The sequence below is a fragment of the Phaseolus vulgaris genome, chromosome 9 (genome assembly GCF_051622355.1).
Source record: "Phaseolus vulgaris cultivar YP4 chromosome 9, ASM5162235v1, whole genome shotgun sequence".
NCBI lineage: Eukaryota > Viridiplantae > Streptophyta > Magnoliopsida > Fabales > Fabaceae > Phaseolus > Phaseolus vulgaris.
This window is the reverse complement of record NC_143506.1, coordinates 32,837,121-32,909,209: the sequence shown is the minus strand read 5'-3', so window position 1 is coordinate 32,909,209 and position 72,089 is coordinate 32,837,121. Positions and strand designations below refer to the sequence as shown.

Genomic DNA, 72,089 nt, shown 5'->3' with positions numbered 1-72,089 from the left:
ACTGATGATGTGCTTGATACATAGGACACACTGTAAACATATGTTATTCATATAACAACTTATATAGGTTTGCATAAGAAATCTTTTGTGTCTTTCTGCTTCCCCTAATTTAATATATTTCATGAGCTTCTCTCTATCCTTCTCTTGGTTATAAATTCTTTGTGCAACTTGTTATACAAATAACAGTCCTCATTTCTATAAATCATCACTCTGAAGTTTACTACAACTCAAAATGATTGCACTGAATTTAATTCCCAACTTTGCGAGTTGCAATATATTTATTTTTCAATAAAAAAGGAATTAGAGTACTAATACTAGGAACACACTCTCTAACCTATTATTTTGAACAGCCTCTTTAAATAGTCGAAATTTATTGAAAATCACCATATTCTGTAGGTTACACAGTTTGCTTAAGGAACCTTTCTCTCTTAATATTACACTTAGTTACGGAATATTGTATCAGAAAAAATGTTCTAGAGTGTGTTACTAGCCCTCATGATTTACGTTAACGGGTTATTGGGATAAATGACTAATTCAGTTAAATGTGTAAAGCTCTATCAATTCAGTCCAGAAAAAACAAAATATTTATTCTAGTGCCTCAGTGTGTAAAATGTCTTTCAATAAGTTTTGTAAGACTATTTTATTATTAAAATATAATTTTAAAGACAAACATAACATACTATTTTGTCATTAAGTCTTATAACTACAGAAATAAGAAACTAATCCTTATCATTTCGAATATTGCTATAGTTATAGAAATGAAGAGTCAATCCTATATAATCAAGAATTCCTAAACTATATAAGTGTTATTAAGAACATTTTAATTTATTTTTGTTATTAGAGGATATCAAATCTCCTCTATCAGCTGTACGGATTTTTTTTCCTCAATATAAATAAAGCACCCGTGCTAGCTATCTCAAAAACATGCAGTTTCAACTTAATGTTTCTCTTTTTAATGTTTCTCTTTTCCTTAGAGTATAACGCAATATCTAGAGCCTTTTTCAAGAGTGTGTTGCCCAGTAGACCCACTATCTTTGGAGGATTATTTTTATGAACTTTTCTCCCAAGTTCGCTTCAACTATTCAGGTGCCCTCTGCTCAATTTTTTTTTTAATTTTTTTTTAACTTCAGCCTTCCAAAAGAAAATGTCTTCCAACACCATATCCACCTCCAAAACAAATTCTCCCATCTTTTCTAACCATATTGTTAATATTGAGAAGATGGACGTCTCTAACTATTCTGCATGAGCTTCTGAAATTGGGTTATGGTTAAGTGGGTTGGGCTACAGATCGCATCTCACTACCATTGTTGAATCCATTTCTATAGAACATAGTGAATAATGGATAAGGAGTGATGCTCAAGTCTACCGTGTCATTAAATCCAATATTAACACCTCACTCAAACCTATTTTTTGTCCCATGAGATGTATGCATCAGTTGGGAGTGAGGCTCGAGCCCTTTATACCAATGAAACACAACGTCCATACAACGTGTGCAAAATCTGTTAACACTTCTTGCGCAACAACATTTTAAGGGTCTTATGTCTGCTTATCATAAACGGCTTCATGTTGTCTTACATGATTTTAATGAGCTCCTTCCACCATCTGCATATGTGTAGAAGGAACTTGAGGCAGTGATTTTTTGATGACCTTGAGCCTGTATGGCTGTCACAAGAGTATATTGCTACCAGTGATAAGATTTTGGAATCACCATTAAATCCTACTATTACTTCCACATTATCTGCACTCCTATGTATTCCTCATAAAATAAACACGAAGACACATACTTCATTACAGGTGACTGTCTTTGCTTCACAGAGTAATAATTTTGGACTCTCTGGGACAGGTAGTTCTAAAATCAGCCAAAGTGCAAACATTGTCACCACATTGGACGAGCAATTGATAACTGTTGGAAGTTGAACAAGAAACTCCCTCATCCACACAATATTGCTCAGGCATCCACTGTTGAGTCACATATTGCTCCTAAATTGTCAGTTGATTCATCTCCAGCAACATTTGAAGACTTTATCAAATGGTGTGCAACTTGCCAATCCACTAACAACATTGCTTCGATGGCATACACCAATAGTTGATCTACTTATCTCTCTCAATCTCCTTTTTTTGTCCTTAGGTTATTGATTCTGATGCAACTAATCACATATTTAGTAATTGTTCTTTCTTCTCCAAAAACACAAGCTTACAACATAGGTACTACCCAACCCCTCCCATCCCTTATTGTTGACTCTCTTCTTTATGTTTCTAATTGCCCTTTTAATTTAATGTATGTTACTTGATTGACCCAATCCTATAATGTTATCCTCACCTTCACTAAAAATAATATTACCTTGCAGGATTGGATATCTGGTAGACAATTGGCATCAGATGTCAGTCACATGCCTTTACTATTTCTTCCATCACCATCAATATGTTCATTAATGATCTCTCAAATGATGTTCATGCACAAGTAGCTTGTTAACAAAATTGTAGAAAATGGTGTCAAGTTTAAAACATTTGTTTACTTAAATTGTGAGTCATGTCATGTCAAATAGAAAAACATTCTCATCATTCTTTTCGTGATAGTCTTAATAAACAAGTTGTCTCATTTTTTCTTTTGTTCACTCTGATATTTGAGGCCCTTCTTCTGTTACATTTTTTGGTTTTAAATATTTTTTTATATTGATGATTATTTGAGATGTATATTGGATGGTTAATGAAGAATGATCCTAATTGTTTTCTATATTTCAAACTTTTTTTTTAATGAAATCAAAACACAATCTAGTATATCCATACGTGCTCTTCACAATGACAATGCTTGTGAGTATCTGTCGAACTAGTTTCAGAAATTCATGGCATTCAATGATATCCTTTGTCAAACTCGGTGTCTTCATACTCCTCAACAAAATGGAGTGATTGAATGCAAAAACAAACATCTTATGAAACTACTCATATACTTCTTCACAGTCATTTTCCTCACCATTCTTGGGGGATGCTCTACCCATGTTATCTCATTAATCAAATGTCATCTATTTTTAATGATCAAGTACCACTTTGTGCTTTTCCTCATTCTCCTTTATTGAGTCTTCCTCCACGTGTTTTTTATACCACATGTTTTGTACTTAACCTCACACCTGGTCAAGTTAAACTTTCTCCTTAGTCATTCAAATGCGTCTTCAAGGGATATCATTGCTCTCAAAATGAGTATTGATGTTTATCTCGTGATCTTCATATGTATTTTGTGTCTATTGACATCTCTTTCTTTGAGTTTGTTCCATATTATACAAATGTTCATTTTAATGACAACATATGTAGTCACTTTCCCACCAATGTTAATCTTCCTTCATCAGCACCAAATGACTCTACCATAACTCAGGACGTTTCTACTGCACTACTTTAGATATATTAACGTTGTTCATGACCTATTGATATTTCAATACGAGATCCATCTTGGACAGATAGTGATATAGTGGAGGTCATGCCTAATTCTTCTTCGACACCATCTCTTGTATAGGATTTGATCTCATCTGAAAATGATTGGCATATTGTTATTCGAAATGGTACACACGTTCTATCTGTAACCCTTCTCCCCACTATACAAACCTCAGTTATCATGGGCTTTTCCCTATACAATATCTTTTTTTTTCCTCATTATCTTCTATTCCTATTCCTAAGTCTCCAGGTGAAGCTTTATCTCACCAGAGTGACAACAAGGATGATTGATGAGACGTGTGCCCTTCAAAGTAGTGATACTTAGGATTTGGTTCCTTTACCAACTGCAAAATCAATCGTTGGGTGTCGTGTATGCTCTTAAAATAGGACCTAATGATGGTAAAGTTCGACTAGTTGAGAAAGGATACACACAAATATATGGCCAAGATTCTACTGACACTCTCTCTTGTTGCAAAAATGACATCTATTCAACTTCTCTTCCATTGCAGCCCACTGAACTTTCTTTCAGCTTGACATAAAAATGCATTTCTACATGGTGACCTTGATGAAGAAGTCTACATGGAGAAGCCTCCTGTCTTTGTTGGTCATCTAATATGCTATGTGGCCTACGCAAGTCCTTATATGGCCTCAAACAATCACCATGTGCATGGTTTGGGTATTGTCATCTAGCAATTTGGAATGATACGAAGTGATGCTTATCATTCTCTATTTTATCATCATTCTCCTCAAAGATATTGTTTTGGGTCTATGACAATTCTAATACAGTTCCCACACAATTCTAAAAATGACAAATTCAATGATTTTCTACTATAATTATAGAAATAAGGAACAAATTTTATACATAATCAACAATATTTAGATTATATATGTATTAATGGAAATGTTTTTATTTAATCTCCTATCATATTCTTATATAATGTGAAATTTTTTTATTAATTTATCTTTAAATGAATTTCAACTAAATGTCTTTTTCTACATCCTATCATATAATTCATAATGATATAATATATACATTCACATTTTACAGATTAGTCCAAGTATGCATGTCCATGTGAGTATTCGTCCTACATAGAATGTGACAACTAGGTAACACTACACATTGTCTCAACTCCTTCTTTCCAGGAATAAATTAACAGCATAAGTACCAAATTGGTCATTTATCTATGGTTATTCTCTTCCTACGAGAAAGAGGACAAGAACAGAGACGGTAACCTGGCCACGAAGCTTCATTGTGAGAACGCTGCCCTTGCGCACACGCTCCCAAGGGAACGCAACCAGCATCTTAAGCTTAACGAGGAAGCTGCTCCATCCGGTAACCGGTTTGAAATCGAACTCGCCACTTGGATAATCCTCGTCCGTAATCCCAACACTCTGATCTAGAACGCCCTCTTCTGTTGGCACTTCTTTCAATTCTTCGTTGGTTATGGCGTCGGAAGAGGAATCCAAAGCGCGAAGGGAAGGGTATGTCGTGCGCGCGTGGGAGTGGAAGGGGAATCGGCATTGAAATTGAAGGGTGGAAGCGGAAGAAAGAGTGTGATAACGGTGAGGGGAGGGAGTGAGGGGAAGAGAGGGTAGAAGAAGGAGCTTGGACATTTGTGCAGTGATGGTGTGAAGTGAGGATGATGAATGGTAGTTAGTTGGAAGGGAAATGAAGGAACTCAAGGAACCACATTCTTCCACGTACTTATGCCTAAAACCTCTTCCCTTCTTTATCTCATCCGCTATGCTTTCTAATAAATGTGGTCATGCATTATAGCACCTGGAAAAAAAAAAACCGCGATTCGATCCAGGAAAAAAGTTGAAAAATGGTCAAAATTCAGATTCGTTATTACCATGTGTGCAAAATTTTTTATTATACATTTGGTAAAGTGGTGCAAACCTGGCACCACACGATTTAAGCTGTGAGGGTGATAAAAGTGAAGTTGTAAATCAGTTTAATAAAAAGTGTTCAGTTATTACATTATTTTTACACAATATTAAAATTGTGGAATAAAAGCACGACTTCACTTTTAACTATTCTTAAAATAGAAATTATGTGTTTTTATACGACTTTTATATTTATATTAAAGTTATGTTATGTTGATCTGACAAAATATGTAAAAAAATTATGATAATAATGAATTAGGTTTAAAAATCAAAGAATTGAGTAAATATATTTTAATTGGCTCATATCAATTTAAAAAATTAAAAATTAAAAATTTGAATATAAATATATTTTAAATGAAATTAGCTCTAATTTTTATATGTAATGAGTTTATATAGAAATTATTTGTATGTTTTAATATAGAAAAACATTTTTAAATTTATAATCATAATTTTAAAAAGAGTCCTATTAGATTTTACTTAAATTCATTTTGATAACGAAATAATTAGTTCAAACCAAAATTGAAACTTCAATTTTGGTAGTGTTAAAAATTGAAGTCTTAAAAGTTAAATTTTGATGTTTGAAAAAAATATTTTTTTATTAAAAATGAATGTTATTAACAATGTTATAATGTAAAGATGAAACATCAAAGCATATATATTAAGGAGTCTTGATATGTTGACAACCCAATAGTTGATTGTTCCATATTACAACGGTTAAACTTACAGTGAAAATTAGTATTTTACTAAATATGTGAATCCATGCGAGGAGTTGAATTTTTTTTTGAAAATATAGCTGAAATAATATCTTAAACTTTTTTATCTCCTCACATAGGTCCACATTTCAATAAAAGATTATTTTTTATTCTAATTTTAGTCATTATAAACAATCTACTGTTGTCAACTTATCAAATTAGGGTAGTGTATGTTTGGTACAAATAAGATAATGTTAAAACTATTACATAAATTTTTTTATGCATAAATTTTTCTTATTTGTAGTTAGGTGTGACAAAATATTTGAGAACTCTCCAACTTTGAAATGGTAATAAAAACATGAGGTAATACTCGTAGGTTTGCTTACCAATTTGTTTGACTTCTTATTCATATTTATGTTTTATCCTTGGTAATGTCTCTCTCTTACCTTTTCTTTTCTTATTCATTAAAAAATTATAATTTGCAAACTACCTTTAATTATCACATTCCACTTTGAATATCATTTTCGTTCTTTCTTATTCATTTTATTTGTATCTTTTTGTTTCTTATCGATTTATCTCGTGTTAAAAAATTTACTTGTTTTTAGTTTCAAAATTTCCTTGAAGTTTATCTGTTTATAAGAATATATTATAAATATATTTACTTTTATGAAAGTAATGAATGGAATATATTTTACTTTATATCTAAAAAATCCAATACTTTCTTTAAAAAAAATACAAAAATCATTTTGACAAATTTATTTTACATAATTGATTTCATATATTTTAACCTTTTTAGTTTAATGCATTTAAATTGAGAATTCTTTATAGGTCGCTAGTATAAATAAAAAGAGCGGATAAAAAAAAGTATAAATAAGAAGAACTTATAGATACACAGTTGGGTTAGTTTTAAGTGTATTAATTTTTTAATTATTTTTTTTTCTTTTTGTTTTGATGAATGTCGAATTGAAAACTCTCGCATTGTATTCTTGTTCTTTCAAGTAGTTCTTTTTCTCTAAGTTGATCAAGATCCTTTCATCGTTCTAAGAATTACACAAAGTGGTCATGAGAGCTAGAAGATTAACCCAAAACAAAGAGTGTTTATCACATCCAAGTAAGTGTTCTTTCAAAAGTTGGGTTTCATACTCATTTTTCTGTGGATGTAATTCTTGGTTTGGCTTGTTTTCTTTGATAGATTGAGACAATGTAGTATTATTTAGGACTTGTTGTTTAGTTTGTTTCATCCATTACTCCATTGATCAAGAAATTGTATCTATATCTTTTCTTGTTGGCCAAATTCTATGTAAAAAAATGGATATGACTTTAATGCATGGTTAATCTTATTTATGGCTTGCTTTTGTTATTTTGAGTTAATGTTTGTGTTTCCTTCTAGTTTTCTAGAGTTTAAAAGTGTTAGAATTTCTTTAGAAAAGATCTCTTAGAATGATCATGTTTTAGGTAAATTTGACCTATAAACATTATATTCAAATGTTGTAATTCCCTTTTCTTTGTGGTTGTTCTTGTAATTGAATTCAAGAAGAAGAAGAAAAAACTAATCATCTTAAGGATATGAAAGTTTGAGAATGTTGTGTTAGACTTGAAAAAGTGTCTCAAGCTTCAAAAGAAGTTGTTTTTGATGATGTTTAAAGATGAAGATGTTGAAGTTGTTTAGAGAATTCTTATATGAAGTTGAGTCTTTTGCACAAGGTTTTAATCAAACACATCCATTACTAATATGAATGAAAAGAAAACATGTTTTGAAAAGTAAGAAAATGTTTTAAAACGGGTTTTATGACCTTGCTAATCAATTAAGTTTTGTGTATAATCGATTCAATTATTCCCGGTGAGGTTTATAACATGATAATTTATTATTCTTTTAATAGTTGATTAAACAAAGAGTAGTAGAACCATATCTCAAGATATTAATCGATTAAAATACTTCATAATCGATTAAATGCGTTTTATACATTAGTTGTAAAATAGAAATAATTGATTAACATGTGCTATAATCGACTAAAACAAAAAGCGTTACAATTGTTTTTCAAATTTAATTGAAAACAATCTATTAACATCTTGATATAATCAATTAAAAGTGTCAGTATCTATTTTAAATTAGCATTTTCAAAACTATATAAATAGAGGTTGATTATTCAATTGTTTTTTCAACAGATGAATATTTTATAATTTCTAAAATTTACAAGTTATTTTACTTCTTTATTTCTTTAATTTATTTTAGTTTTTTTTAAAAAAATCTTTCTTGAAAACTCTTCTTTATTTCTTGCTCTTGTTCTTTTCTTACCAAGCTTTTGTTAGTTCTCTTGACTCTTTATGTAAATATTTTCCTCCTTCAGAATCTCTTTCATCCATAATAAATAAACTTATTTAATTATAATGCGAAATATGTTTTAATCATTTGCATTTAATTTGAAGTGTAATTATTCAATTGTTGAACAAGAGCTTTGATGTCTCCAAATCTATATGGATTATATGGATTGCTTGAAGGCTGAATGTAGCTTGTGTGTGTGAGTTATGAGTAGTTTGAATTTGTAAATCCACTCTTAGTTAGGATTCAAAGTTGGTTTAAACGAAATCCTTTTTGAAAAAGAGTGTTTTGCAAAGAAGTGAAAAAACAATCAGTTGTTTTATCGTTTCAATCAGTTGTTTGAAACTTAGTGGTTTTTGAAACAAGCTTTGACAAAACTTGAAATTGGTTGACTTGCTGTCAAACCAATTCAATCGGTTGTTTCGACAATTCAACCGATTATTTTTTGAAACTCTTAACAAAATCTATTAAGTTGGGTAAATCTGTTTTAATTGATTCAAAATTATTTTGTCTCCTTCATTAAATGCTTTTAACTGCCTTTTAGAGTTTAAATAGGTTGTTTTACGCTCCTAGTAGTAATGATATGAGATTAATCTTTTGAAAACAGTTTTCTCCAATATTTACATCAAGCTTTTATTGAACTTGCTAAGAGTGGAATATGACTGTTGTGTAATCTTTTGTTATTCAATATGTATCAGGTGTGATATTTCCTTATTCTCTCTTGATTTGTATTTATATAAATAACTGTGTTTCACAGAGTCAGGGGTTGTTCTGATATGTGGTGTGTTGTATTGCCAAAGGAAGTGAGTGTTCTTGAGGGGTTCAAGATCACTTCTTTGGTGTGTGTGTGTGGTTGTAATATGTGGTTGATTACATAGTGGAATACCCAATGGTTTTTTAGGACTGGATGTAGCTCTTGGTGTAAGAGTGAACCAGTATAAATTTGTTTGTGTGATTCTCTCTTTCTCTAATCTCAATTATAACTGTTTTAAGTTGTTTTTATAAACGGTTGATAAAAACAACTGGTTGATTCTCTGGAAATCAACTAAAACAGTTTTGTAACTTGAGTATTTTCATTCATTTGACTTTGATTCTTCATTGGCTTTCTCCATACCTTCAAAGTTTGCAAAAAAACGTTTAAAAACAATTCACCCCTCTTATTTCAGGTGTACAATTCTAACACCAACAACTCATCTTCATTATAAAGGATGAGGATATGATAAGTTGTAAATTTCTTGAATTTATTTAAATATACATGCAGATGGTACATTTCATCCTTTTATACAATGTTAATCAATATACGTATATTTACCATATTTATATTTTAAATATTTCTTTATTAAATTCTTAATTTATAATTAAGTTAAGAATACATACAATTTTGTAGATATTGGATATATTTACTAGTATATGAACAAGTATTTCGAAAAATTGTGTATTATTATATTTAGGTGGATGATATTTTTATGCTTGGTTGAAAGCAACTAAAATAATTTTTATTTTTTAAAAGTTTAACCTTTTATGTTTTTTTATTATCATATGCAAGTGTGACTTACTATAATCATCTTCTATTTCATATCTATTTCACATAGGTAATAACTAATATATAATTAATAATAAGTCACACTTTTTAATGCTAGTTATAATTAGACTTATTGTAATAGTTATTAAAACAATTGTTATAAAAAGTAGTGTCCAAATATTTCATTCTTACATGAATTTTGCATATTCTACATGACTGTTGCTACAATCAAAACAAGTGACATATTCTAATGGTTAAGCAACTCACATAGTAAGTGATGTCCAATTAAACCATTTGACAATTTTTTTTACACAAAAAGTAATGACCTACTTATAATTATATAATAAATTTGACTTACTATAACAATTTTTTTATAAAAAAAATAAATTTTCTATATCACTTGTATTTATATGGATTCTGTAACCAAAGTAATAAATTTTATAGAACTAATATAAAAGGTGTTTTATATAATAGTAAACCAATAGGTTATTATTTAACTATAATTTCAATGTAACTACTTCAACAGAACATATTTTAAAAACTCAATCATAATTAATATTTTCCTGTTTAGGCTATTTTTTTTATATATAATAGCATATTCACTAAAGAAAGTATTATTTGATAACTCATACTAACCCTTACTTTTACATTAAAATTCTATATTTTTCTAATAAGTGTTGTGAAGTTCGGTATTCTACTGACCTAATTCTAATGTCTATCTTTCACTCACAACTTCACTAAAGGATTTTAGAAAAACTTGTCCAAAAACTTTGAAGAGTCTGATAAAAACAATGATTATAGGAGACAAAACAATATCTATTATACCACTTATTTAAGTGTTATTGTGTCTTTATTACAAAGTAGACTTTAAGTTTAATTCAATCCCATAAAATCGGCTTATAGATGAAGTTTGTATTCACTTATATACAATGAAATGTCTTAATCTCTAGTTGATGTGGATCTTCCAACACTTCTTCTTATAAAATTTAAAAAATGAAATTCTTATAAAATTTAAAAAATGAAAGCAATACAATAGTCAAATTGCATTCACAATAAACACTTATCCGAAATTGTCATTTATTTTACTTAAATCACTATTTAAAATTTTCCAATTAATTGTCTCATATATGATCTAAAGAACAAATAAAAGTTGGTATAGGAATGGTAAGAGAAGGAGAAAAGCAAAGGTATATACAAAATTAGTAAATACAGAGGAGAGACCAAAGCACACAGAAAACAAAGAGTAGGATATAAGAATGAGTTGGAAGAGATGGCTTCACTCCGACAGACTGGGCCCAATGTGTTAAGCCCATAGTTGGTGGGTTTGATGGATAGTGACATCCATTTCATGGAAGCTGCTAGTGCTTCCAACAACAACCATCTAACACAATATCTTTTCCAATCTTCAGGATTGAGAAAGCTGCAAAATTTTGAAAAACTCCATTTGTACAACGGATTCCACTCAAATATAACCTCATTTGCTTCCTCTTGGGAACTTCTGAACTCTTCAGACTCCTTTACACTTACAAGATCTTAAATGTATTCATGCCGACTTAAGTATAAGATAGTAAGAAAAATAAAGATTTTTTATTCTTTTGTAGTTGGTTAACACTACAAATTGGATTTACACAGTTTTTTTCTTTTTATCTTAAAACTCTCCTGATCCATTATAGATAACAACAAAGCTAGAATTGAAATTGTGTGTTTGAGAGAGAGAAAGTTATGGAGAAGTACCAAATGATCTAATGGGAGACCCTGAGCCCCCACCGTCCCATGTGCATGTGAACATGTTCCCTTCCAATTTACCTCTTCACTCAACCCATCACAATCACTTGCCAACATTGTCACCCCCAATTTGTCTTTTGGCCCTATAGTATTAGTATCCCTAATATTTTTTCTTTAAATCAAAATTAGATGAGTTAGATTCCAAGACTCAAACTAACAAGATCTTCACAATGTTAACAAACTTTGAACCAATAGGAATCATATATCATTGACAACCAAATCTAACAAGATCCTCACATTGTTAACAAGATAACAATTTTAATTCTTGAAAGAACGAAACAAATTATTTAATCCGTAAATATGAATAAAAATGTAAATTGATCTCTTAATTTTACAGCTTAATCTCAGAATGGTGTAACATTACAATTTGATAACAAAATGGTTCTATGAAATTTAACAACATAACGCAATTAATACTTTTTTTTTCTTATAAAGACTAAATTATATTAGTTTATACATCTAGATTAAATTTTTAAAATTAGACCAATCATTGAATGAGTCCTCATTCATTCTTTAAAAGTTTAACCGTGATCAATCAGTATTAAATCATTATAATAATTAAATAATATAGGGAATCATAGGTGAAAATTGTAATGAATCCTTAACTTGTTTGGTAAAAAGAAAATCATCAAATTTGGATTGAGTGAAACCGATATATATATATATATATATATATATATATATATATATATATATATATAAACTAGACACAACTTTGTATTCTACTACCTACTCACTTACTTAAGGTTATACAAGGATTTTTTGAACCAGCAAACATAATTGAGAGAGGGAATAATAAACTCAACATGAGGTTGTAAATTTCCTCATTCAAGTCTTAATGAAAAAAAAAAGTTGTGTTGGCATCTAAATGTTTAAGGTGCTATTGTGTAGCAACTTCTAAATAAAGGAGTATAACAATAGCCATCTTAATTACAAGGCTAAAAAGTTTCAAGATAATCAATTGAGTGAATCCTCTTAGTGCAAATTTGGCTATATGGCTTAGTGTCTGGAAGTTGATTGTGAAAATTCATTTATAATTAATTTGGGTAATTTCTTCCTCTACATTCACCTCGGTAGTCTCTTCCTCACCTCCATACTTATGATAAAAAGTTGGACTTATCCTTAATGAAATTAAAAATTAAGTTTAAGTTTATGCACCTCCATCATCTTCTTCATTTTAGTACAATAGTATTTTGAATTCTACAATTTAAAATTTATTTTCTAGATTTTATTTCGAAATTTACAATTCAAAAGTCATTTCTCGAATTGTAGAATTTAGAATACAAAGTTTGTTTCCGAATTATACAATTTGGAAACATTTTTTTGATTCATGACTTTCACATTATAGAATTTGAAAGTCAACTTTGTATTCCAAATTATAAAATTCGGAAGCAAATTTTGTAATATGAATTCTAGAATCCGAATTGTAGAATTTAGAATACAAAGTTGACTTCCAAATTCTACAATTCGAAAACCATTTTCTGGATTGAGAAATGACTTCCAAATTCTAAAATTCGGAATACAAATTCAGAAAGATATTTTTGAAAATTCAATAATTATGGAGGTGTAGAAAGAAATTACCATTAATTTGTTGTTTTCTATAAGGTAATGGTAACACCTTAGGGTTTTTTTCTTCATAAAGACCTTGCCATTCACCTTGAATGGTTTATCTCTAACATTAATGGATTTAGGAATAAGAGGATCGAGAATAATAATTATGGCAGACTCAAGTATAACAATTATGACAAACCTATGTGTAAATTCAAATTCAAGTATTTTAAGAAAGGATTGAACAAAAGAGGAAAAATATATTGGAGAGTGTGAAGTATCAATAGACTTATCTAAAGAGAAGGGAAACAATTTTCATATAAAAGAACATCCTTGGAAATGAATATTTCTCTACTGAGATCAAGCAATGCAAACCTTTTTATTCTTGATTTGAAACCTATAAATAACTTCTTTTGAATCTAGAGTCAAATAATTTCAAATATATAATGTCAGCTATTTTATTAAATAAAATATGTCAAGGTGATTGATTTCTCAAATTACAATTTAACAATTTATTGATTAAATACATGTACAAATGTGAAAGTGAGCCAATTCAGTTCACATAGGTTGACTCACTATAGGTTAAGCTAAAAATGAAACAAATCAATTTGACTTACTTTTTGGTGAGTTAAAACTTTTGTAACACATATTAACCCATCATTTGTTGGTGGGTTAAGTCGATTGACTCATTTAAGCATATTTTACTCTCCTAACTTATTTTATATATTTAATATTGTACAATCAAAGTGAATTGACTTGTTTACCTGATTATAATAGTACAATCAAGGTGTTTACCATTTCATTAAACATTACCAAATGGTTTAAACATCCAAACCATTATAAACACTATTAAACAACATTCTAGTCTTTAAAAAAATAAAAAATGTCAACCTACATAACTAAAAGTAATAAAAAATATAGTGAAAAAGTAATGAATTTTTTTATAAAGGGTTGTTGGTGGTGGATTATAGGTCAAAAAACCTTCAACATGGCTAAAACATGTTTAACCTACGGGTTGAGTTGAGTTTAGTTTGACCCACATTTAAAAAGGATATTCTTTTTCAACCCAACCCGACTTGAACTTATGGTGAGCTAGGTTAGCTTAGGGTTTGGACCCACTTTGACACCCTTAAATGCACGACATGTCCATCAATAAAGTTGTAAAAGTAAACATGGATGTTCAATTAAATCACGAGAGCTCTTATGTGGAAGGGATGTGTGATGTTTTCTTTCAACACCGCCATTTTGTTATGGCGTTTGATGTAGAATCCACTTCATGAAATAAAATTCAATTGATTTTAGCTCAAGGCCATTATTGAATCTTATACTTTTGACATGTTTATGAATTTGAACTTCAACAAGTTTCACAAAAGACTTAATTAAGTCTCCAACCTCACTTTTGTTTTTCATGAGGAGTAACCATGTACCTTGACTTATCATTCACTATGGTTAAAACATATATATGTTTACTATACACCCTCAAATACTCATATTAGAAGGGATATCATTGTTATGGTTGAAATTCTAAATAGACATCAATCTCTTTTTGTTTTGTCATGTGACATACATCACAAGGGTCCTTAAAATTGTTACAATCAATAATTGAAAATGAGTGTTGAATGGACAATATTTTATTTTAAGAAATATATCCAAGTCTCAAATTCCAAAGATCTTTGTTATAGGTAAAAAAATTATTCACAAAATAGAAATTTGTGTTTGGATGTTGTTGAAGTGAGTTCATACAACCCTTTCATTAATTCAGTTGCATCAATCATCTCAAAGGAATGACATTCATGTATCACACATGAGGAATTGGTAAAAATAACTTTGTAGAACAAATACATGGATAACTAAGAAATAAAAACTCTATAATAAACAAAACATTAATTGGGTGAAAATATGAAGAAAACACAATTGTGCTAGAGACAATCACTAATATAATATTGTCATCATGGAGTTTTACACGAACAAGAGATATAATTTTTAAGGTTTGAAAAACCAAGATATCATGACACACATTATTAGTGACCCCAATATCAAATATTCATGTTTACTTGAAAGTGACATGTGATAGTTTAGAATCTCTAAGAGACACTTCTCATTTCCAATTTCGTCCAATGCCTCTCTCAAGTTCAAAGCATGAGATTCTAACTTCTTTCAAGTTTATCTAAAGACTAAGAAACTACTTATGTGCATGTCTTCTAATCACTTATTCCAAAGCATGAAATTTTTATCTTGTTAGTCTTTCTTGGAGTCTCCCTTTATTTCTTCTTCTTTATTATTTTTCGTCATGTTTATTGTGTTTACTCCTCTTAACTCCTATTCTCTTTCTTCAAAAAGATCTTCCTCATCCTCCTCATCTTGGAAGGAATTCGTCCATGAATTTAAAAGTCATATATGATAAAGATAAAAACATTAAAATTATGACCATTATTTGCTATACTTACCAAATAAAACTATTTATTTCTTAATTATCCTCCAAGATCAAAATCTAAACTACTTAGAATGTCATGTGAACATGTGGAATGTATGCTCATATCCCAACTTTTAGATCCTACATAAGAGCTTATCTTTTTTATTTTTATTATAAGATGGTTGATAATTATGACTATGCACGCTCATGATAATTATAGAAGAATGTCCTATGTCACATGTTTTCATAAAATTTAAAATGAAGGTTCAAGTAACAAATGTTTCTTCTATTGAATGTCCTATGGCATATGTCACATAATAAAAACGAAAAACATAAGAACAAATACACTCATATAATTGATTAAAGTGTAAGATACATAATTAATTAAATTGGCAACAACATACAAAATATAGTCATAAATAATTGGCTAAACTTCAAAATAATATATTAATTTGTAGTTGAAACATTTGCATACCTTCTCTTGCAGCACCTCTGTAGATTTTTTAATTTCAACAATATTCTTCTGAGTATATTGAAGAGTTTAATGTTTTCTTCTTCATTTTTAATTGGTGATGGTTACTGGCAGTTGGTGGTAAACGTTGATGGTTGAGGTAAGTTTTGTGATGCACTTTTATATGTTCCTTCATACCTTTTTTAATTTCAACAATAGTCTTTTGATTATGTTGGACACCGTTGTTGTGTCTTCTTCATTTCAAGTGATAATAGTTGTTTGTGATGGTTGAGGTAAATTTTGTGATATTTTTACTAATGATGATTGAGTTTTCCTTTGTTTATTTTTTTTTGGAAGCCACAATACACGAACAAAAAAATCAAGATACGAAACTAGAGGACAAAACTAAAACTAAAAAAAAGTATCTTCACGTCAAGTACACCTTATCAACTCTCTTAAATATTTAAATGATAAAATTACTCTCTCAAAAGCTATAATTATCCTCGAAGAAAGTACCAAAGTACAACTAAAATTATTTAAAAAATATAAAATTGTTTCATTTAGAATTATTTTAATTTTTAAAAAAAATCAACTTTTCACAATTAATAAGGAATGAGAATTTGAATAATTATTGGATTGAATTTATTGTGTTAAAAAAAGTAATGGGATTAATATAGAAAAACAAAAAAAAAAGTCTTTTAATTGCATTTATCTGTTCCTAAAATTGAAATCTAAATGGTAAAATTATAATTAGAGATGTGAGATGAAAATGTAAGTTTGTGCAAACAAATTTTCCTCTGCAGGGTTTAGCCAGGGCAGCATGAGGTGCAGGACCCAGTGACCTGCAACATCATTGTTTCACTTCCTGTATTATAAAATGATATAAATTTATGATTTAATGAAGTAATGTTTCCTGAGAATGATTCCAATCCATGAGCACCCCTCATCCATCACACTCATGTCTTGTCACCTATGCCATGCCTACGTGTCCCACTCACCATTTAGCCCCTCTTCCCTCCCGCCACGTCGACTCATCATCCCCGATGTGACTTCTCCCTACCATCATCATCCACACCCCCATACCCCATCTTCTCCTCTTCCTCTTCTTCATCATCATCATCTCCATTTCCCTGTAACAAACACCCTGACGTGGCACATTATATACAAAGTCTTCTCTGTCATTTTCGAATTCATAGCCATTAATAGTGCGGATGAAATACTATAATCCCAAACAACATTACAAACACCTACAATACTTACACCACCAATTCCCAATATATATCTTTTCACCCTCTTCAATCATATTCCAAATACATACATTATAACCTTCACATAAAAATCCACTAACATGCTAAAACCAAAATTTACATATGCTAATTAATCCTAACTTCCTTCCACCACATATTTTAGATTCCAAATATTCTTTCCCTTTTCTTTTCATACAAAAAACAAAAACAAATTTCTGGAATACTTTCAAGGAAGATCAAAGAGAGCAGGATTATCTTGATCAGACCAATGACTGTTGCTCCAGTACGGTTGATCAACGGTGTTAGGGAGATCAAACAAACCTTGATCCGCACCACTGGGTTGCCAATCCAACGACCCAAACCCTCCTCCATGCTCACCACTCTTCTGCGCCAACGACGAAAACTCCAGCGGCGCCGTCAGATCGAGAAACGACGCCGTACCGAACTCCTCATGATTCTGCTGCTGCTCTCCGCCTGGTGCCACTTGCGCCTGATTATTCCCCTGCGGATGAGCAACGCCGAACCGAAACGGGGTCGTATCGAGGATGTTGTTGTTGCTGTTGCTGTTGGTGTCATTATTACTGCAATTCCCAAACCCAAACCCCAGTGCTTCGTTGTTTGAAGCAATGAGGCTGGTGAAGCTCCCTATCTCGGGGAAAATTCCACCGCCCTCCAAAGAGGGGTTATCGGCGTTAGCGAACAGCTTCGACTCGCGAACGCTGTCGAGAAACAAAGAGTTCTTAGACAAAGCGTTTGATGTCGGCGCCGACATCGCCTCCGTGACCGTTAGGGTGGAGCTTTCGCTGCTGGAGTGGGAGTTTGAGTTGCGCTCCGCCTCCGCAGCCGACGGCGTCGTTGACGCCGTCGCCGGAGCGATCTGCGAGGAAGAGCGAGGGTTGTTGTTATCGCTGTTGGTGTTGGTGGCGGTAGTTTTGGGCTTGTTCGAGCGTTTCGATTTACGGCAACCACCGCCGACGGGGACATTGCGAAGGACGCCGCCTTTGGTCCAGTAGCGGCGGCAGTTCTTGCAGAAATGGCGTGGCTGGGAGAGGTTGTAGTTGTTGTAGTAACAGAACTTGGTGTTGAGGGAGTCACAGCGAGGGCACTTTAGCGGCTGGTGGTGGTTGTGGTGGTGCGGCCTGAGCCTGCGGTCACCGCCGCAGATGGAATGTATATGCTGCATTTCCGGCCACAGATGAAAGCTGAAATTTGGAAATAATTGTTTGTGGTCTGAGGGAGTGAGTGGGGAAGAAGGAAAGAAAGAAGAGTTTGTGTTTTGTGTGTGTGTTCTAGTATGTTTTTGGAGAAGGTGTGTGAGTTGCTGAAGAAGGATATGGGGAATAGTGTGAAGAAGAAGAAGAAGAGAAAGAAAGAGTATTGGGACTGACAAATATCCCTGCAGACCACTGCACGTCTCGCATCGCTATCTTCCATTTTTCTAACATTTTTTTTCAACAAAATTGACCGAAACGACCTTGCGCACAGGTGGGCCACCACACAGCGTACCAAAATACTAAACTATCCCTCTTAAAACTTTATAGATAAATAAAAAAGTAATTAATATTTTAACTTTATTTTTATTATTTCATAAAAGACTTCAAATTTTATTATCTATTCATTTGACACTTGTCCCAACGACTTGATACTGATATTTTTTTTACCAAATTTGCACCATAAGTAGACTAAATTTTCCAATCAAAAGGGCAGATATTCTGAAAATAACAAGGTTTATAGTATTATGTGTCTATTTCTATGAGATTGTGAAGATATTAATAATTTTTAAAGTTTTATATTTTCTTCGATAATCAAAATAAAATAAAAATAGTCTTTTATATAATTATAGTGAAATGATTTTTTTCAATTTAAATAAATTTGTATACAATTTATTGGATAAACTTTTTTTTCAGTACAATTTATTGGATAAATTTATAAGATTGTGAAAACTGGTTTTTCCTGCTATAAAAAGGTTTTATGATCATATTATTTGCATAAACGAAAAGGGGTTGTTAAATATTTAGAAGATTGAATTAGTGTTTTTAAGACTTGATTAAAGCAATTCGATCCAGAAGTTAAGATTATTATAAGAATAAAGAAACAAACTACATTATAGGACAGATAGAGATAAAAATATTTTAAGGAGGTTTTTAGACAGGTTCAGATTAATCTATTTTGCATATATTATTAATTAACTTTAGAGTAATTATTTTTAATATTTTGAGATATTTAAATTACAATTATAATGCACATATGAAACATATAATCGCATTTAAAAAGTTTTGTAAGTTTTGTGATTTCTTTGATACATATATCTAATACTAAACATATTCATAACACTAAACATATAGTGAATTTTGTAAGAGTTTTCATAAGATACTCATTTTATTTTCATGAAACTTGCATTTTTTACATTATGAAGTTCTAACATAAGAAGTTAAAGCATAAGCATAATTCCAAGAGTTTTTTTTTTCTTTTGTCATTTTTAAACTATTCATATTAGATTTCATATTTTTATTTTTCTTTTTTAATTATTTCAATTTATTTTCAAGCTGCATGTTTTTTCTTCATCACTCACTAAAAGCATCTAACAACTTATCATAGTTAAAGAGTTTTAAAACTTTAAAACTTACACTACTTCCAAATGATTTTACATTACACATAAGTTTACTTCTTCATCACTCTCATTTGATGGTGTAGTTGATGCATTACATTTCCACATAGCCTTTCATTTTATGCTTTCTTGTTTCTTCTTTCTTTAACCCATCTTTCAACATTTAGTAAGGGGCAAAACAAGTTTAATATGTTCAAGTTTACCACATTCAAAGCATGTTGGTGTTCTCCCTTTCTTGTGTTGAAGAGAATTCCTTTTGTTTTTGCTCTTAAGAAATCTTGACTTCTTGACCATAAGGCTCATATTTCACTTTTTATGTTGTATAATTATTTTTCTAGACCTCTCTTCGATGTTGCAGTCTTGAGTGATAAGTTTTTTCTCTTCTTTCTATGATTCTCGTCATTTTCTTCATTTAATCTTTCAAACATAAGCTCATGTTCCCTCAACTTTCTAACCAAAGTTGTCATGTTCATGGACATGATGTCCTTTGATTTTGATATTTATGTTGCCTTAGACTGCCATGAATTGTTCAAGGACTTCAAAATCTTGAGGTTTATTTTTTTTGTGTCAAACTTCTTTCTCAGAGTCACAAGATTAAGAGTGAATCTTTTTTGCACATCATAACTGTTTTCTCTCTGAAGTATCTTAAATATCTCATATTCTTGTATGAGGTGTTCTTCCTAACTCTCTTAACATCTTTCGTGCCCTCACAAATCATCTCCAAAACATCCCAAATCTCTTTAACACTCTAGCATATTAACACCTCATACAACTCATCAAGAGTGAGGTTTGAGGATATGGTGTTATTTGTCATGAGTACTTATATTTTCTTTTATAGTTTAAATGGAGAAATCTTTTGCAACATGCATATTTTTTATTATTTAAAAAGGAATGAAAAATGTCATTAAAATAACATCTCATGGTCTTTTATCAACTGACTCAAGCAATATTTTCATGTTGACTTTTCAAAGGGGATAATTTTCTATAAAACAAAGGTGATTCGTTAATAGATGCACATTCATCGAAAGTTTGGTTTTGACCATCCATTCCAAGATTTTTTCTTTTCGAAAAACCATCAAAACAAACTTTGAGATCAATTATAAACAAAAAGGGGTTGTCAATAGCAAGAAGGGGGTAAATTGGTGTTTTTAAAACTTCTTTGCCAATTAGCGTATAAAAAATTTGTGAAAACTTGATTCAAAAATTAGTATTCATGCAATAGTAAAATAAACAAGCTATATTAAAGTATAAGAAAGATAAAACAGACAAATTACACGATATATCTTTAAAATGGTTTGAATAAATTTATTCTATATCAAATATTAATTAAACTCAACTTTGGACTGATTGTTTTCATTATCTTGATATGCCTAGATTATAATCATATTGCACATGCAATCACATTATTCTACATCAAATATCAATTAAACTCAATTTTGGACTGATTGTTTCCATTATTTTGATATCCCTAAATAATAATCATATTGCACATACAAGCACACTCAAGATAATAAATACACTTAGAATTCCTTGAACAATCTTGAAAATTACAAACAATTATAGATATACTCTACGACCAATATACCAACCAGATGTATACTTATCACATAGAATTTAAGAAAGTTATGACTTGATGAATGTATTATAATCATTGAGTAAGTAAACAAGTTTCACCAAACATCCTTGATATTGATCTTATAACAAAAAAGATGTTTCCACAAATATTATAGGTTATTAAAGAGTTTCTTAAATGTTTATAAGTAATATATTTACAAACAATTAATTAATAATCCAAGACAATCTTAAAAACACTTTAGGAAAAACATGTTGGCTATGACCTAATCAATTATGCTAAGAATAAATCTTGTTCTATATATTGGATATGAAACACATATGAAAAATATAATATTATATTTCCACTTAATTTCTTATTTGTATAAATAAAAGTATAAATAAAGAAGATGATAAAATATTTAGAGACATAATTAATTATCAACACAAATCTATAAAAAAACCTTTTGTTCTAATTAAAAACATAATAATTTTCTTTAACATTATTACTATTGATAATTGATTTTTAAACTTACCATAATTAATTATTAGAAAAGATAATCAATTAAATTATTGATGAAACCTTTTAAAAATCTGAAATACTCTGTTAAGGCATATATTACTTATGCTACTTAAATTAAGATAAAATCTATATTTACATCCATTACGTTACATTCAAATAAAATATCTATATTATATAATACAATTTGATTGTCTTAATCTTCAAATAATCTTTAAGCATATTCATGTTATGCATCTGCAAACATTGATCTTGAACAACTCAGTCAACAATTTTATTTTTAATTTAATTAACGTTTTCAATATAAATCTTACAATGTAGGTTAAATGTTGTACACTTTTCTAAATCTTATCATTATAAACTGAAATATTATTTTACTAAATATAAATGTGTGGGAAATACTATTTAAAAATAAGAAGAAAGTCAATAATAGTTTTTTATTTTAGATATTTATATTTATCTGAACAGTCAAAAGAAGAATTATTTTAATATTTGATTTTTTGTGTGAATTTGTTTTGGCATGGAAACAAAATGTGCAGAGTTGGTGAGTTTAGAAGGGAATGAAAGCAGGTGGAGAGAGTGCTATTCCTCATCAAATCTGCTGTCGAGTTGTCGGCATGCTCCTCTACACCACACAATATTAATAATTTTTTATTTTTTTTATTTTTTGCTGTTTATCCAGATTATAAATAAATACAAAAACTATGCAAATAAAAATAATAGAAATAATAAAAAAATTGATATTTTTGTGTGTGACTAAAAAGTAGAGTTTAATAGGGACTTTTTTTTATGTCTTGTTCTAACGTTTTCACGTTTCTATTTTTAAGATATTTAAAAATCACAAAGAAAGGGATGCAATTGACAGCAGAATTCAATATAGATACATTGTTAATGTAATTTCTTTTTCAATATTAATCAATCATTCTATAGTATTTTAATATGATTTTAAGAATCAATACATTTATCATAATAATAAATTATTACTATAAAATTAATACTAAAGAATAAATAATTTGTAGAAAATATTTTATAATAATTATAAAATTAACTATGAAAAATATTTTTATGACATAAAATTATTTATTATTTGTAATTCTATTATGTTATAAAAAATTGTTATTTTTTTTTAAATCTGAAATTTTTAAAAAAAAATCTAGTTAGTTCTCCTATTTTATGTCAATTTGGGAAAAAGGCATTTTCTGTTGGACTAAAAAAACTATGGAAAGGTGAAGTGTCGATAATATTAATTAATTATTCCTACTTTTTATTTTTCATTAAAAATATCTAAAATTTAACTTTGAATGTAATTATTTCTTTAGCGTGTATCTTTTTACTGGAAACATACACGAGATTATCATGTTTGAGTTGGGGTAGACTTTTCTTTTCAAATAACTGTTAAAGTTATTTTTAATCAGATAATCTTCAATAATTTAGTAATTATATAAAATAATAATAAAACATTAATAATATTATTGTACAACAATAAAATTTGAAAATTATAATGTCATGATAAAACTAGAACGTATTATTGTGCAAGATAAATTTCAGTTCTAGTCTAAATTTTAAATCGATTAAATACTTGTAGTATAAATTAGGATGAAAAAATATTTCATATTAATTTATTATTAACATTAATATTATAATGTAATTCATCTTAAAAGAAACATGCATTGAGATGGTGGGTATATGTGGCAGGTAAGTAGTGCAGGAGTTGCCACGTTTGATGTTTCCATTGGTGAAATGTTTGATTTTATTGTGTTTATAAAAATGTGAACAGCAGAGAAAATTGTACGACTCCGTAACTGTTCCTCTTGTCCGTTTCTTCTACCCATCTTCTCCGTACATAAATCATCTTGCAGAAATTTGCACCTATTATTTAACACTTTATTCACTCTTATACTTTATAATTTATAACACATTTCTACGTACATCATCATAGAATTCGTGTATTGCAATTTCCATTATTCCAAACAAGTAGAAATTCAATTGGATTTTTAACTTTTTGTTCTTCAAAATATGTGAATACAATATAGTATAAATGAATCTAATAATTATTTAAGAAATAAATGAAATATACATTTTCAAATATAGTAGATATTAAAATACAAACATCTTTAATAATTATTAAAAGAATAATTGAAATATATTTTGTTAATTATAATGATATAATAAATATTAGAGTTAAAATATAAATTAATTTAAAAATAATTGAAGTATATTGATTAATTTATAATAATATAATAAATACTACAGTTAAGATATAAATAAATTGAATAATAATTAAAATAATTATGCGTAAAATGATAAAAAAAATGATGATAAGAAAATTGTTAGATAAAAGTCCAACCGTCCATATTTTGTTTAAGTGTTGTCAAATAATAAAATATAAAACATAAAACATGAATATATTCCGTTTCGTTTGTAAGACAATGTTTTTCACAATAGATTATGTAAGATGCAAATGTTTTATCTGTCACAAGATATATCACATTTGTCACAATAAAAAATGTTTGTTTCCTTCATTTGTTAAGAGGATCTGCAAAAGCTTATGTCACATCAACAATCTCTTGGTAAATGAGTTAAAACAATTTCGTTTCAACAACTCCCTAGCAATTGCTTTGTCAACCTTGGAAAAAACTATATGCCTTGTATAGATCAATGTTTTACACATTTTTTAGTAAAGGCGCTTTGGCCAAGGTTTGATAAGTTCATCTACCTATTGGGATGTTGCTTCAAAATGAGTACATCATTTAATGCATGCATGAAGAGCATTGAATACACCTTCTACGTTCAATTTGCACATATGTAAGGAAGACATCCAAATGAGCTGAAGTTGCTCAATGACCAACAAATGAGATGCAACAAATCTTTTTATCATTTGAAGAGGAGAATAAGAATCTGATTCATAATTTACAAAATGCCAAAACACTGTTGATTTATTTATGTGCCTTAAAAGTTTTGTGGAACATTGTTGTGTTCATTTGAAAACTAGTAAAGAGAGCTTAAACCTTGTAAATATCAAAAGATGATACTCCACTATACAAAACAAACTTTTAAATCACTTATTAGAAAAATATTGTCTTAGTCAGGAATGGTTGTTTGTTAAATAATATTTGAGGGTATAGCCAAAAATGGCTAAGTGTTTAAAGAATACTTAACATGTTAGTCAAGAGTGGCTACATTCTAAAACAATACTCGTAGGGGTTAGCTAGGAGTGGCTACAAGCCGAAACAATACTTGTATTGTAACTTGCAGCATTAATCTACATAATGGAACTCAATCTGTTGATTGAGAATTCGACGCAGTCTGTGCTATGAAACAAGTGAGTATAAAATCACTGAGTATTTTCCTTCTCCCTTATCTTGCTAAATTTGTGTTATTATCTCTACGCTAACCTAAGAAGGACAAGTTTTCAAACTAATTTTTTTAAAAGGTTTTTGATAGATCATATGGCAATTGTATAACCATTATACGATATTTTGAATATTGCAAAAAAAAATTTAAAACTCAATTCAACCCTCATTTCTTGTGTTTTGCTTATTTGTCACAATTGGTATTAGAACTCAACTTCTAAAGGGTTGAACTCCTTACCATTGCTAGAGGAGAAGATCCAATAGTATGGTAGGAATGGAGTCATATATGATCGTAGAAGGAGCTTCCCTTTCTAAGCCTCTTGCATTTCTAGGGGAAGACTTTCCTTATTGGAAAGACAAGATGGAAATATATGCGAAGTCTACACACTATCAGTTGTGGCAGATTATCACCTGTGATAATATCAAGATTTCATCCCTAAAGGAAGAATAAGAAGACAAGGAATTCAACCAGATGCAAAACAAAACAAAAAAATTACACAAAATACCAGAAAATTATAGTTTGTGATGGAAAATGTTACAAAACCACAAGCTATAAAACAAATTGAAGCAACAATTTAGAGACAAAATTTGTAACGAATTTTCAAGCTTTATACATGATTTTCTGTTTGAAATTCGATTTCCAAATTTGCTTATGTGTTGTTTTGTAATTTTTGTAAAATATAGTTCAACTATGATTCTTGGTTTTTCTATAAATTTTTTGCTCTTCTTTTGGTGTCTTCTCTTGTCTCTTGAGGTCACCAAAGGAGTTGAACGAAAAGTGAGCAACGAGATAGTGACAGACAAGAGTGAGAGTGAGAGATGAAAGACATTAAAGTGATGAAAAACGAGGCCAAGAGAAAAGAGAGAATGAGAGTGAGAGATGACAAAAACTAAGAATGAGAGACGAGAGAGATTGATAGACTAATAGGATTATGGAAACGAAAGAGAGAAGCTATAGTGAGACATGATGAGTTGAGACATGTATGTCAAAGAGGGAGTTGAAAGATGTATGAGAAACGACGAACCGACACAGTAATACAAACGGAAACAAAACTATAATTAAAGTTTATTTTTGTATGGGAGTGGGTTCATATGTTTAAACATGTTAATGATAAGATATAGTTTTATTTTTTATCTGTTGGTTATTGATAAATTATAGACAACATTTAAAATTCATGGTTTAAAACATCCATATCTTATAACCTGTGGTCTATACTATCCATAAGTTATATTTCTAAAAGTGTTGCCTTTTTCATTTTTAAGTTAGAAAATACCACATTTTATCATTTTAGGCAACACTTTTTTAGTGTGATTTATCTTTCTTTAAAGGCAACACCATAAAAGTGTGGCTTAAACATTCATAGTTCTAAAAGTGTGGTCTGTGGTGGTTTATAAGAGATACTTATAAAAGTGTTTCCTTTCTCACTTTTAGGCCACACTTATATATCCGTGGATTATATACCCGTGGACAAGTTCAGTATTGCCTAAGGCAAAAGATATTGTATTATTTTTCATTAGACAACTCTAAACTAGTGCATGTGTAGATAAATGTTTCCTAAGCATAAAAAAAATAACACTTTTGTACGTGTGTCTTAAAGAACACCAAAGACCATAATTAATAAAGCGTTGATGTTTTATATCACATTTTTGTAAATGCTACCTTTAAAAAATCAATAATATATGTGGGTTAAATAAGAAAATGTGGTCTAATATAAACTAAAGAAATGGTATTTGGTTTATCTAGAAAAAAAAATTAGGGTCATCGTTCAATACTATGCAGAAAACAATTGTTTTCTTCGTACACAATCTCACACCTATATTGTCTCTCTTCATTATGAATCTCTCTTGCATCTCAACTCCATTTCTCGTGCATTTTAACTCTCAATCTCAGTAGGCCCCCACTTAGCTCTGAATTTGGTAAGTTTATTGCTCATCTCTCTTGTTTTACAACTTTTTACCCTCCATCTCTTACACCTACTCAGGGTTCTGTCTTTCCTTAGTAATTATAATGTCAATCATCATCCTAGGCATAAGAGAGTGCCACAAGAGAAAAAATCTAAGAAGGGAAATTGCCCATGAAAACAATATGGACAAAACTTCATAGTCCAAAGATAAAAGATCAAATTATAAAAAGGACAAGAATGGTAGATGGCAACTCAAAATCTAAAGAATGAGTAGTGATTGAAGATGTTGAATCAATGACCAGACAATAAAGTGCTCCTAAGAGACACTAACAAAATTGTGTCAATCAATGTTAATTGAGTAATTTCTTAAAGAAAAGGGAATCAATGAAGATGAAGAAGAAAATGTTCAAAATGGATGTGAGGACGAGGAAAAATATGTTGGAGAAGAAAATACATATTGAAATTAAGATGGTGAAGTGAATTAACAAGAATGTAATTATTATATTATTAGCAATTGGTTTTTCTTTTCACATTTATCTCTCCTTTTTTATTTCTCATTTTATGAGTTCAATGTTAAAATATAGGCAAATAAGAAAAGAACACAAGTACTAATTCAATTCTTAGTAATACATGGAAGATCTACTTAAGAGCATCCGAAAGTTATCTTGGACATCGATGAAAAATCTATTGGTCCCACCGACAAAATTATAATTGACTTGAGTTATTTCCTTGATACGATAGCAAATAATTCAAACTTTTGTCTCTTAATTTACACAAATTTCAAATATTTTTTCAAAGATAAAGATAATAAGACTCATATATGAAAATATGTTATGGTATGAAAATATGAACTTATATTGATTTAATGATCAAATTTTTATGAAAACACATTAATTTTAATGTTCCTTTAATACCATAAATTCATTAGTGATAAAGACAAGAAAGTGGTATTTACTAGCATAAATGTTACATGAAGATGCTACAAGAGTTTTATTAAGAAAATACACTTTAAAGTACTCTACAATGAAGAATCACCTAAAATATTGTCTGTTATCAATTTCTGAAAAAAATTGTTGCTATAAAAGAGAACATACAAATGAAATGAGTAACATGAGAAAGAAAATTGAAGATTCGGATATAATGGTGAAATTTGTGGTAAAGTAACAAAATATAAATGTAGATGCAGTTAGGTCACATTAATCCGCATCAACATATGATCCTTATTATGAACACTATATAATTTAAAATTTTGTTTTGGATTTGAGAAATGTTTTTAAGTTACACCTAAAATTTGTTTGTTTTGTCATATTGAAAGACTTTGTAGATGAAGTTGTAGTAAAAATTATTCTTTATCATCTTTAGTTTCCATTTTTTTTCTTAGATTATAGAGATATAAAACATATTTGAATGTCAATTATATGTTACTCTTTATGCGTATTAATGCATATTAATGAGTTTGGTAATATAGATGGAATGATGTTGTATTGCAAACATGGATTTGATTAAAACATATTATTTTAATTAAAACACTTTGATTTCTATAGTTACACATCTTGATAATTACTAAAAGTTATTTTACAAAAGCACTATAATGAAATATATTGAGATTTTAACAATTGGGATACACAGTTAGATATTTTAACAATTAGATTTCAAAATCAAGTTTTATGATATTGAATCCTTTAAAAACATTTAACTGTTTATACATGTATATAACTTATAGAATAATATTAACTATTCCTATTACTTCTGCGTCTTATGGAAAACGTTTTTAAAATAAAAATTGTTGAAATCTTATTTATGATCTACTAGGTCACATTAAATAATCTTGCTCTAATTTTTTTTTATTGAAAATAACGTTTTAAAAAATCTTGATTGTAAAAGAATTACTGATGATTCTGCAACAAAGAAAAATTATTGGAAAAGGATATCATTGTGAGAACCCTAACCAAAGTATTAGTGAAAGATATAAATTATTATTATTACTATTATTATTATTATTAATGGGATTAGAATCGAATAATCAAGGGGCATAATACTTCTTTGCATCCTTTATTATACTCGCACTTATTTAAGAAATTATATAAAAATGGCCATAAAATAAATGCACATATAACTTTAAAAAATCAAAGTGAAGAAATAGGATCATTGAAATACTAAGATGGTCAAATTATTCTTTAATAATCTCTCACTTGAATTTAAATTTCACAGATGGATTCGATGCATCCCTAATCAACCCATTGAATTTAAATTACATTAACAACAGGCTAATCAAAATTGGCTATCACTTAAATGCATTGAAAGATTAGTATTTCATAATTGTTTGTAATATACAATATATAAAAGAGGGAGGGGGTAGAAGAAGAACAAGTATAAACAAGCACATATAATGAGTCATTATAATAGATGCCAAAATAATTTGATATGACCACATTTATGTATACTATAACATGATGAATTTAACTTTTCTGCATAAACCTTGCTGTTAGTGTCTGCAGAACTGCAAAATTTTAGCAATCAACTTTTGCAGCAAAAGAATAATATCATTATCCTGTGCCATAGGTCCTTTCTTAATTGACTTTTTTCAGCTTCCAACATTCTCACTGGGCTTCCATTCCATTCTTCAGGTAATCTGTAAATCATACACGATTAGGCCTGAATATTTATGACCATAGATAGCTTCTGTATTGCTATAGAGAGACAGAAAAAAGTGTAAGAAACTTACATGGGAAAAGCAAATGAATGTGTGCTGCTTATGCTGTCATTAGAGTGATGAGAGACATTGCTAGATGTTGTTGCAGGAGCAGCATATGATGTTGGACCACCAGATAGAGGGCCTTCAGCACAGGAACAAGTCCCTTGAGGATCATTTTCTTGTCTTTTTCCTGAACCTTTAGGACTTTGTGAGTTATACATATCAGATCTACACATGATTGTGTCAGCAACTTGCACACAATCTGCACAACATGGAAACTCCACTCTGCTGCCAACTGTACCCAAAAATGAATTTTTTTGCCAATTCTTCAGAGATCTTGAAAAGTCTGTTTCCGTTGCTAATGCCTACGGATTGTTCAAGATAGAATAGTTCAGCGAAATTCAGAGTCAATATTTTTTATGAAGGATGATGATTAACTTGTCCTCAATGTCACCACATTTACTGATTTTGTGGTTGAAGTCAAGTAGATTATTGGTTTGAGTTGAGTGAAGTAATTTATCCATGTAAATATCCGCTATTGATTCATCTTAATCATCAAAACCTAGTACCAATAACACTTCCACACTCGCTTAATTTCCAACACTTGTTACAATAGAAATAAGAGTTATTCCCAATAGTCTAACAGTAAAATGTAACATCAATGTAAATTTTGGAATGAGCTTCTTATAGAATACAATTGTTCTAGGTCACACTAACATTTAAAATTTCATTCATTTAATAGCACTGTTGCAGTATTTGAATGCATACATATTTTCATGGAGGAGGAGACTTACTTTCCAAAAGAAAGAGTTATGCACCAACAGTGTTAAATAGTTTTGCACTATCAACTAATCACAAATCACTATTTGTATGACTTTCATTATATTCATTGAAAAAGTCAGCATTATACTTATTTTCCTAAGCCAGAAGAAAAATAAACCTAGTTTACTCATGAAGTCCTACCATCTTAGCTTAAGCAACAAATCAGTTCTGAAATAAAGCAAGTCCCGTTTAAACAGTCATGTAATCTGGAACTTTTCACCTAGAGCTAACAAATGAAATGACTTCAGTCAATGCAGAGAATTGGTTATATAAGTTGAGAGACTTTGTTTTAAGAAATAGAGAAACTCTTTTAGAAGACAAATTTCACTTTTGTTTGTTTGACCCATTAGCATTTTCCACAAAGAAATTAGCTATCCTGATATGGTTCTAGAAAATTTTGACGACCGCAACCACAATGAATGTGCAAGCATGAGATTAATTTGTCTCACCTCTCTAAGGGTCTCTGGTGTTGTCTTCTTTTTGGGGTGATCAGTTGAAATCTTGCGTCCTGAATCCCCTTCAACATCAATCACTACAGCTCTGGAATCATAAAATTCCATTGCATCCTTAAGGGAAAGAGGTTTAGAAGCATATTCTAATGGTTCCATAGTCCTTAGATTTGAATCTCTTCTATTCAAGTCAGACTCAGAGTGAGATAACACTATATCATGATCTAATGCCGAATTTTCCGTGAGACACTTGCCTTCTGGTGACACTCCCCTACCAATGCAAGTGTCCTTGACAAACTGCTCATTATCCTCTTGAATAAAGACAACCAATTCTGGTACATCATAGTCCATCACATTCATTCCTGCTGAAAAGTTCTTTCCCTTGCTAAACCTTGACAAGTTCCCTGAAGCATTGGTACAATGCCCTACATTCAACAACCTCTTTATTGGAATCTCCCTTGTCCTAAAACTATTATTAGTATTACCCTCCACTCTGTCCCGAATAATTTTCTTTTCTTCTTCCCTTCTTTGATCTTCACAATGAAATAAATTTGTATGTTTCATGCTGCGTCCTTTTGAACGTCTCATCTTGCCAAAATTATCACTACCTCACTGCATGGGAAAGACTGGTTGTGAGATTTGCAAGATGAATTTGATAAGAAAATAAACAGTAATATGCAATCCAAGACTGCAAAGGGTTTCAATTGCAGTTCCAGTTTTGTCACTATCCTTCACATCACAGAAAGTTTTGGGGAAAATACAGCTAATGTGGTCAAATTCCATTTGCTAAAACCATCATAGCTAAACATTTGGGTAATCTATTGATCAGGAATATGATATATGTATACCATGAACATACAAAATGTAACGGCACCTTTGAATAAAAGTAATTATTAGATTGACATTATGCAACCAGTTACTGTTTTGTACTACTTTTATCCGTGTTCTAGGACATTAAATATGAATAATGAAGAGAAATTAAATATGTATCTAATATAATAATTTCTGGGCTTTATACACTGTTGGTGCCAATTACATACAAAGAATTAATGTAGTCCTTTACAGTGGAGAGGGCTGAATTATTTACAATAGACCCTGCGCTAGTTTGGATTCTTTTAAAACAGCAGGTGGAAAATTCAGGAATGAATTTATATATGAAAATTGTTTTAAAACTAATTTCTACAAAAATTATCAATAATTTTAAGGGGATAGCAAATGTAGGGACAATGATCACGTACCTGTAATTGTTCAAGTCCAGGGGCCTAAGGATTGGCCATCACATTCAGTTTGCATAAATCTGCGAAATTACACTGACTGTTTATCTGGTTTGAAAGTGATGAAATGAATATATGAAGAAAAGGAGGATTTTGAAGATTTTCTGATAAACAAGAATGCAATCTGTTCAAGCAAACTACAATATTTGAATATAGATAACAAAGGTAGAATACCAAGTTCTCAAACAGAATGATGAATAGAATTTTTAGAGAATCCATGACTGTAACGTGAAGCAAGATAAACATAGATAGCCTAAATTGGCGGGATATGAAAATAGATAACTAAAAAATTAAAAAAAAAATCCCTGAAATCATATCTATCACTGATGAAAGAAGCATACTTTACCCATGGCCCAAATGCAGATATTGAAAGTTACACTTTCTGTGTTGTTGTTTTCCCTCTAAATCTCAACACAAGCATGAAATTGTGTTCCTTGTCATTCTGAAAACATATAATCCAGGAACAAGGCCAAAGAAGTATTTATGCAAATTGATAAAACAAAAACAGAACAAAAAAGTGATGATCAGAAGGATATGAACCCAATTTGAATTACCAATATGTGAAGTCCTGAAACAACTCAAAGGTCAAAATTGCTCCTCAGTATCACATGCTAGGTTCATGGATCATTTGCAACTCCATTTACCCCAAGAAACGCAGAGTTATGTCACTCTAGTTTCAATAGAAACGGTTGGTAGAAAAATATAAAAGGAAAAATAAAAAATGAAAAGTGAAAATAATAAATGGACGGTTCAGAATATTTAATATCCTTAAAACAAACACCAAACAGCCAGATTGACAACACAAATGTTGTTTGCTTGCACATCCTCTAACATGTCTCACAAAAGTCATGCGTTTCATAGTTTCCTATGATTCTCTTCTCTCCATTCCTCTTAAACACGCTCTTGCTGTTTGGTGACCATGAAATTCGCATGAGAACAGCACATAGTAAATAGTTTGAATATATGAGCTTATAGAAAGTGGATTTTTAGATTTAACTTACCTCTATTAAATCATCTTGTGAGGGAAAGATTACCCCACATACACACTCTATTTTAGTATTATCTCACACAGGTTGTGTTTTTTCCCATATCATGTTTTTTCTTTTTCTTGAATCTGATGCTGAACAATGATGATGGTTATTCATTTCAGAATAAGAAAAAATTGTTATTTAGGATTTGTTTGAGGTATTAATTAACCTTCCTTCATACATTGTTGCCAAAGGGAAAGGTTTCAACTTTCATTCAATGGGTTCACTCCTCTCTTCTGGTTTGTCATCAGCAATACTCATTATTATTGTCATTTTTTCTTGTTTCAGAAGAAACGTAAAAAGTCTTTCTATTTTGAATTGGGACGCAATACAGAGACATTTCATTATCATATTATTTTCCCAAAATGTCAAAATACATATAATTAATTTATTGTAAAAGTAAATAAATATTCAAATTACTAGTAAATATTCAAATGAACCATTAATTACAATGCCAACAAACGTTAGTTTAATCACAATAAAAAAGTTTGTATTTTATAACATGCATAAATCTTTTCAACTGATTATAGTAATCAAATAATCGTTTTAAGTATTTCTTTATGTTGTCATTAAATGACTATACAAAACAAACATATATAACACAAAAGTTGATTTCACGTTTATTAGTCAAGAAGACATTTTTAACAAGTATCTTAAAAACATTAATTAAAGAAAATTTCTTTAGAATATTAAATAACATTTATTATATCTAGTTAAATGTTGTCATTAGTTTCTATATCCTGTTTATTTCCAACGATTAGTTATTACCATACTTTATATGTTATGATTTGTTTCTCTAATTTGCGTAAACGATTTAAATATGTATAATTCATCTTAGGTGATATCATTGTCAATCCATCATTTTGATTCTCTTTTATTTTATTCCTTCACTCAATATCCAAAAGTATATAACATGGATATAATGATATCCTTCTCCAAAGACTTATTGCTTCTTTACTACTTAGCTGTCAATGGTTTAGGAAATAGGAAAACTAACACAAAGTCAAACAACCTTTTAATACCATTTAAAACTATTTAGTTTAATGATAATTTTGGTCTTATATTTTAGGAAATTAATTTTAGTTTTCCTATCTTTTTTATAATACCATTAAGTGAATAGAAAAGATTTTTTCTTTGTATGTCTTGAAAATCCTTTTTATCATGTTCAAGTATGCACACACTAATTAATAAATATATTTTAACTAAATATAACTCATTTTCTATCACTTGAGTAACTTTTACTTGAAGAAGACAAAAATGAAAAATATTGTAAATATACTTCTCCATTATCTTCTAACATCATAACTTTTTGTGTGTACATTCAGATGCAATATGTTCAAAAATCAAACATTTAAAATACTTTTTCACTTATCTTTTCTTGAAATTTAGTGATGTAAGATAAGATGATATTGATAAACTAAAGGGGCGTTAGAGAAGTCAATATAACCCATGAATGAACATTGAAGAGTGACAGAAGCATACACCCATTGTGTGCCTGAAAACAGTAGAAACAAGAATAAGAGTATGAAACCATGGTGCGGATTAAGGAAATCATTATGAATAATACACCCCTTTAAAATGGAATCTTAAAGAATAAGTGCAAGGAAGGTTAATAACTTGTTGAAGAAGTTCTCCAAGATCATAATCAAAACAAGACTAGAACACTCCTAGAACAGTCAAATGTTGTCTCACAAATTCAAGTTTATTTTACAAGAACCTTGGAATGTTATTTATAGTTTAGTGGTGCAGCCAAAGAAGAGAAGAAAGTAGTTTCAAGTTGGTTACTATTGGATTTTGGATTGAGTGCTTACCACTAGATAAAAAAATTATAGTTTATAGTGAGAACACGAATCTTTTTGTTTAAAAGTGTAACAGCCCAAGCTCCAAGATGCGAGTGTGACTTGATCCATCTGGCCTCTGCCACAGGACAATTGATGTTACCTGTAACAATTTTTTATTAGGAATCAAACTCTTCGATTGTGACTTGGTCAAACTGGCCTATGCCATAGGACAACTGTGCTAGTTGCAATAATCCTCTGTTGGAGGATTGTCCTACTGGGAATCAAACTTGTGACCTTAGTTTTGAAACCAAATTTTGAATTGAGAGCTTACCGCTAGACCAAAAGTTATACCTCACACTCATAGCACAACTCTTCATAAACAAAGGAAGAGAAATGTGGGACCTGAAGTGAGGACCACGTGGGGCAGGATCCGACCCAGAGGTTTTGGAGTTGACCGCTTTACCTTGCAAAGACAAAGACCATATTTGTCCCACCCGGGGATTCCAGTAGTCTTTGTAAATTAGTAGTTTTGAGAGGAGAGCGCAAAAAGGTAAATAAAGACCGTAGCCAAAAGCAAGGGATTCCCGGGGCGACAGGTTCCACAGCAAATGTAATTAGCCTTCTAACTATTACCTCAGCCTCCACTCTAAAGTAACTATCCAACCTAAGCTCGGAAACCACAGGTGGCGTGGAAGACAGGTTCCCGAACCATTTCTGTCCACCGCCCTTCTCACGGAGCCGTACGTGGACGTTACCGTTCATACAGCTCCCAGCCGGCAAGCAGTTAGCCTCCCTCTACAAAGGAAAGGACCGGCTAAGCGCAATCTATCCGTCAACCATGGGGGAGTTCGCCCAAACAAACCCCCGCCTACCTTAGCCAAGTTTCACACAGTAGTCAGAGTCAGGGGTCTTGGAGCCTTGAATGAGATTCCTTCGCTTCAGACACTACGGCTCCTCTCTTCTCGAGAATTCATACATCCCTTATCAGTATATGGACAGTTATCTCTCGAGCACAGGTTTAGGTTTGGCCTCAATGGAAAATCACTATGTCAGTCTATTTTTCCTGGAACCATATCAGGAAACTTCTGAATTAACAAAGGAATTTTGAGTGTAATAACTCAAGCGCCATGATGCAATTATTTAACAACACTTAATCAAAATATAAAGATTTGCATCGACTCTTTTCTTCAACACTTATATAAATTCATCCTTCAAGAAGAAACATGCATACAAAAAAGGAAAGAAGAAGAGTTATGATTTGTCAAAGTGTTGAAACGTTGTTGATATTTTCTAAACCCTAGAAAGCTTTGTGAAAACAACATTTGTGTTCATTAGCAAACTAGTAAAGTACTTAAACCTTGTATGTGTAGTAAGACGCTACCCTGTCCAGTGAACAAACTTATGGGCATAATTTTAATCACACTTTAAAACTTTAATTATAGAGTTCTTTGACTATAATCATGAATAGATCTACTTTTTTTAATTAGGATTCATTAATTGTGTTGTATCCTTTTTGGTGTAATTCAAAGGTTGGACTGTATCATTTTGACCGTTTTTTGGAGTTGATTTGTTGTCTTTCTATTTTATGTGATTCACATGTGAGCGTGCTTGAAAAATCTCATAAAAATTCTAAAAATCGATTATTCTAAAGTTGAATTTGATTTGAATTAATATAAATTTCTTGTGCAATATTTTTTTTTTCTCTTAGTCTTACACATTATATTTTTCTTTTTAACTCATTGTGTGATCCTTGTCATTCTTGATTTCAAAATTTAACTAGACTAATGTTCCGTTTGTTTCCATGCAATGAAAGAAGAACATTTACTATGCACGAAGAAAGCACGGTTATCGAAAGAATAAAATAGATAAAACACAAAAATCGAGAACACTTTTCACTTTCAAACTTTCTTCGTAACTAAGAACTTATTTGTAATGAAAGATGAATATATAGGTATAAATATAATTAGTTATTTGTAATTTACTTTATTACCTTTTTATTTTAATCTCAAATTATAATAATGCTTATGTAAATTAAAATTACAATTTAAACCTAAAAAATAGAAATAAAATTAGAAATTAATAATTATTAAAAAATAATATAATATTTTAATTAAAAAATAATTATAATTTTAAAAAATCAAACAAATTAATTTTCAATAATTTTCAAATTCAAAGATAAATTTGTAAATTTACACATTTTTTAATTAAAAAAAAAACATTTCTAATCACATTCATCATATCACTCACAAACTTTAATAAACTTTCTCTACACTTTTCACTCTATTTACCTTAATGCAAACAATTTCATTTTCTTTACACTTTCTCTTCAAATCATCTCAAATCCACTCCCTCAAATCTCCTCCTCACTCCAAACATAGCGTAAATCTTTTTAATAAACATTGTTTTCAAAAGAGTATAATAAGAGGTAAAAAAAATTTAAGAAAGTTTTCAAAACTAATTCAATCGCCTCTTGACTTTAACCTAACCATAAATCTTTTTTCAATATTATTTCTAATTTAGAAGATATCTGAAATTATTAAACAATTAAAATACATTAAATTTTCGCATTCTTATGTAGAAACGAAAATGAGCGCTTATTCCAAGCAGTTTTCGTTTTGGCTTCTGTTCCATTCTTCTTCTTAATGTTTAATATTTTAAAATGAATTTTATGTAATTGTTTTGTAAATTTTAAAATACGTTCAATTTTTTAACAATTAAAAATACGTGAAAATACGTGGAATTTCCACGTTCGTGTATAGAAATGAAAACGAGCGCTTATCCCAAGACAGTTTTCGTTTTGGCTTCTGTTCCATTCTCTCATAATCACACTTTGGCGTCTTGTTTTTTTAATCTTTTCACGCAAAAAAAAGAAAAAACTATTTTAACAATATACATTTTCTATTACTTCCATTTAGCAATTTTATATAATAATAAAATTTTAAATTAAGTTATTTAATTAAATTAAAAATAAAATTATTAAATAAAAATTAATATAAATAATTATAGAATGGTAGCATAAACTTTGAAGGTCATATAAGTAGAGTTTACAATGGGGTAGATTCGTAGTCCACTACCAAAAAAAACACAAGACAAACTCATTAATCTAATTCATGTAAATAAAAAATAATTATTTTATTATTTTTGAAAAAAAAACATACATCATTCATCTATTATTGTAGTGTGATCTTTATTTTATTTTATTTTTTAAAAATTGAATTTAATATACTAAAAAAAGAAATATTTTATTTTAATCATCTAAAAAAGTTAATATTAAGAGTAATATATTTAAAAACATATAGAGAGAAAATAGATTAAAAAGAAAACTTTAATTATTTTTAATCAAGTCTTCTAACAACCCTCATACTTAAATTTCTTTATATTTTTATCTTAATTGAATAAAATGAAAGAAGGATGAAATTTAATTTTTTCAATCGCAGAAATAGTGTTTTTTTTTTTATAATTAATGAAATTTTAAGTTAAAAAATATATATTTTTCTTATACAAGCTGTCTGCGTGCTACCTCTTATATGGAATGGGTCAATCCAACCCACATTTTATGGATCAAATACAAGATGTGTCTATGTGAGGCGAACCAATCCGCATAACCAACTCTATATACCAGCCAAAAATGCACAAAAGACATTGTTTTGGAAAGACATTGTTTTAGAAAAATAACGAGATTTGTGCGTTTTGTGAGAGAGATACTATCGTTAACATAAGATCGATTTAAATTATTTTCTTTTCAACAACCTCATTTATATGATTTTTTTGTAAGTCTTTAGATTGTAAGCTTTGTTTTCCATCATCATAACTTTAACATAATATTTGGTTCAGAGTCAAAACTGATCACAAATGGGTTTGTAGGGATTTTTTTTTGAAATTTTTGTTCCTTATTACTAAAATGTAGTTGTTTTTTAAAATTATGTAATAACTTTAAATTAAAGTTGTAATTGAGACGACTTTTTTATAAAAGGTTGTCATGACTTTTAATAAAAAGGTTCTCACGTGCAACTTTAAAAATCAATCTCATTTAGTAATAAATTGCAAAAATCATCCTAATTTTGCAAAATTCTAGGTTTGTAAGATACAAACAAGTGTGTGAAATCCATTCTTTTATCTTTTTGGTTGTGGTTTAACCATCGGTGGTGTGTGTCATTAAATTTGATTAGGATGGTGAAGCGAGAAGTTGATTCAGCCATGAGAGACCGTGAAGGAAGTTGTTACTATCAGTTTGAACTCTTGATGGATAGGTCAAATGTCAATTGTAATACTAATATAAAATGCTGAAAGCTGCCACCTGATTCTGATTATTTATGTTAACATTCTTGTGTTCTGTGGTGATGAATGCTGCTTGTGATTTGTCAATGGGATCGGTAGTTACCATGCCAATTTCAAATCAAATCATCACTTAAACTAATGACATTATTATATAAGTAGTAATAGTAATGGTATTGCATACTTCCTCACGTACTCAAATTTCTTTAAACCAACACCAAGATATGTGAGCAACACAATACAACTACTTACTTACTTGTTTCATAATTAAAAAAAGAAAAAATTTAAATAAAATTTAAAAAATTCAAGAAATTTATTTATTTATTTTTAATTCGAAGGACTAATAAGATAACAAATCTTTAACTTGGTTAAATTATTTTATTTAAATTTCTTTTACTTGGTTGATATATTAATTAGTAAAATTGAGTTTTTTAATATATAAAACAATAGATGTAAATCGAAACCGAAATAAGTGGATAAAGGAATATCTAGTAGGGGTTATGTTGTTAAAAAAAATGCATTTATCTGGACTAGTTATTAAAAAAATAATTCAAATTTTCCTATATGAAACAAAATTATATTACTGAAATTGTAAGAGATAAATTTTATATTGTTTTTAGAGGGGATTTATTATTGTTTATGATAGTGATTGGTTTTAGCAAAATGACTCATTTTGACTCTATCAAAAAGTAGATGATGCCCAATATTTTAAGATGCTTATTTAAGGAGGTTGTGAGATTACATTATTTATCCAAACTCATAGTATCTTATAGGAATTTTAAGTTCCTATGTCATTTTTGGAGAACTCTTTAGAAAAAACTTGGAACTAAACTAATATTCTCTACTACTTGTTAGCCAAAAACTAATGAGCAAATAAAAGTAGTAAATAGGTCTTTATCTACATTGGGTAATTTTAAAAGTCAACAAGAAGTATTGGAATGAGTATTTTCCTTAAGTACAATTCCCTTATAACAAGGTAGCTCATAAGACTACCAATCTTTCTTTTTTTAAGATTGTATATGGTGTTAAACATAACACTCCTCTTAACTTACTACCACTTTTAGATACAACTTCTTTATTACATAAAGGAGTATCTAGATATGAGTTTGTTAAGAATTAACATGAGAAAGTTAAAAACCATATTAAAAAACAAACTAAAAAAATACGCTAATTACAATAACAAAAAGAGAAAGAAACTTATTTTTAAGTAAGGAGATTGAGTTTGACTCCATTTGAGAAAGTAAATGTTTCCTTCTCAAAGACAATCAAAACTCAATTCAAAAGAAGATGGTCCACTCCAAGTCATCAAAGGAATAAATGATAATTGTAGACCAAACGATTATCATGAATATGGAGTCAACCCTACTTTTAATATATGTGATTTATATCCTTTTACAAAGATTGTTGATTTTGAGGATGATATAGATATGATGATAGATCTTCCCGAATAGTTAGAGCATTATGGAGCATTATCCTTGAAAGAACATATTGGGTCTATAACAATGTAAATGGCTAAGAGGATTGGAGAAGAGGAAGTTTCAAAGAAAAATACTCTACTTATTTGGATAGTGGAATATTAAAAAAAAAATCTTCTTATTTTTGTAAATATTTGTATAGGATAAAAATTTGTTGTAATATTTTAACTTTCTTTTAGTAGATTAATAAATAAATTTGAGCGTCAAAATTTGGCCAACCATGGGCCTCAAGTTGGCCCGCCATGGTGACCAAAGGAGTAGGAAGGTTTCACATGGATACACAAAGGAGCTTCCATCTATTCAAAAATCTTGCCTGTCTCTTTGGAAGCTTATCTTGCAAGCTTCTTTAGGAGTAAAGTATCTTGCTAGCTACATGTACATTATATTTAGGTAGCATTTGAATTTGAGTTTCATTTGGGCTAGAGTACAAAAGAAACTATCCAACTCTAAATAACTTCCTCTTACATGTTGTCTTCACTTTTGCATATAGTGAAATTAACGTTGCTCTAACAAATTTCTTTCTCTCTCAAATGTCACAAAGGAGAACATTATACCTTAAGTTTCTTCCACAAGGAACATTCATTGGGACTTGTAAGTTAGTTTTTCTCAAAAGCTTTGGAAAATCGCAACATATTCCACTTATCTCTTTCACTTCCGCTGCAACCACTCCTTCATTTTCCATGGATTTTTGTTGTTCTTCACTCCTCCAATAAGGAGAGGGTGATCTTCACTATAAATCCTTCACGAATCTGAAGTTATCTCTTAGAACATGAGTATTCATATTTCATATCCACTCAAAGTGAAACTTGTAAACAACATTTTTGTTGTTGTATAGCCTAAAACGACTTTATGTACGAAACCTTAAGAGAATACTCATGCTTAAACATATAGGTGGAGTTTAGTGGATAGTCTAAAGAGGATTTGTCTAGTTGTTGTAAATAAGAAGTGACAGTGTGAATACTTGTAAATAATTGATTTTTTTAGTGAATCATTTACATTTGGTGTTGGAGAAGTAAAGATAGTCAATGTTAGGGGTGAACAAATATAAAAGTGTTCATTTTCTCTTTCTATTACGTGTATTCTTGTTCTTTTGGTTGTCGTAAAAATATTTGTGACTTATTTATAAAACCATTAGACAACATATATAAGTCTTTAATAATCTTAATTGCGAAAATATTTCAAGACAATTCCAAAGCTTCATTCACATAAAACTGACATCCATTTTATCATCATGATCATCATCTAATGTATCTTCATTTTGACCTCCAAAATTTGATGAATTGTTCGAATCATAGTATAAATTTAAGCTTGATTTCTTTATTTGCATTTATACACAATTTCACTTAAATAACTCATCAAACTTCCCACCCGTACTAAAGAAAATCTTACCCATTTGTAAGTTGTACAAATGATATTTTATAGAATCTCCTATAAAATCTCCACTCCTATAAAATGTAAATTTTAAATTTTTTATTTATGTTCAAGCTTACCCCTTTAATCATATGGAATAAAAGCATAATCGAAGCAAGCCAAATCTTAAAAGTTTCAAAGGGAAGTTTTCTTTCAAATTGAATTTCAAAAGGTGTTTTTTTTTTCCTTTTTAAGAACTTAGTTGACGACATATTTTTAAAAAATAAAAGTGGTTAGTATTTTGCCCCATAATATCTTTAGGAAGTGACTTTCAAACAACAATTTATATTAGTATTTTGTTCTTTCTTTACATTTTCTTTTCACAACAACTTTATTGTAGAAAGTATTCACCTAATTTTGAATATTTTTTTCTTTATATAGTTTTTTAAGACTTTTTTCTAAGTTTTATTGTTTTCCACTAAAAAAAATCATTTAATAAAAACTAATTTTAGAGATAAAAAATAATTAGTTGTTATAGTAAGTAAATTAGAGACCATTTTAAAGACTAAAAAAATTATTGGTTTCTAAATTAATTTATATTATTGATAAATAGTTTTCAAATTTAGAATCTAAATAATTGGTAGTTAAAACCTTGATAGTTAATTAGATTCCAATTTAAAAACTATTTATTAATATTAGAAACTAATAATTTTTTTAATCTTTAAAATTATTTATAATTTAGTCACGGTAACAACTAATTATTTTTTATTTATAAAATTATTTTCTATTTAATGATTTTGTTATAGTGTTCACTCTTTTTTAACCCAACAATTAAACTTTCCAATTTTTTTCTTTCTTTTTCCGCTGTGTCTTCTGCTCCTTAATCTAGACAAAGGTTTACTGTGTAATATTTTTCCATTGTCAACCGACAGAAAATGATGTTTACTAAGTTAAAACCTTTCTTAATATTAAGTTAAAATCAAATTGACAATATTTGAAACACTATTTTAATCCACTTTACAAAAACACATGAATGGTTTGTTTGGATTGAGAAAGAGATACATATGATAGGAGTGAATGTGTGAGGATTTTAGAGGAAATTGTGAAGAAAGTGACTCTGTTTGGATTGTGATATGTCATAGTGAATGTATGAAATTTTTTTGAAGTTTGTGAGTAATGTTATGGTTGGAAGAGAAATTTTAACTTTTCTAAATGTTTTAAATATAAGTTAAACAATTTATTTATGTAATTAAAAATTTATAAATAATAAAATATGAGACCTTTTTTTTATATTTAAGTCAATTAAAATTTTGTCAATTAATTATTATTTTTGATAAAATTACGTGTTGAAGATCTCACCTTATTTTGAGCCGGTTTTATAGGGTTTAAAGTCAACTTTCGTAATATTACGGGTTAGTTAACATTGTTCGAACATGAAAAATTGTCATAAAAATAATACACAAAATTATATTCATGTAAATAAAATTTAAAAAACTATTTATTTATTTTGCAGATTTTTATTTGTTTGTAATTTAGACATTATTTTCGGAACTGTGACTTTCAAACACATTGCAAATTATTCCAATTTGTAAGAAAATAATTGTGTTTGTATTAAAAATCAAATTTCAACTTTTGATATTTGTAAAAAAATTTAGATGAAAAATTATAGATATATGTAAACATTTTAAATTGTGAAATTTAAATAAATAAATATAATATTTATAATTTTATAAAATATAATTATGACCATAATTTGTATTGAAATTAAATAACATTATCGGTTATAAAATAATTTGTTATAATAATAATATTATTAATTGTAAAAAAGTTTGTTATAATAATAACAAAGAAAAAACATAAATAATAAAATAAAAACAAGTTTTGGAAGGTGAAATACAACACACAATCATAAGAGACTTGACCAATGTACTCTCTCCCCTGGAGGTTTTTGCTTCCCATTGTAAACACAACGGCATAAAGAGGCGGCGAGCGATTTCTGACCCACGTTCCGGCGTTGTTAGAATAGAAGGACAATGCCAGAGAGCAACCATAAGGAAATCCAAATCCGCGCCCTAACTGGCGAATCAATCACTCTTCCCGTCACCCCCACCACAACCCTCCACCACCTCAAGCTTCTCCTCCGCCAATCATTTCCCCCGGCCACCACCTCCCCCAATTTCCACCTCTTTTTCAAGGCACCACTACACTTTTTCCCTCCTCCACTTTCTCTTTAACCAATCCTCGCACTTTTTTTCTCCGTTTTCTAGAAGCACTTACATAACGGCATTTACTAACTAACTAACTAACTAACACATTGCTTGTTTCAGGGTGACAAATTGCGATTGCACACTCAAATTGCCTCTTACCCCATCCAACACAACGAGTTTCTCGTCCTCATTCCGTTTACCAAAAAGGAAAAGGAACCTTCTACAACATCCGACTCTCTTCAGCCTAATGTTCCTCACACTACCAATGCTTCAGGTTCAACCTCTGATCTCGCGGATTCTACGTGGTCCTCCATAAAGGAGGATTTATCACTTTTACGCGACGCTACTGAGAATAATGCGTCTAATTCCGAGTTAGGAAAAGAAAAATCGTTGGAGACCTCAACCGAAGGGGCTTTAGGTTCTGCGAAGCAGATAGAGCTTCCGTATCATCTCATACTGAACACATTGAGGGACACTAGCGATGGTCCTCTTGGCGAGCACAATTGCGAGGTTTTCGTCAAGGTTTTGGAGTCCGTCAATTGTTTATCGGAACTGCCGTTCGGACACTGCAAGTTGCTGAAAAGAGCTCGTTCGAAAGGAGGTGGTGGCGGCGGCCTGAGAAAACGTGTCAGTGACGGTGCTATATGTTTGTGTCCACCGTGGTTGAAGATACTGGTGAAGGCGTTTGCATTTGTGAACATCTTTTCCGCGTTTATTTATATGCAGCTTAGAGATTTGACCTCGATTCTGCTTGAGGAGGCGCTTAGTGAGCTTGCTAAGTTTGGGGTTAAACTTGGCCTCGGTGACATTAAGAATCTTTCGCTTCTTTGTCCACATGTAAATTGATTTTGTTTCTTCTTTTTAGTTTTGTGGTGGTATTTCGTAGTTGCTTCTTTATTTTTTGTTCATGTTGTGGCGAGGTCGAGGAATAAGGATTGTTCCTTGAAGTGACTATTCCGTGTTCAATGCATTGTTTTTGTTATGCTTTGTCTGGAACAGGGAAATGGTTACAGCGTGTTGCACTTTCCTGCTCTAAATTTTGGATTGAATCCTTTGCAGTTGGTATGTTTCAGGGATGATGTAGAGAAGACAAGTTTTGATGATATCATTGTTATCCTTAATCATTCAACAGGCAATGATGATCTAGTTGAAGACAATCCTAAAAGAGGTATACTGAAGATGTGGACTGTTGTTTTGTTGCTGATATTTACTGATATTCTTCTATTTCATCAGGATAGTTTTTTTTTCTTTTCAATTTTGCTTGACATGTCTTGTTTAATAGTGCGCAAGTGGTTGTATGTTTCAAAGACTGTCAGTACATTGAAGAGAAGGGACAGTTCTTTCCGTAAAATTCTAGGGTGGGCTTTTGAACAACTACCGGTATGTTTCTGTTACATTATTCTTCACAAATGATCCACTGTAGACCCAATTATGTTTAATGCAAATTTCTATAATAGATACAAATTTACTCCTGAAACCAAACTTTGGTTGCACAAGTATCATAGAAATTGCATTGTATCCTACACATCTACTTGCATAAACTTCGACTGTTATTTCACTTATTAGTGTGGGACTTAATAGTTGGCTTTTTTAACAGGGCATTGTGCTAGGATTTTGTTAGAATGGTTATAATTCATAACATGCTAGTTATTAGATAGGCAAGGCATGCAGCTTTCTTTGTTGAAGGAACTGATGCAGTAAAAATGGTATAGACAGTGGCTAAAATTCTAAGAGTTTGGGAAGAAAGTAGGATAGATTCAAGTGGAACTATAAAAGGAGTGGTTCTAGTGAGTATAAACCTTTCAATTTACAGCTGTAACATGATGACCAAAGTTGATAAATAAAGATTTCTAGGTTTGTTTATACTAGGCTTATACACATCTGTTTAGCTCAATATTTCAGAGTCCCTATAGGGTAGGTTGTTTAAACTTAAAATAAACGTTTCTCAAACAAGTAATCTTTAAAATAATCACTTATTTAAGAAGTAGACAGGATTTGCTTATTATAAAGAAAAATAACTGCTTATTTTTAAAATAAGCAGATTAGACAAACATGAAAAAAAGCCAATAAAATTGCTTATTTGATTAAAAAAAGCACTTTTAAAAAAAAAAAAGAGAGTACAAAGTAATTCACTCATATTCTCACGTCTAAGCCTTGTTGAAACGTCACATGCTAGTTGTGTGATGACTTAGCATGAGAAAAGCTCTTTAAAGTCAAAATAAAACAGACTAAAACAAAAATTGTAAATGAACATTTTTAAATTGCAACTGCATCAGGCACATCGCGTCAGTAATATTAAAGATGCTGAAAAATGTGCATTCTTATTTGCAGTACGAATTTGGAGATGAGATGACTGTGGGGATTTCCTTGGAAGAGTTGCTTGCAGCAGTCAAGGATGATGATTTTGTCAAAAAAGAAGACAAATCAAAACGTGTAAAGAGAAGAAAAACTACCTCAAAATCTGACTTAAACCATATTGGGTGTCATGTATGCATTCATCCATGTTACATTTATTTTTAACTTCTAGTCGTCTGCGTATTTCCAAATTTCACCTAATGCAAGGAGATAATGAAAGAAAAAAATAGAGGAAAATGAAACGTATGTTTTCTTATGTCCAAAGAAAAAAATTTACTGTTTAAAAGGTTCATGAGGCCCTTGTCTGTAGCTGAAATTTCCAATAGAATTTTGGTTTGATTTCTAAAGAGAGGGTTGATAGAAGTTATTGCATGTGGAAATATATAGATGAAAAATATATTATATATTGCTGAAATTCTACTATTAGGGTAGACCATATAGCTATGCTTTACACCACTTGCTATTGTTTTGGCAGGACACAAAGTCATTACTGGCTGTGGAGATGATTGATCATCTTAAGAAAGGAATTGGATCAGAAGGGCAGGTATTTTGTTGCAATAGTTTTTTGGGCTTTTGAAAGTATAACATGAAATCTTCCGGAAACCGTGATTTGCATAAGCATATGCAATGTCAAATACTCAACAATAATATTTATTGATAAATTTAATGTTCCTTTTTTGCTCATGAATATGTACCAAGGCATGTCTTACTCTACGGGGTTGAGTAGCAATTTGGCAATTGGAAAGACTGTAGTTGCCCAAGAATCTGATGTTGGGAAACCAGGTAGAAAAGTTTCATGGGAATGGGTTTTAGCCAAGTTTCCCATAGCATCATTCCCATAGGAGCAGTGGGAAACTAACTTTCGCGAGTTAAATTTTTTTACTGAAAAGCATACCATGTTACTTTTATTAAATCATTTAATGTGACAATAAATTAAAGATTTTGATAAAATTAACACATCTTTTGATTTCTTAAAAAACGTGTAAATATTCCTGGAAATACTTTTCACCTACCAAAAAATGTTTACTAATTCCTAGGAATCCTAATTAAAGGATTAATGATTTCTATGAATCATGATTCTAGGGTATGAAAAAAAAAATCCTTCTACCAAACACTTCATACTAGTGCTTGTGAATAAAACAGTTAAAACAGAAGGGGAGTTGAATTGTGTTTTAAATTTTTTTTGCAAGTATCGTCTGAAGATGTGCAATCAAACGATAGGTTTATACTGGCCAGAGGGAATGACAATGATTTTCAAAAACTGAGTTTGAAAACCTCACCTTCTCAAGTTAGTGCAGGAGTTATAACATGCAACTTAACAAGTTAAGGAAGGGAATAAATTACTTAATATGTTTTTATACTGGTTTCTCTAATAGCACATATCACGTCCAATTCTCAAGCCACTGTTTCAGTTCCACTAAAAAGACTAACGCTACAAGATACAAGAGTATTTTTTCGGCTTGTAGCCACTCTTGATTAACCTGTATACATTTTTCGGAATGTAGTCACTTCTAGCTAATCCGTCAAGTATTATTTAACACTTAGCCACTTTTAGCTAAAATTGAGTGTTGTAGAACAATAGGCCACTCCTGGCTAAGACAAGAAATTGTCAAGACTAGGATCAAAAGATCACAGAGTTGCTCACTAGAAAGGGGTTGCGTCTTTCGACATTTACAAGGCTAAGCACTCTCTTCTAATGTGCTAGATGAACACAACAATGTTTTGATAAAGCTATTTTAAGTCACATAAAGATTTTGACAGCGATTTAGCACTTTGGCAATTCAAACTCTTCTACTTTTCTTCTTGAAAGATAACTTTATATAGGCGTGGAAGAAAAGAGTCATTGTAAATCCTTTTTTGACCATTGAGAAGCTTCAAACTCTCTTGAATGTCTTCCTTGTGTCTGAGCAACTTGGATGTAGAAGATGATGCACTTCATGCATATATTAAATGCTCTTTTCTTCTTTAAGCAACATCACAATAGCTGGTTGAGCTTATTAGGTCTTGATCAGGGTGCCTTTTACTCGAAACTATGTAAAGCATTGAATCGTACAAAACAAAAAGTTCTCTCAAGTGTTGACAAAGCAAGCAATAGGGAGTTGATGAAGTAAAACAACTTTAGCTTATTTTCGAAGAGATTGTTGATGTGACAAAAGCTTTATGCGGATCCTTTTGGTCAACGTAACGAACGAACATTCCTTACAACATAGAATAACAATATAGATATTCATGAAGTACAATGTTAGCTTAAGATTATACAGGTATCATTTGAGCATATCAATGCTTATTATACATAAAAACAAGACTGCACAGCGCTATATCGTCTGACAGGTGAAACTTTTGCGTTTTATATGATCTGTTGTTGAAAAACACTTGTGTCTTATAGACAAAGTGTGACCATGCTTTATACTTTGTTGTTTTGAGTAGTTAATCAAAATCAGGAGTGTTGAAATTTTCTTTAATAGTGCTGAGTGTTGCATTATGAATATTGGGTTTTATATGATCTGTTGTTGAAAAACACTTGTGTCTTATAGACAAAGTGTGACCATGCTTTATACTTTGTTGTTTTCAGTAGTTAATCAAAATCAGGTTGAACTTTTCTTTAATAGTGCTGAGTGTTGCATTATGAATATTGGGTTTATGCAGATTGTGCACATTGAAGACATATGTGCCAGAAAAGCGATTTACAGTAAGAACCATATTGATCTATCAGAGAAAATGAGATCTGCACTGAAGTGTATTGGGGTTTCCAAATTTTACAGTCACCAGGTACAAAAGGAATGTGTGTTGTTTTCCAATTAATAGTTTCTCACTCAGAAATAAATGTTTTCTGATGTGAGGTTTACATAGGCAGAGTCTATACAAGCTTCCCTTCATGGTGAAAATGTTGTTGTGGCTACAATGACATCTAGTGGCAAATCCCTTTGCTATAATCTACCAGTCCTAGAAGTGTTGTCCATGAATTCATCTTCATGTGCTTTGTACATATTTCCCACAAAGGTTGTTGCAATCTCTCTTTTATTTCTGAATTCTAAAGTCTAAATGCCTCCAGATAATCATAATATTTCTTCTTTTTTTGTGGGGATTGTTGTTTAGATAGCTAAAATATTTCATCATGCAGGCATTAGCTCAAGATCAACTAAGAGCGTTGTTACACATGACAAAAGGATTTGATAATGACTTTAATATTGGTATATATGATGGTGATACTTCTCACAGTGAGAGGATGTGGCTCCGTGATAATTCTAGATTGGTAATTTATTAACTAATTTTTCCTCTGGACCAAACAGATTCCAGTAAAATGTCCTCATTTTGTATTATACTGATGCAGTTGATCACAAATCCAGATATGTTACACATATCAATCTTGCCCCATCATCAACAGTTTAGTCGGATTTTATCAAACCTAAGGTATATGGAGTATATGATCAACCATACTGATTTGGTATTTATATGGAATATTTCTTAATGGATTGTTATTTTGCTGAGGTTTATTCTATCTTAATCAATTAGGTTTGTGGTAATTGATGAAAGTCATACTTACAAGGGAACATTTGGAAGTCACACTGCCCTTATCTTGAGGAGGCTAAAACGACTCTGTTCACATGGTTTGGAGCTTCAAGAAACATTTCCATATAAATTTGTGTATTTAAGTTTTAAATGGCAGTGTGAATCAACTATTTGCTTCAACTTGCAGTATATGGATCTGTTCCTTCTTTTGTTTTTTCTACTGCAACTTCTGCAAATCCTCGGGAGCATTCTATGGTAAATAATTCTTGGAAGTAGTTACATTTTTTATACACTTAGTTTTACATATTTCTTTTGGCATGTTATCAGTCACATGGACCTGAATTTTTAAATTGCATGCATGTTTTACTTTGTAATTTTTTAGAATTATAAGGTTATTTGGTATTCTTCTTGGAATTGCTTTACTGCCACACTCTGATTAAGCCATGAATTGTCCGTGTCCTAGGAACTTGCAAATTTATCTACGCTGGAGCTATTTCAGAATGATGGAAGTCCATCTACAAGGAAACTTTTTGTCCTTTGGAACCCTGCTTTGCGTCCAAAAGCTGTAAGTTGAAATTTTAATGTATTTGTGAAGTTTTATAGTTCTTATATTGTTAACTAATATTTTTAGGAGATAAATTCTGTTGCTACATGACTACAGATCATTAAAAAAACTCAGTTTGCTATGGGTACTGATGAGTTGGCTGATGAAAGTGCTAATTTTGTTCGTTCAAGGTGATAATCCTCTTATATATGGAAAAAACTTTGCATGCAACTATTGCTTTTGATGTATGCAACCTTATGTAAGTTGACCTGCATGCCTTAAATAATGTATGGATGGATTCCCAAGAATGATTTTACACCTCCTATATCTTACCACATGCAAGGGCCCGTTGGGCTTAAGGCATGGTCTTAGGCCTGTCTAACCTTGGACTGTTATTTAATTTAATTAAGAAAATTGAAGAATGAGATGCTGGCTTTGACTTCTCTACCTGGTCGTAGATTCCAATAACCCATGTTCAACATCAACTTTCCTAAAAGCTTAAACTGTTATGTGAAAGCCTAGGAATTGCTTTATATACCTAACTAGAAAAAGTGGGCTAGGCATAGATTAGGGGCTAGGCATAGATTAGAGAGCAACAGTTCAATTCAATCTCAATTTAATAAAAAGTAGAACTGATTCAACTTTCTGGTGGGAAACAAATTATAGGAACCTGACACCTGTCCATACTCTGGACAAGTTTAATGTATTAGCAGACATTATAAAAAAGGAATAATTTTTTAACTATTTATTTTCATGCTTGAGATTTATCAAAGCAGCATATTCAGATATATAGTAGTAGTAAACAATTAGAGTTTCGTATAATTTACAATTTTCTTCATATTAGATATAATGTATACCACCAAATCAACACAACATGCTGTATAAAATGAAGAGTCTTGAATACTTAATATTTTTATGATTTGTATAAATATTAGAATTTGCAGTATTCTAAAGTATCTTAGCTTGAATGATTTTTGCAGCCCAATTGTGGATGTTTCACGTCTTTTTGCAGAAATGGTTCAGCATGGTCTTCGCTGTATTGCATTTTGTAAATCACGGAAACTTTGTGAGCTTGTTTTATCCTACACGTATGTCAAGTCAATTTCATGTTCTTGTGTAGTTTAGTAATCAATATTGTGATTTGATGATTTACTTTTCTTAGATTCTGTTTTTGTTATTTGATATCTGTTTCGAATTTAAGTTAGTGGTTATTTAGTGGGTTTTAAAGGCAGAAGCTCATGAAATTTGAATTGCCGTAAATGACAGCCGTGAGATTCTTCATGAGACAGCCCCGTGGCTGGTGGATTCGATATGTGCATATCGTGGTGGCTACATCGCAGAGGTCTCCTTTTTTTTTTCTGGTTTGGAATCAAATCAAAACATAGATTTAGTGAGGATCAAAATGATGGAATTTACATATTGGAAAATAAAAGATGAGGAACTTAAGTTAGAGAGAAACTGTTACTGAAAATTTGGTTATTTGATGGAGCCTGTGGCTGGAGTTGATGAGTCTACGTGAGTCTGACTATTTGGACTTGGTTGTTGTTGTTGAAAGGATTTACGCCCTTTAACACCATCAGCATATTATTGTATCTTTCTTTCTTGGTTACCATTTATTTATATTTTTAATTTTAAACAGTATTGTTGATCAGATTCTATGTTTGTTGTTAGTTCAATTTATTTATACATGCATACAAATATATATATATATATATATATATATATATATATATATCTAGAGAGAGAGACCAAAGTGGCACTAATGAAGTTTTGTTGAAAAGTAATGAACCTCTCCACATAAATTTGGTTCTTTTTTGGATTATTTCTTGTTTCAGTTGATTGGTTGACTTACTCTTTTGTTTTTCTTAATTAATGGGCTGATCAGTTTTTGGACATCATATGGTTCTCCTAGACTTAATACTGGTTGTTTAGCATTGACAGGAAAGAAGAAAAATAGAGAGTTCATTTTTTGGTGGTAAAATACGTGGTGTTGCGGCAACTAATGCTCTTGAGTTGGGCATTGATGTTGGAGAAATTGATGCCACTCTGCATCTAGGATTTCCTGGTAGTATTGCAAGGTATTTGCCCAGTTCTTTTAACATCAATGACTTATTAAACATTTTTAATAGCTTTATATGTGTGGATTTATGTACTTAAAAGCAATTATACTTTTAGCATGTGGCAACAAGCTGGTAGAGGTGGGAGGAGAGATAAACCATCTCTTGCTGTCTATGTTGCATTCGGGGGCCCTCTGGATCAATACTTCATGACACATCCCAATAAACTTTTTGAAAGACCAATTGAATGTTGTCATGTTGATTCTCAAAACAAGAAGGTTCTTAACTTTGGCCTATTCTTTTTTTTGGATTCACTATTTTGAGTTTGAACAAATGGAAGGGCTTATGCTAATTATGGCATACTTTGTTCAGATTCTTGAGCAACATTTGGTCTGTGCTGCTCATGAATACCCTCTATGTGTGAACTACGATGAACAATATTTTGGTCCTTGCTTGGAGGGTGTAATAATTTCTCTAAAAACTAGAGGATACTTGAGTTCTGTTCTATCTTCTGATTCTTCTACAATATGGAACTACATTGGCCCTGAGGTATTTGTGATTTATTTTTTGAAGAAATTAGGTTTCATGTCTGTCTGTTCTAGTTGATTTATTAATTTTTGTGCTCTAAAATATTTGTAGATTGTAAGATTACTACTTTTTCTTGTTGGTTTGCGTTTCCTTCTATGTTCCAGAAATTACCCTCACATGCAGTCAATATCCGAGCAATAGAAAATGTAAGATACAGTGTCATAGATCAGAAAAAAAATGAAGTCCTTGAAGAGATAGAGGAAAGCAAGGCATTCTTTCAGGTTGTGACTTCTACTTCCTAGATGAAAAGGGTAATTTGGCTTCTTTTTCTTATCCATGTCTCATCAAGTGTATATAACTTGATTCAGGTATATGAAGGTGCTGTGTATATGTGCCAGGGGAAAACCTATTTGGTTGAAAAATTAGATCTATCTAATAAAACTGCTTTCTGCAAAGAGGCTGATCTAAAGTATTATACAAAGACTCGAGATTACACTGATATTCATGTCATTGGGGGTAATGTTGTATGTATTCTCCTGCTTTCTCGAGATCCTTTGAATTATCTTTTGAGTTTTATAGTGTATAACTATTGTTAATATTTGGACATTATTGATTCTTGTTCTTTAGACTTGTGCTAGACCATGTTCACTGATTCTTTAGAAAACCATGATTTATTGTTAACTTCTTTCTTGGGCCTGAGTGCATAAAGTAAGAATTAGATCTATCTAATGTCAGTAAAGTAAAAATCTACTAGCTTAATGTATTGCATAAATTAGGTAGAATAATATAGTTTACATAATTCCAGAAATTAGGAATAGGGATATTTAGGTCTTTCAAAGCTCATGTGTCTTGCAGGCCTATCCACTCAAGGTAGAAACCAACATGTTTCCAAAATCAAATGCCCGGGCTGATGTATGCAAAGTAACAACTACTTGGTTTGGTTTTTATCGTATTTGGAGAGGAAGCAATCAAATCTTTGATACTGTTGACCTCGCACTTCCTCATTACTCATACGAGTCACAGGTAATTTGAGCACTTTTAAGAGTTTCTTTAATGACTTTCTTTTAATTATTCTCATGTGGCATGTGTGTTTTCGACATCAGGCAGTTTGGGTTCCTGTGCCACTGTCAATAAAAGAAGCAGTAGTCAAGCAAAATTTTGATTTCCGTGGAGGTCTGCATGCTGCTTCACATGCAATTTTACACGTAGTGCCTTTGTAAGTTTCTTGTGTTAATTTTTAAGCTTTGGCATCAGCATGATATACAAAAGTCCTATTCCTTCCATCCAAGTTCTGTATACCGTTGCTCATGAACTTTGTTGCATGTGGTTGCATATGCTGAGCTCTATTTTATTTGTTTTTGCTTTAAATACCTTACATTTAGATTTTTATCATTTTCCTTCTCACCCATTCACATAGATTACCCTTTGACAGTATTATCATTGATAGAGTCAGTCGCTCTGACTCTCCTGGGTTTATTGTCTTCAATTACACTCAGCTCTTCACTTTTTCATAAATTGCAGCGATCTCCCTATATCTTTCACCAGTTTGTAAAGCTACAGTGGGGATTTTCATATTATTTATTGACAATGCTAAAAGGTGCTTACCAAACATGGGAAGTTACTGTAATTTTTGAAAGAAATGAAGACAGGTGTAATTTGACCAAATCTAAAGATGTTCTTGTTGTTATTACTAATGTTATTTCAGCAGATATAGAACTTTTGGTAAAAATTCTCAACAAAAGCTCCTAATCTATTTAGATCTATATGTAAATATATAAAACTGTTGGTATAGGAGTTCTTATCATTTTAATGCCACTTTCCTAGCAAGTTGTTTGTTGCTCTCTAATTGCCCGTTGAGTTTTCTCATAAAAGATAATTATTATATAATTGATTGTCAATTTGTAATGAAATGCTTCCTCTTTTTGAGTTTGTGTTACATGTCTTCTCAAGAGATGACGAAACAAGACAGAGATGATGTAAAAATATACCCGTTCTGTATTATTCACAATTATCCACCCAAAACACACGCACAAGGAAACAGAGGAATTACGGCCTATATATATAGACTTTCTCAAAAAGTCTTACCCCCCATGTAACGACTAGCCCCTTCTATTTTTAAACTTCTTATGATACACTTTCCAACCGCTCTCATTACTTCTCTGCCTACCAGTTTGTTTATGCATGTTTCTGAAGTAAGGAATCTGGCTTTGAATTTCTCTTAATTGATATGTCGGAGTTTACTTTTTCTGCACTCTGGACCCTGTATTAGTGAAACATAACTTGAAGTGAAAATATGTTAGTCTGGCAGATCAAGACATTAAAACCTTTTCCTCTTTCTACTGCGTGATACTGTTACTCTTTTTCATCTTGTGTAATTGCTATTAATTTATGTGTAATGTTATTACATGCATTTGCTTGCAGACATATCACATGCAACTTGTCTGACTTGGCTCCTGAATGTCCAAACCCTCATGATACCCGATTTTACCCGGAAAGAATTCTAATATATGATCAACATCCCGGAGGATGTGGAATTTCAGTACAGGTGAATAACTTGACTAGTCTAACCATTTAGATGATATTTTGCTTGCGTTATATTTTCATCCATACTCAACTGATGCTGTTTTGGTTTTGGTTGTTAAATTATCCTGTTCTAATAGATTTGTCGTACTAGTTTCTGGTTTAACAAATTTCTTGAGTATCAATGACCAGACTTTCACCTCATGATATTTTTGGAACTTGTTATAGGTTCAACCCTATTTTACAAAGTTCCTGGAAGCCGCACTAGAGCTTCTCACATGTTGCTGCTGCTCAGCGGAAGTGGGTTGCCCTAATTGTGTTCAGGTCTGTATCGTTTTTATTTTTCAATTATTAGTTCCACTTTCTTTTTTCAATTTGCACCTGTTAGTTATTTTTGGATCAGAAGAAAATTATTTGACCGTTGATTCACATTTCTTTGTAAATTGCATCCTAATTTGGCATCTAGTTTTCCTAAAGCTTTTTGCATATTGTAGAGCTTTGTTTGCCATGAATATAACGAGGTTTTGCACAAGGATGCAGCCATCATGATTATTAAGGTTACTTGATTGAAACTCATGTCATGACTTTAGTGGATAATTGCATTCCAATTTCCACCTTGATGATCGGGGAAAGTTGTCCTTTCAGGGTATTCTGGAGGCGGGAAACTAGTAATTCAAAAAATGTGCTTGGCTAATCTGAAGGCAAGTTAGGTAAAAAGTTCCAATGAAGTTTTCCTCTACAAAGTTTTACTCTTAAATTTTAGTGAATTGAGATTACAAAGCACTTTAAATTTAGGGTGCACATGCCTTTATTTGCTTTAAGCTAATTTTACTTTAGAATTTGTTCTTAGGGTCTGGTTTGTTAGGAAAAAGGCAGAATGTGCCTCTGTTAAAATAAATTGCATTGAATGTAAATTGAATATAGTAGACATTGATTGATATACTAAAAGTAGTTGGTGGAACAAAGCAATGCACGGGTTTTTTTACTAATCTTGAAGTAATATTGATTTTAAGAAATATTGAATCACAGTAGCAAGTAGTAGGAGCTAATATTTTTCTTAACATATAGTTTTATTTATTGCATCAATATAATTATTAACTTTAATGTGAAGCACATTTTTGAGGAATTTTTTTAGAGAACATGATAAGTCACATTCCAAGTGACTTTATAATTGCATAAACATTGTTGACACTTTTATAATTGACTAAGTTATTTGAAAGTAATTAGCTTATCAAATTATTCTACTAATTGTTTATATTGAACAAAGAATTAAAAATTGCAATAAAAAATAAATGTAAATTATATATTGAAAACAAATTGGGAAAACATTGTAAAATTTAAAATGAATTGTTGGTTAGTTCTATAGTTATTGAAAAACATTTGTACTAGGGATGAAAATGCAGGGCGGTTATGCAGGCCGACCCGCAACTTGTTAGTAAAAAATGCGGGGTAGATTCAATTTTTCAACCCGCGGACCCGTTTTAGCTTGCCCTGCATAACTTGTAGTCCGCGTGGACCAACAGTTGGGCGGGCTGGCTTGTTAACATGCAAGTAAAAGAAAACTTTGTGTATTGTCAACTTGCACAATGTCAAAGTGAGTGTTATTCTCTCTTGTGGTCACTTTAGGTTTTCCATTCCAATGCACACATATATTGTTCCTCTCCTTCCTTCCTTGCCTTCACTTCACCACGATGCATGGTTGTCGCTTTGCCGCTTCGCTGCATGCACGGTTACCGATCCGCTCTACAGTCGACCTTCATTACAAGCATGCACGGTCATTGCTTCGTTCCACTGCACCTGCACGCACGCACGATCGTCGCTTCATTGCACGCACGTCGACACTCTACTTTACTACACACACGCACGACCTCCACTCCATGCAGATTGTTCTGAAAAAAAAAACGAATGCGGGCTAGTCCTTATGTGGGGTGGGACAAAAAATTCAACTCGCATTCATTACGTGGGGCAGGCCAACCCGATCTGCATTTTGCGGGCCAAGTGCGGGACGGGCCTACACGGGGTAGACCAACCCGCTTTGCCATCCCTAATTTGTACGAATGTTTGTAAACAACTTACTACATTCATTTCTCGATTAATTGATTGAGTTTTATTAAGTAAAAACTAATGCTGCAAAGATATAAATGAGTATTATTTGGACCTCAACTACTACTGGTTAAAAATAACACAAGTATTATTTGAACACAACCACTTCTAACTACAACGCATGAGTATTACTTAGAGCGCAACCATTCTTGACTAAAAAACACGAGTATTGTTTGGACCTCAACAATTATTGGCTAAACCATAAAGTATTTCTGGAATGCAGTCACTCTTGGTTAAAATTGAGTATTCTTTAGAGCACAATCACTCTTGACTAAGACACTAAGTAATCTTTGGACCTTAATCACTCTTGGCTAAATACAAGTATTGTTTGGAAATGAGTTACTCACGATTAAGGTTTGGTAAAAGATAAAAATGCTTTAAAAGATCACAGTTTTTGCTCACTAGATAGAGATGCAACATCTTATGATGGATGCAAGGTTTGATCACTCCACTAGTTTTCTATTTGAAGATTTGGACACTTAGAGCTTCGAGCAACAAAACTGTTCTTATTTTCTTTGACTTGAAAGACTTCTTCAAATATAAAAGTTGTTGCAAATCCTTTTCTACTCGTTGAGAGTCTTCACTTCAAATCTTCATCTTCACAACTTCTTATGTTCAATGCATTAACATATAGATGCATTAAATGTTTATCTCTTCTTTTACGCAACATCCTAATAAGTGACATGACTTATCAAACTTTGGTCAGAGAGCTTTCAATCAAACTAAAGAAAAGTGTAGGATTGTATGAGGCATATAGTTCTTTCAAAGTCGACATAGGACATGTGAGAATGTGCATTAGTGTAAAACAACTTTAACGCATCCTTCAAGAGATTTTTGACATTGACTTGAGCATTATAGAATCCTATGCAATATAGAATAAACTCATAAATTTTTTGTTAGGTACATTAGTTTAAAACACTATGTGCATGCATATAATCTTATGAAACCTGTGCTCATCAAACAAAAGAGAAGACATGTGTAACATGACGTTATATTTTGCATGATATGTTTTTATAAAATTTATGTTTTATATTAAAGCATATTCATGCTTTTAAACTTTGATGTTTTAATAGAACTTAATCAAAATAAACAAGGATTGATGGATTTCTCTCTAACACCTATATAGAAAAATTGAAATATTTTATGATAAAATATGTTGTTTTCACAAAATCTTTAATAAGAAATTGAAAGTTTAAGAATTTTAAAAAGTTATTTGATTAATTAAAATTAGAGAATTTAAATTTTTAAAAAATTCCTTATACTTTGTTCTCTTTTAAATTTGTGTAATTTCTTTTCATCCTTTAACTTAACTACATATTACTTTTTCATATGATACCGATGAAAAAGTTAAAATTGATTGTGGTTATTTTTCGATATTTGACATCATGATTAATTTTTTCTTATTTATGTTATTTTTTAATTAATGTCAATGATTTTTTTTTCAACTGTAACGACGTCTTTTCCCATTAGTGTCAATATTTTTTTTTTCAATTAACATCAATTAAGATTATTTTTAATTAATGGAATTTGAAGGTTGCCTTTTTATCCACATCAATTAGAGTGTAAGTCATGATTATATTTCACATCTATGGTTCTTTTATCAATGTCAATGAGTATTTTTCAACTTATATAAGGCAAGAACTTTTAGTTGACGTTGATAGAAGTTACCTTTTTATTGATCTTGTTGAAATTATTTATTTATTAATTATTTTCCATTTAATATTAGTTAAAGTTTTTTCGACCTTTATTGATGGTGATGTTGAACTTTAGTGATTTTTTTTATTGATATTTGTAGGGACTTTTCCGATTTGGTGATATTTTTATATTTGATATTTTTGCAATGATAATTAGAAAGTTCTATTCAAATAAGAGAATTATTTAATAAATTTAAATTGCTTAATTTAAAAAAAATATTTTAAAAAATTAAACAATTTAACATGAAAGCTGTTATAAATTTCATTTTTAGGTATAATTTAAATTTACTCTTGCTGGAATTCATTATAGCATATTGTACTAAACTATATAATAATATATATAAATTTCCTTTTTTTTTTTGCATATTTTCAATTTTATCCTTTATAATATTAAAATATAAAAAAATAGCAATTATTTATTTTAAATTGAAAATTTGAATTTTAAAAAATGTAGAGAAATTTGAATTTTAAAAAAAAAATAATGAATCCAATTTCTTACAATTTTACCATTTAAATAAATACTTTTTTTAAAATTTAAATAATTTTTCCCAATAAAAACAACCTACACAATAAAAAATTAAAAAAATTATTATTTTTTATAATATTTTTTAATAAAAATAATTTTATAATTTAATAATATATTTTATTTCAATACTTAGTAATAGTAATTTTTTGTCAAAAAAAAGTGTAATTATTCATCTTTAAAAAGAAATAATTTATTTATTTATTTAATAAAATAAATAATTAAGTAATTATTTTTATTTCAAAATAACTGAATAGCTTTTCTTTTTAGAAATAACTATTATGTATATAATAATAATTTTTTCCCTTCAATATATATAATTTATCTTTTAAAAGAAAAATACCTTAAATTAGTATTTTTGTGTTTATATATAATATATGTCTCAATTTTTTGAAGTAGAATAAGTCAGCAAAGTTTGCTAGAAATTAAGAATTGTACGATTGTATAAAAGACCATTGCCAAGGAAACAATACATAAAGTTATAACGACATGCTCAACAACATAGAGGCACTAAATGAAGGTACTTATTAGACCTTTTTATTTTGATTAGCTAAAACATCATAGCACCTCTAGAAACAAACACATTTTGAGAACACAAAGCCAAACATTATTAAAAAAGAAAAGAAAAAACAAGTTAACCAATGTTGGGCACACGAGTGACAGTGTTCTTATAGTTAACAAATACTCGAACCCTGTCACACCTAAAATCAGTGGACACAAATGATCCTTCTGGCACAGTTAAAGCCTCCACTCTTGGGTTTTCCTTCACGATGATTTGTGTTGCTGTTTCTCCATTTATGCCAACCAATTCCGGCCACGAGCGTTTACCTGCATTGACTTCCATCTTCCATTAAGACACTATCTTTTTTCTTTTTTTTTATCAGCATTAAGACACTATCCTTAAGAAGGTAGAATGAGACATAAGATAAGAAGGTTTACCTTTGCAATAACTTGACATCTTCACCTTTGTTGAGTTATTATGGTGCTAAGATGTGGTGATGCAAAATGGTACTTATAGGAGAGGGTTCATACATTTGGTTAACTTCGAAGATGTAATTTTTGTTTTAGAAAATTAGCGTACAAATTGCCGGCTGTAGCCGACTTAGCTTTGAAAATTTCTAATGAAAAGATAGATATTGTTTTTGTAATAAACTCGTAACGAGGAAGGGAAAACAATTAGAAAACGAAGCTATTTTGGTAGGGATAATCATGTCATTTGTGCATTGAGAGTGATCATGTTTTTACCATCTCATTCTTTTTTTTTTCTTGTATTAATAAGCTATTTAAATAATTGATTTCGCTTTAAGTTGAGCATGAAGCTAATAAAATAAAGAATCCATGCAAATTCTTCCTTAAAAAAAAATAAATAAGAGAAGGTATGAGGCTGGAGGAGAATTTGCCTTTCTATGTACCACTCTCCCGAATAAGAGTGTTGATTGCCTAAGGTGTGAAAAAGAGTATTCTTATCATAAATGAGTGTTATTCTTTTGAATTGGAAATAATGAGGTTTTTAGAGATTCGAGATTTATCTTTCGTGATTTAGACACCGAGCTGTTATGAAGAGTGATGAGAGATTTATTTGTAGAAGATTCCTTGACACTTAAATTAGTAAGAATTAAGTAAATATTTTTGGTAACATCATTATGTATTTATAGGTTTTTAGGCCCCTAAAATATAAACTTCCTCTTTTAAACATTTCATAAATATTTTTTTGATTTGTGCCTCTTTCACTTGAAAGAAAGTATTTCTTGATTTAAACTTTGAAGCAATTTTAGAACTCTTTTAGGTGACTTGAGTGACCAATAACTTTTCTAATTTTGTTTACATCTTTTAGATAAAAGCGTAAATACTTTTTAAGTAGAAACACTTAGGAGAGTGATTAGTAATTTTTGTACCTACCTATATGCTAGTTTTGTGTTTTCTTTGTGTGCATGTTTTCTTTATATGAGTATTATCTTTTTTTTCTTTTTCTTATTTTGCTAGGATGTCCCTGAAGGAGTTTTAATATGGAGAAGGAATCAATGAGCACTCAACAACTTCAAGACATTGTGGAGCAACAAAGAGACCTCATGGGACAACAAATGATAGAAATCATGAATTTGAAAAGAGAAAGGAGGGAAAGAAGACATTCAAGACCTTCCTCTTATTATGATAGTGAAAGAGATTATTTCTATAATCAAGAAAGGAGGGTAACAAGAAGAGAAATAACCATACATGGGTTGGACATGAAGATAAATTTAATAAAAAACATGTAAAAATTCCAAAGTTTGTAGGTAGTTTTGATCCTAATGTTTACATAGAATGAGAGAAGAAATAGTTTACAAGATTAAAACTCCTAAGAGAGAAAACTCTCTACTTCTTAGACTTTGATTAACCATCCATCTATCATACAAGAGATAAGCTAAGAAAAATCATTCTAAGATAAGTAAAGGAGTGAGTAACTCGTCACTTGAGATATGACACTCTCAAAAGAATTCATATATTTTTATTCACTTGAAGTTATGAAAATGAGTACACGAGTTTTTCATACATAAAAATTATGAGGGTTCTCTGCCTCTCCACTATCTTGGGATTCCTATATTTGCAAGTATTCCTAAGGTTAGGTTTCATCTGACGGATTAAGTAAAGCTCAAACTTGCTTTTTGAAAAGGCAAGATTCTTAGCATGATGGGTAGGATTCAACTGGTGAATACAGTGGTCACTAATTTTCTTGCTTATAGTTTTAATCTTTACAAATAAGCTCCTTCCTTAATTAAGAAAGTTGAAAGATGGACTACAAATTTCATGTGGACGGGTGATAATATGAAGAAAGGCATTAATACAATTAGTTGGTCTAAACTTTGTTCCTCTTTGGATGAAGGTAGTTGAATGTCACTAACTTGTAAGATGAGAATAATGCTTATCTTTAGAAGCTTGCTTGGAGTTTTGCTTACAACAACAAGTCTTGGTCTATTCTTTTAAAAACCAAATATTTTAGATCCAAATAATCAGAAGATTCTGGTGTATAGATATTCTTTTATTTGGTTTGGTATAAGGCATCTTTATGACATGGTTATGGAGAATACTTCCTAGATTGTTGGCACTGGGATATTAACTTTTGGAATGATATGTGGTGTTCTTATAGAAGTTTGTCTAACATTGTAGGTGTTCCATATACAACCAAACTCTCTTTGTCTTCTATTGCATCTCAAGCTTGAGATGGCAGGGATTGGATCTCCTCCACTAATCTCTTACAAGATTCTCATCACTTTAAAAATATTTTGGTTAATTAGGATCAGAATGCGCCTAATTAAACTCTGGAAGAATCGAGAATGTTTTGCCTTAAATTTGCTAGAAGACTATTCTCCACTTCTGATTCTCCTTATGGGTGACTTGGTATCATTTTATCCCCCCTTCTAAAATTTAGTGTTATGGAAGATTCTACATGGGAGGTTACCAACTGATATAGGCATGCAAAAGAGAGGTTTGTATCTTTATTCTATGGGATATTTAGAGGCAATATGAGAGAGTTTATTGGAAGTTTCTTTGCTTTTCTTAGGGTTCAGTCTGCTTTGACTGTTACTCTTACCCCTAAAGAAGCACAAAAAAGGAGGTATAAATGTAGTTGGTTGGAGAATGATTCTCCTTTGGTTTGCTCTGCTTTTCACTTTAGGACTTTGAGTCCTTGGTTCATTAGGAATAGATGGAATAAATGCATTGCTTACTGTAAAGGTATTTCTTTTAAAGTTTCTCACATTTTAAAGGAAGGTAATTCTTGTGCTAATAAGCTTGCCAATTTAGGTTTTCTTCATAGATAGAACTTTGTGTGATACAATAGTTTGACCCTTAGCATTTTCTTGGAGTTTTTTCATAATAGGTATAAGTTACCTATGTTTCACTTAGTTTAATGTGTTTCTCTATTGTATGGATATTAGTCCCCCCATATTCTTTTGTATTCTCTTTTTCTTTTGTTTTTGTTTAATAATTTTTTTTCCATATGATGACAGATGATTGTAGAGATTTGAGACATCAGCCTAGTTCAGATATCAAATTTCATGTGATTTCTAACATGACAAACTTTCTATAAAAAAACACCTTCTTCCTTAGTCTTATTTTCAAACAAAACATAAAATATACTAACTATGTAGTACAGATACGAACACTGACACGACACGGATACGGACACGGAGATACGTATAATCTCTAAAATGTAGGATACGGAGACACGGATCTATATATTATATAATTTTGAATTATATAAATTGAAAATAAATATTTATGTGCAAAAGTATGTTTTAGATTCTTTTGGGAGCAGAAAGATATTTTTCATGACTGGTTCAAAAAAAATGTTCCTTATTTTTATAATCATAATAAAAATTTATACAATAAATTTGAGTTTTTAGAAAATTATTGTATTTATGCTTTTTAAAATTGTTGTTCCTTATTGTATTTATTTTCTGACTATGTTGTTCCCTTGATCCTTTTTCTTGCTCCTCTAGTTGCTACAACTCTATCTCACATGCACATTGGATACGCATTTTAGTTTCTTTTCAAATGATGCAAAGTTCCTAAAGGAAACTCACACCAAACACAATATGGCTGGCAAATAAACATTTACTTATAAAAAGAATTAACTTGAAGAAGGGTAAAACATTGCTTTCATTCATTACATCACTACTTGAAAGAGCTTATAATTATTACAAATAGTTACTAAAGAACAAATAAATCTACAAGTTTGAGAATGAGAAAAGATAGCCCCCAAAGGCCAAAAATGAATTCCCCCACCTCTTCACCTAACGCACTTTAAACTTTAGTGTATAAAGTAATAATTTTCTATTTCAATACACTGATTGAAATATGATAGGGAAAAAAGGAAAACAAAACAAAATTCCTAGCAAAGTCAAAACTTTCTACTTCTGACTCTACAATAACGGCCAACGCAATCACATATCAAAATAATCTGAGAATGCATAATCCATAAGCAATTGAGAAGTAGTGCATTTTAAGCTGTGGCACAATCTTGTAGATGAGGGTGACTTTGATTTATGTACCTATGCCATAATGGCTTATACCTGCCTATAGCTAACTTCAGCCATGGTTTCATGTTCCCATTGAAGTGAATAACTGCTGCACTTTCAATCAGGCGGTTGTCAATATTTAGGTCATAACCCAATCCTAATACATGCCATCTTCTGTCAAGTGGTTCTGTCAAACCATAAAAGCTTAGAAGAGCAGGGGGAAGTGTACCAAGCTTCCAGAGTGTCCCATCAGCATTCTGCTCTTGCCAATAATGATACTTTGCGGTCACATTTGCTTTCCTCCATGCACCCAGGTCAAAAATATTCAGACCAAATGCCCATCCACATGTCTGTGGATCGAACTTTGAGCTTATAATCGAATTTGAGAAGTTGAGATACTTGTAGTACCTATGAAATGCTTCGAGACAAGTTTCAACAGCACCATTCACATTTCCATGCAAATCCAGGGAGAAAAGTGGGGTTAGGTCCTTCTGAACAACAACATCATCATCAAGGAAAACAATTTTCTCAAGTAATGGATATATCTCAGGGATGTAAAACCGAAGATGATTTAGCAAAGACACAAACTTGGGGTTCTGCAATTTTGGCTCAATATTTACACCTTGATAAGGTCCAAAATAAAAGGCTCGTGATTCTGGACTGTGTAGCTGTTTGACAATTGGAGAATAAGATTCATTCAACCAATGAAATTCCTCAATATTCTGCACCTCTACGGTAGCCCCTTTTAAGTCATTACTGAGGAACCATGCTTTCATTGCTCCATAAATGATACCATCAGTAACAATGTGAAAAACTAAGTGTTTTGGATGGTCTGCATTGATGACTGTTGAGTTAACAACTACAGAAGTTGCCAGTACATTATCTGAAAAAATGCAGAAATGATATAGATTTTTATCTGAGAGCTGGGGAGAGATTCTACTCTTATGTGAGAATTTTTGCCGAGATGTCATCTTTAGCCAATCAGTCATAAGTTTCACATTTAAGCAATGGAGACTCTTGGGTAGTGCTTCAGCTGATAGTTGAGCAAACACAGTGCTTTGAATTGTTGCTGTATTTGCACGTTCTTCAAGTGCTTGAATATACGATTTCATCATCACTATAGTGGTTGCAATGTCATAATGGACATCCTGTGCCTTGAAAATTAGAGAAGACAGGCTTTTAATAACTGGCTCAGCTTCCTCCATGGTCACAGGATCCCCAGTCATGGCAGCTTTAGAAAGCAAAAGCTGGCAACTTCTAATTTTTGAGCTAAGCTCCCAGGCAAGGTGAAGATTATTGTGCTCTTTGGCAATAATCACATAAGCCTTGGCCAGAACCATTTGCTCTGATAGTTGCCGTGAGAAGGATGTTACACTTAAAATTTCTTCAGTAAAATTCAATCTCTTAGCAGAATTTTCTACTTTAGCATTTCTCTCCTACAATTCATGCAAGTAACTTGCTCAATAAGTACTCAGAGGGGGTGAGGGATGGAAACAATTATAACAACAAATAGTAATGTCACGTAAAGCATAACATCAATTGTTCTAGCATTAACACTTAAATTACATCACACTGAATGGTCTATACAAAATGGATAGGTTTTCTGTATCCCATGTCCTTCATATCAGCAGATATTTGGATTTTTTCCTCATACATTAGAAGAAGAATCACAACCAAGGTACCATGTTAAGTATTGTGATTCCTTGTAGAATCACAATAGTTAATTTTGCACATCACATGACAAATTACTTAATTCTGTTTATAATATCATCCAAAAACTAGAGAGTAAAATGCTTTCTTTTTTATACCATTTATTGGTCTAGTAAACACCATAATCATAAAGAAACTATCACACAAAAAGCCCATGTTCAGATGTTTTCTTCAATGTTCAAAGGGAAATTGTCCGTGCAACAAAGCCAGATCTATCACTACACTTTGGTGAAATGAACTAAATGAGTATTAGGTTATTATTTAAGAGCAGAATGACTCTAGGAATTAATCCCAAATTCACAATCACTGGTGACACAAGAAATGATGACTGGCTTCTACAAGGAATTGGCAATGTTATAACAATTTCTGCAAATGAGGCAGTGCGCAAGTGATGGTTGCAATCGAATGGTGTGAGAGTAAACACTAACTGCATGTTTGATTGAATGGTAACTTTAAGCGCATTCATAAGACACTATAAAGTATTATTTCTATGTAAAGGAATGCATTGGAAGTCATTTTGTTATCTTATGTTTGTATTAGACATTTGTCCATATACACACTAAACTATTACCAATAGTAAATGAGTTCTATTACAGTATTCCAATTTCTGTTCTTCAGTCATTTTTTCGTTTAAGGCCAAAAAGAAATATTAGAGCAGTTTCCCTTTCCAATATGGAAAGAGTTTAAGAGGGTTCCAAAAATCCAATACAATAGCTCATCCACCGACAGACAGTATTGCTATGACCTACACTGTAAAAATAGAAAATCGTAATTTAATATGCCTAAACATAAGCCAAATCATAATTCATATTGAGGAATAATCAAGTAACAAGTCTTCCTTTAGCTTATATAGCACTACTTATAGCAGTGTTAACTTAAAAGCCACTCCAACTACTAGAGTATTACCTCAGTATCAACCATAGCCTATATGATAACAACACAAACCGATACGAACAATGACACGACACGGATACGGAAATACGTATAATCTCTAAAATGTAGGGCACGGGGACACAGATCTATATATTATATAATTTTGAATTATATAAATTGAAAATAAATATTTATGTGCTATGTTTGAGACTTTTTTGGGAACATGAAGATATTTTTCATGACGAGTTCAGAAGAATTTGTTCCTTTATTTTATAATCATAATAAAAATTTATACAATAAAATGGAGTTTTAAGAAAATTATTGTATTTATACCTTTTAAAATTGTGTTAGAACCGTGTTAGAATTTTCAAAAATCCAACAGATATTTTTTAAATTGAACACTTCACTAAGTGTCCTACGAGTGTCGACACCGATACGTGTATCGACACCGATATGCCATTTTAGAGAAGTGTCTGAGCTTCTTAGCAAACATCAGAAAGATCCATCTACACTCAGGTCAAGCTTCAACAGAACAACACACAGAAAAAGGTGATTTGTCAGATATGAATCACATCCAAAAGTAACCACCAAATTTGACTCCCAAAAGTTCAATTATGGAAGCAACGACCTAAACTTAGCTCACTATGTTTTTATACACTATATAGAAGATCAAAAATAAAAACAATTCCCAAAGCAGTAACTCATTCCCCACCCAAAGGAATAAAAAACGGAAATAAACACCACAGATATGAAAAATCAAGAAGCCTACAACCACTATTAACATGCGAACAAAAGCAATGAAAAAAATAGTAGACACATTCAATTCAACAGATATCAAACCCGTGCACGTGAAAAAAAGAAAAAAAAAACACAGCTTTGAGAATCAAGATCGAACATGACGCACATTGACAATTGCCAATTGCCTAAAAATATTCAAACAAAAATTAAGATCTTCACGCGACTGCCAATGTTAACGCAAATAAAACACTAAGAAAATTACAAAACAGAAACATTCATTGAGATGGATTGATTGAAAACAGGGGGAGGAGGGTGCGACGTCGTTTTACCAGAAAAGGGCGATATACGCGATATTCGCGGTAATGATGTTGCAGGAAGAACAAAACAAGACCGGCAAGAGAGAAGGCACCGAGAAGCAACCAGATCCAATAAGCGAACCGCCGCCGAACCGGGCGCCGAAAATCGGCTGCCCGTCGCCGCATTTTCCTGAACAACTTTTCACCACCGAATCGGAGAACCAGAGGCGTCCATTTCTGGGATTGGATCAAGCAGAAGTTTCTGGAGGGGAGCAAAAGCAAAAGTCGGAGTCAATCCGCGCCACGTGACATGCACGTGCCTTCGGGCGAGAATGAGAAGAAGGGAACTCGCGCACCCACTTGATGAAAGGAGTGATCTAATATCTAATATTGTTATTATTAAATATTGTTATTATTATTATTGGTTTGTGTGAAGTAACAGTAAAAGGGTGTGGAGAATATTGTGACCGACAAAGGGAAAGGAGTAATAGAGGAGAAGAGAAAGTTGAATGTTAGTTGGTTTAAAAATTGAACGGATCGGGCTAATAAATAAATAGATTGAGAAGAAGAGCCGGCACATGGTGGCATGTGAGTTTCATAGGGTTCACTGCTCACACCTTTGAGTTCACTGGTTATTCTTCTCTTCTCCCACCAGATTATGTATGTTACACAAAATTTATTTTATTTTTCTATGCATATATAATGAGATATGTCTACACATTTGTTTTCTTAATAGTTTTATATTAAATAATAGTTGAAGTCAATAATAATTTAAATATGTTTTTTTCTTAATTTTTTAAAGATAAAATTATGATGAAATTTTGAATTTTAAAGATAATAATATCTTGAATGTAGTGATGGATCATAATAATGTTATTTTAATGGATTTGATGTCAGAATATTGATGTTATATGTAAAAATGGAAAAGTGATTTCAAATTCGAATCATCATTCTTTTAGCCTCTAAAAGAAAGGAATAGAAAAGTATTTCCAAAGACAAACCATCAATCCCCTTGGACCTTGATCAAAGAGTTTGGTCTGTTACGTTCAATAGTGTTACATTGCTTAAGAGTTGAGGATAATGATATTTTAAACACACATTTCACCCTTAACCCTCTGAGTTACCTTTTAAGTACAAAACTGTAATGTAGCTCTGAGTTTAAAAGGAAATAATATCTTGGGGATGGAAAAGATGTTCCAAAGATGAACACTCGGTTCCCTTAGCCCTTGACTCGAGGAATTGAAAAGTAGTCCAGATATGAACCATCATTCCCTTAGCCCTCGACTCGGGAGAATGTAAAGGTGGTTCCAAAGTTCCTCTTATACCTCGAATAAGGGGCTTGTTCTGGTATGACCATAGTCTCACATTGTTTAGGAGTTTAGGCCAAGAGAAACTTAAATACAGCTTCCTTCCTTAACCCTCCAAAGTTCCTTTTAAGGACAAAACTCTGATGAAGCTTCGAGCTCTAAAGCGAATAATATCTCAGATGTAGCGATTAACCCCAACGATGTTATCTTGACAAACTTGAGATTGGAATGTTACCCTCATTCTTTTAGTCCTCAACTTGGGGGAATGAAAATATGGCTCCAAAGACTAAGGGGTTTGCTTTGGTACTCCCAATAGTCTCACATTGGTTAGGAGTCGAGGCCTTAAAATTTCATCCTTATTTTAATTCTTTTAATTAAGATAAAAAAAATATAAATGCATTCAAGTATGAGAGTTGTTAGAAGGCTTGATTAAAAATAATTAAAGTTTTGGTTTGCATATATTTTCCTTCTATATGTATGTAAATGTATGAGAGTATCATATCAAAGTTTTTCTACAAAATATTTTAATGAAATCTCTTCTTTATATTATTTTTTATTAATAAATTTTAAATGTAAAACTTTACTTAAAACTAAATCCACTGTTATTTTTTATATTAACTTCTTTAGATGATTAAAATAAAACATAATTTTTTTGGTACATTAATTTTTTTTTAAATAAAATAAAATAAAGGTCACACTATAATAATAATGTGTGAGTGAGATATGTTTTTTTTTCTAGAAAAAATAAAATAATAATTTGTTTTATTTATGTAGGGCAGCAGGCCAACTTGCCCCACCCCGCTATTGGCCTGCGCGGGCTGCGAGTTATGCAGACGGACCTAAGCAGGTCAACAGGCTAGATTAGTAACCCCGTCTCGCATTGCCATTCCTATTTCTTGGAGGCGACTTGTGCTAGCTTCATTGGCGACTTCCAAGCTTTTCCCCAGTAACCCCACCTCAACCTCCAAATTCTTGATTCTTCCCTAGCCTTAAGCAATCTCTAATGATTTGGTCGAGATAGTAAGCTCACACTCGACATTTTATTCCTCCAAATCCTAATTTTTACTCTCCAATTCATGAATTTTTGCAATCATTTGAGCATTCTCGACGATCGCCCCCTTCCAGTAATGAACGATCGTCATGGACCTTGCCAACATTATTTCGACAGAATCCAAGCATCCTACATGACCGACTGTTTCAAAAGCTAACCATCATAGGGAATCAAAAATTCGTCGCTACCACCAACCCTAACTTGATTGGTCTTCATGTTGATGTTCCATAATGAGTTGGAATTCGGTGCTTAAGTAAACACATTATTATCTACTCGGGTTAGAGACCATTTTTACCTCATATAATCAACCAGACCAGAAAGGGTCTAGGGTGCTCTATTTAAGGGGGTGGTTGAGGTATATTTAGCGTGATGTTTGCTTTTGTAATATGCATTGGTGGAACTTGGACTACCAAGTCAATCGTGATAGGCCCTTAGTTGTTGTTTTTCTCTTCTTATTCTTTTTAGAAGAATTTTGAAAATTGACGAGTAAATCTTTTTCAAGGGTTGGAACACTAGCTTTTGCACGATGTTTTGTATTCAAAATATTTTTCCATAATATTTATCTACAAATAAAATTAAAAAAGAAGTGAATACAAAGAGGATAATATGCAAACATATTAATGACATACAAGGAACCTTAAGTTGGATCCTTAGCAAGGGTCACTTTAAGAAGACCTCTACGACTGATCGTTTGACGAAGATT

At 31.0% G+C, this 72,089-nt stretch overlaps 6 protein-coding genes across 23 annotated transcripts in view; 1 reads left to right on the top strand and 5 right to left on the bottom strand.

Annotated features, from left to right (window-relative positions):
• The window catches only part of LOC137820300 (serine protease SPPA, chloroplastic), a 14,157-nt gene extending 8,889 nt beyond the window's left edge, over positions 1-5,268 (bottom strand). For 3 of the 5 annotated variants that reach the window (XR_016515455.1, XR_016515454.1, XR_016515456.1), the window contains exon 1: positions 4,657-5,176. Coding sequence is in view for 1 of the 5 variants with exons in the window: in XM_068624293.2 (XP_068480394.1) it covers positions 4,657-5,037 (381 nt within the window). In the remaining 4 variants the exon portion in view is untranslated. Of the gene's footprint in view, positions 1-4,656 lie in introns of all 5 variants that reach the window. The other 2 variants (XM_068624293.2, XM_090295018.1) reach the window with 2 other exon arrangements.
• An 11,935-nt stretch (positions 5,269-17,203) lies between these two features.
• Positions 17,204-18,906, bottom strand: LOC137821556 (dof zinc finger protein DOF5.4). The gene has a single exon (XM_068626200.1). The coding sequence runs from the start codon at positions 18,469-18,471 to the stop codon at positions 17,515-17,517; it is 957 nt and encodes a 318-aa protein (XP_068482301.1). The 5' UTR covers positions 18,472-18,906; the 3' UTR covers positions 17,204-17,514.
• A 10,491-nt stretch (positions 18,907-29,397) lies between these two features.
• On the bottom strand, positions 29,398-33,597 carry LOC137822833 (uncharacterized). 6 transcript variants are annotated; one of them, XM_068627838.2, is made up of 7 exons: positions 33,466-33,597; positions 33,019-33,370; positions 32,806-32,906; positions 32,429-32,487; positions 31,191-31,802; positions 29,950-30,284; positions 29,398-29,856 (listed from the first exon to the last, which is right to left on the bottom strand). In XM_068627838.2, exons 5-7 carry the CDS (start codon positions 31,776-31,778, stop codon positions 29,742-29,744), a joined length of 1,038 nt encoding a protein of 345 aa, XP_068483939.1. In that variant the 5' UTR covers positions 31,779-31,802; positions 32,429-32,487; positions 32,806-32,906; positions 33,019-33,370; positions 33,466-33,597; the 3' UTR covers positions 29,398-29,741. The 6 variants fall into 6 exon arrangements, with proteins under 6 accessions (XP_068483939.1, XP_068483935.1, XP_090150806.1 ...); XM_068627834.2 differs by having other exon boundaries at positions 32,811-32,906; XM_090294680.1 differs by lacking the exon at positions 33,466-33,597 and having other exon boundaries at positions 33,019-33,427.
• A 10,659-nt stretch (positions 33,598-44,256) lies between these two features.
• LOC137821183 (UBQ, helicase-c and DEAD-like helicase domain-containing protein) lies at positions 44,257-57,083 on the top strand. Of its 9 annotated transcripts, none has more exons than XM_068625653.1 (27): positions 44,257-44,568; positions 44,701-45,417; positions 45,640-45,748; positions 45,863-45,960; positions 46,912-47,067; positions 47,411-47,479; positions 49,582-49,704; positions 49,786-49,935; positions 50,057-50,188; positions 50,267-50,346; positions 50,449-50,543; positions 50,633-50,700; positions 50,909-51,010; positions 51,107-51,180; positions 51,970-52,077; positions 52,256-52,331; positions 52,931-53,067; positions 53,165-53,324; positions 53,419-53,595; positions 53,739-53,855; positions 53,943-54,098; positions 54,430-54,597; positions 54,678-54,790; positions 55,996-56,119; positions 56,323-56,418; positions 56,589-56,651; positions 56,740-57,083. In XM_068625653.1, exons 1-27 carry the CDS (start codon positions 44,407-44,409, stop codon positions 56,761-56,763), a joined length of 3,654 nt encoding a protein of 1,217 aa, XP_068481754.1. In that variant the 5' UTR covers positions 44,257-44,406; the 3' UTR covers positions 56,764-57,083. The 9 variants fall into 9 exon arrangements, 3 of the variants coding, with proteins under 3 accessions (XP_068481754.1, XP_090151524.1, XP_090151523.1); XR_011082752.1 differs by having other exon boundaries at positions 44,271-44,568; positions 53,943-54,090; XR_016515613.1 differs by having other exon boundaries at positions 44,271-44,568; positions 53,686-53,855.
• A 3,828-nt stretch (positions 57,084-60,911) lies between these two features.
• LOC137822738 (glu S.griseus protease inhibitor) lies at positions 60,912-61,394 on the bottom strand. The gene is made up of 2 exons (XM_068627719.2): positions 61,354-61,394; positions 60,912-61,242 (listed from the first exon to the last, which is right to left on the bottom strand). The coding sequence occupies exons 1-2, from the start codon at positions 61,370-61,372 to the stop codon at positions 61,049-61,051; spliced, it is 213 nt and encodes a 70-aa protein (XP_068483820.1). The 5' UTR covers positions 61,373-61,394; the 3' UTR covers positions 60,912-61,048.
• Positions 61,395-65,028: 3,634 nt separating this feature from the next.
• On the bottom strand, positions 65,029-69,551 carry LOC137820992 (hexosyltransferase GAUT11). The gene is made up of 2 exons (XM_068625370.2): positions 69,062-69,551; positions 65,029-66,847 (listed from the first exon to the last, which is right to left on the bottom strand). The coding sequence occupies exons 1-2, from the start codon at positions 69,212-69,214 to the stop codon at positions 65,396-65,398; spliced, it is 1,605 nt and encodes a 534-aa protein (XP_068481471.1). The 5' UTR covers positions 69,215-69,551; the 3' UTR covers positions 65,029-65,395.
• Positions 69,552-72,089: the final 2,538 nt, after the last annotated feature.

Bases quoted from the DNA above. Each gene is read 5' to 3' on its own strand.
- LOC137821556 (XM_068626200.1), bottom strand. From the start codon at position 18,471: ATGCAGCATATACATTCCATCTGCGGCGGTGACCGCAGGCTCAGGCCG.
- LOC137822833 (XM_068627838.2), bottom strand. From the start codon at position 31,778: ATGAGACGTTCAAAAGGACGCAGCATGAAACATACAAATTTATTTCAT. The intron at 30,285-31,190 runs GTGAGACAAATT...AACAATCCGTAG, and splicing joins CACCAGAGACCCTTAGAGAG to GCATTAGCAACGGAAACAGA. The intron at 29,857-29,949 runs GTAAGTTTCTTA...TATGATTTACAG, and splicing joins CATTCATTTGCTTTTCCCAT to ATTACCTGAAGAATGGAATG.
- LOC137821183 (XM_068625653.1), top strand. From the start codon at position 44,407: ATGCCAGAGAGCAACCATAAGGAAATCCAAATCCGCGCCCTAACTGGC. The intron at 51,181-51,969 runs GTGATAATCCTC...TGATTTTTGCAG, and splicing joins GCTAATTTTGTTCGTTCAAG to CCCAATTGTGGATGTTTCAC. The intron at 52,078-52,255 runs GTATGTCAAGTC...CGTAAATGACAG, and splicing joins GAGCTTGTTTTATCCTACAC to CCGTGAGATTCTTCATGAGA.
- LOC137820992 (XM_068625370.2), bottom strand. From the start codon at position 69,214: ATGCGGCGACGGGCAGCCGATTTTCGGCGCCCGGTTCGGCGGCGGTTC. The intron at 66,848-69,061 runs GTAAAACGACGT...CATGAATTGTAG, and splicing joins GCGTATATCGCCCTTTTCTG to GAGAGAAATGCTAAAGTAGA.